The following is a 72,089-nucleotide window of genomic DNA, read 5'->3' on the forward strand; positions in this document are numbered from 1 at the left end:
TGGTGGAGCTGGATATGTTTGATCATGAGGGAGAATAGAATCACTGTTCAGCGCTTCAGGAATGAAAAGGTGAGGACCACCATTGGCCCTAGTCCACAATGCCCTACATTTTTTTTTTTTTTTGGTGCTTTAAATAAAATTACAAACACGAAAACAACAACAGTCATTATCATTTTTTTTTCTTGCTAGAACAAAATCAATATCATGATTATTAGTATTAATTACTAGTACTATTTTTATAATTTATGTACCAATCCTTGCAGTGTCTCAAAGATATATGCATTAGGTTATTGACATATAACAATTATTCTGTTCTATTATCTTTTGGTTCACTGTTGCTATTTTTCTCTTCTATTATTTTCATAGAGACTCTAAAACAGTGCAAGCCTTAGAGTTTAGGTACACATTAATGAGTCCTATATAAATAATAGATGTTTTTCTATTGAGGGAAAACAAATAGAAGTTTTGAGGGAATATTATTTTTAAGTTCGCTGAGCCAAGTCAAGTATTATAATTTTGGATTGTTCATTTAATTTTATTTCATGCATAAATTGAGGTTAAGCTCATTATTAAACTATATTACATATTCAAGCTTGATTCATTTTCTTATCGAATATGTTTGAGTTTGTTCACAAGTTACTTGAATTAATTAGATAGAATTATTTTCCTTTATAAGCTTATAAAAAATAGATTCACTAATATTATCTATTGTTAAAATTATATATATATATATATATAGTTTTACTACAAAATGGACTTTTAATATTATCATTAATACAAATAGTCATTTGATATGTTATAAAATTATTTACAAATTTATACAATCAAATACAAATTATATATAAGTATCTTTATACATGTATAACATAATCCTATAATATTATATATGCTTGAATCCAACTTTATATTCATGAGTTTGTTTAAGAGTATATTATTATATTCGAACTTGACTTATTTAAGAGTTAAGTTTAAAGTTAGGCTTAAGCATAACTCATTTACTAAATAAGTTATAAATAATTATAATTTTTTTTTCTCTAATCAAGTTAGAGTTCTTTATAAACAACTCAGTTAATTTATAGACCTATTTGTAGTATATTTTGTGTCAGTTTGAAAACAATTATTTTAGTTTTTATTTTGTGTCAGTTTGAAAACAATTATTTTAGTTTTTTGTTAAAAGTATATTAAAGTATAATTATATTTAGAAAAAAATTTAAAAAAAGTAAAAAAAAAAAATTTAAAATCTATATATAAATATTAAAAGCTAAAATTAAAAGTTGATATATGAGTAGATGAATTTTTGACAATTCCAGTAAGCGTCTGCAAATGATAGATTTTGACAAGACGTGTGATTGCTAAAAGGTCCTATAGATGGAGGACCAGAAAACCCATGTGATGCCATGTGGGCAACATTACATTTTATGCAACAAAATATTCTAAACTTGTAAGTAGAGAAAGCAAAAATTATTGGACTATGATGATTGAAACCTAGCGTGGTGGTCCTTTTGACAATTTAGGTACTCGAAGACTCAATCGTATTATCAATCATGAATTGACTATGATATCAAAAGTCTCTAATTGGATTAGAAGTTATTTATGGCTACTATAAAGCCTTAAAAAAATGGTGTTAAATTCGAAACATAAAATAAAAAGATAATTAATAAATTAATTTATTGTGTTGCAAACTATGATGTGATATCAATTATATTCATCATGATATGAATAAATTTCATGATAAAATTAGTAATATTTTAGCATTTTTTCTCAGATTATTCACAAGTTGAGGATAATCTAATCATAATACTCATTATTTATCATAATTGATTGTCCCAATCACCAATAATGATTGAGCTGCATGTACCAGTTCTTGTAACTCTTATTCAAGTGACTCTTATAATCAATAGTCATCATGTCCATGAAGAATATGTTGAAATAAAGCAAAAGTGTATGATATCCAAAAATAAAATTTCTACGATTTTTGCTGCTTCTTTTTTTTTCTTTTTTTGTTTATTTTCTTTCTAGTTTAGAAAATATCTATTCTAAGACATCTCGCAATTTTAGCCCTCTCTTTTTTTCTTTTTTTATCACTAGAGCAAAGATTAAGAACTGTTGAAAATAAAATTGTAGTAAAAGAATAAATCCTATCCACCAATAAACTTTTTCATATTCAAACATTATACATATTCATCAGAATGAAGAACAACAGTTAATTAAAGCTTTTTTTTCATAACAGTTTCAGTTAAATGGTGCTTGTTTTTAGATTTTGAAAATAAAGTTGTAAAAAATAACTAAAGGATAAGCACTAAATGAGATCCTTATTCCCTACTCGCTAGTAGATATTTCATAATTTTAGCTATTAGCCTCCATCATAAATTACTTTATTAATTTTATCTTCTCACTTTACAAAACACTCAACATCAGTGGATTTATTTTAGCTTTCAACATAATAAAATAACATAAACAACACAATAAAATAATATATCTACTACAATAAACAATTTATTTATTTATTGTTTATTTATCTATTCTTCTTTATCTCTCTTTTTCCCTCTTTTCAATCCACAACCAATCCTCACATTAGATCATAAAACACTACCCACAACAGCCACAAACACAAGTATTGGATACATATGATCACTCAGCCACAACAGCCACAAACACTGCCTACAACCACTAAGGGTCTGTTTGGGATCCGCTTATTTTACTGAAATTGAATTTTTATGGCTAAAAGTATTGTAGATAAAAATAAAAATTAGCTAAAATAGTATAGTGGAACCAATGAATAGTACCAAAAAGTATAGTGGAGCCCATGAATAATAGCAAAAATAAGATGAATAGTAAAATAAGCTAGCTTTTTAATTGGTAGCCAAACGCACACTAAGCTCAAGAACAAAGAAAGCATAATCAATGGGCTTGACAAACAAAATCCATTATGAACACAACCATTCCCAACCAATACTTCACTTAAATGCCATAAACACATAAATAAAACACCAAAGACACAAGAACCCATAGCTCTTGAAGTAACCTTGTAAACAAAATACCCTCGAAAATTTCATCAATTGCACCAAAATGCCCACAGATTGGAAAACACAAGCCCACTGCCCACGGCAATGGTTGATTGAACAGAGAGCTTTGGTGAGGATGATGGATGGTGAGTGGGTTGGTGATGGTGCGTGGGTTGGCGATGGATGAACGGTGTGTGAGCTTCAGCGATGGTATGTGAACATCGGTGGCGACGGTAAGGAGGATGATGAATCGACAGAGGTGAGAGTTTGATGAGAAGGATGAGAGAAAGGTGAGAGTTTGGTCTATTTGAGAAAGGGAAGGAGTGAAACAGCAGAGGGAAAAAGAAATAGAAAAAATATAAAGAAAGAAATAATATTTTAATGTGAGGAGGGTTTAAAAAATATTTTTTGAGTTTAGATTTGAGCTACATGGTTGTGCACTGTAGTTGAGTAGGTAAAAATTTTACCTATACCACCACTAATGTTGCACCTTTTTTGTATAAGGTGATGCTAAAAATAGCAATTTAGCTTTTTAACATCACCAATACTAATGCTCTTATAAGTTCAACTTTTAGTTTTTAGTTTTTTTATGTATAGTTTTTCAAAACTTCACTTTTTTCAACCCTTTCTCGCTTTTCAAATTTTTTCAAAGTACAAGTATACTTTCATAAACAAGTTTTCAGCAAAAAGCTAGATAAGTTGTTCCCAAATAAATATTAAGAGATTTAAAACTTATGTGATCCATTCCATGATGAATGCATCCACTATTCTTATGATAATTAACAAAAGAATATATTATATTTGTGTACGTTTTTAGACCCCTTAAACACAAACAAGATTAATCCAGTTATTTAGCCAAGTGATTAACTTAGATAAATTATGCAGATCTAGGTTAACACAAATAAATCATATCATTGAAACAGTCCGGAAAATAAGGAACACAACGATATGATAATCCAAGAAAACCAAACCAGTAAAAAACCTGGGGAGGATTTAACCTAACTATCCTTAAGGTAAAACAGATCCACTATGAAAGAATTGAAGTTTTACAATAGCGACTTAGACCACTAGCATCCTATTACTACCTCAAGTAGAAAACTTACTACCACGACCACATGATAACTCCGAGTCCACGGACTACTTCTTTCTTGGATTCACAGTAACCACAAGTACTCCCACTTGTGTTTCTCTTTAAGCTCTTTATGCAGCAACTGAAGCGATCATCAAGCTCTTAACATGAATCTTGATTGTTGATAACCCTAAGTATGAATGAAGGCAAACACCTCTAGATCTCACAAGAGATTCACACATACAACATAAACAACAATAAAACATGGTTAGGGTTTTTCCTTTTTATACTGAAGGCAAAATATAAAACCTTACACGTCATACGGGCTAGGACTAAGTTGAAAATTCTGCAAAAAAAAAATCTACACGAGTTTCGATCGATCAAGCTTTGCAGATTTACACAATAAATCCTGTAGTATACTTGATTCCAATTTTACACAAAAACACACTTTGAGCAGCCTAAATCTAGACTAAATGTTTTGATCATGGTTTGCGAACATTACACATTGAAGTTTTAATACATTAGTTCTTAATTCCTTAAAATCTAACAATTTGTAAGCACCTTATGGTATTTATAACGAAAACATTTAGAATTCAAATCTCCCTTTCAACTTAATTATAATTAAAAAGTTAAAAATAAAATCAATTCACTCTACTAAATCAAACTTTATAACCAATTTATTGGGGTCAGTTACTTGGATTTTATTATTATTTTATACTATCATTAACCAAATCCAAGCACAGTACAACAGGATTAAGCATTACTAAAATCAGAGTGTACCCAATCCAATTGCGGTGAATAGGCATTATTGTATTTGTGGCTAAAGGAGGCCATACCAACTACCAGGAATGAAAGCCAGCATGATGATTGTTACTTGGATATTATTTAACGATGCTGTCATTCCTCGTAACTTCTATTCACATCATTTTGGCCCTTTTTTTGAACCCTTCTTCGATAATGCCTAAACTCGCATTTCATTAGAGCCATTGTTCATAAAATATGACAAAATTTTTATACTGATGGTTAACCTAACAAAACCCTTCTTTATTTGAATAGGACACTACATAGAATGACATACATAGCTGGAGTACACCTTACCCTAGGAAATAATGAAAGGGCTAGAGTTTGTGGAGTACAAAATTTTTAAGGCTTGGGAATATCTTTATTTATTTTTTCTTTTTTTTGTCTTTTTTTTTTTCCACCAAATATCTCTAATCTATTTCGTGCATATCCTTTCCTGAACTCCTGCAGCCTCACAAAAGGGTAGATTTCCAAGACCTCAGGTAAAGTGTAATCTTGCAATGTATCCACAATTTTTGTTTGGCTAAGAGGGTCCACAAATAATTGGTGCTATACATGTATGCTGAAGATGATAAAATATAGAGCCTGATGGACCTACCTTAATGGGCCTGACGGATTGGAACTGTTGGGCCTGTGTAAAGATAGTCCCACGCGCTTCGAAGGCCCATCGTCGACAGACATAGTGAGGGCCCATGATTCGAAATCTCTATCGCCTAGAAAAGCCCTAAGATCAAAAAAGGGAAATCCTTGCTCACCACGCTTTGGAGAATTTGTATTAGAGTCCCACATTGGAAAGATTTGGAGATCAAGAAGAAAAGCCAACTCTCCACCACTATAAAAGGACTAACACTTTCGCAAATCAAGGTACGATTAATTGACCCTCTCTAGCGCTTTAGAGTGAAGAGACAAATTCTGACTTGACCTTCGGAGAGTGTTTGGCCGGCACCACACCGGTGCTCTCTAAAGGTTTTCTTTCGATCGTTCTTGTTGTGCAGGTTCGCTTTGAGTCGCGAGTACGGTGTGACCTATTGGTGACAATTTTCAACGTCATCAGTTGGCGCCATCTGTGGGAAACGTGTAGCACTTCATCGCTTCCTAGACAAAAGAGTTACATGGTACTCACTCGCTCAATGGCAACCACGAATGACGTTCAAGAAGAAGAAGCCCCTACGACTGCCCTTGAGAAACAGGTCAGGACACTCGCCACAGCCGTGGAGTGCCTCACCACTCAAAACCACGACCTAGAAGAGCAGCTGAACCAAAAGAATGCGGCGGTCAATAACCAAGGAGCGAATCAAGAAGGGACCAGCGCTGAAAGGAGAAATCAGGACGGACCACAGGAGAGTAACGCCCCGAGCAGACCAATGCGACAGGACATTAACATCCCTTCCCTGACGGATACGGCTCCACAATCCATCATCGCGGACATGCAGGCGATTAAGGAACAGATGGAAGTAATGATGAACGCTCTCAAGGGGCGAGTGTCAAGTGATCTTGATGAACTTGTCAACCGGACGGACTCACCACTCACGACAACCGTCAACTCCTTCCCCCTGCCGAATAAGTTCCGCATGCCAAATATGGATAGTTATGACGGAGTCAAGGACCCTTTAGATCACCTCGAGACCTTCAAGACCCTGATGCACCTTCAGGGAGTGGCAGACGCGATTATGTGCAGGGCCTTTCCTACAACCCTAAAGGGCGCAGCAAGGATTTGGTTCAGCCGGCTAGCACCCAACTCCATCAGCACCTTCAAGGAACTAAGTGCTCAATTTACTACGCACTTCATCGGAGGACATCGGTATAGAAAATCCACGGCTTGTTTAATGAATATCAAGCAGCGAGAGGAGGAGACGTTGCGGGCCTACATATCACGCTTCAATAAGGAAGCGCTCTCGATCGACAAAGCCGACGACAAGATATTGGTAGCAGCATTCACGAATGGGCTGAAGGGGGGTAAGTTTTTGTTCTCCTTATACAAAAACGATCCCAAGATCATGTCGGAGGTGCTTTACAGGGCCACCAAATATATGAACGCTGAAGACGCGCTATTAGCCCGAGAAGATAGACCCAAGAAAAGAGACAGACAAGAGGATCCCCGACAGGACCAGGGGCGGAAGAAAGGAAGGATGGGAGACCGAAGGAAGGACAGACGTCCAAAACCCACGGGCGGAAGGTTCACAAGTTTCACCCCGTTAACCACGCCGACAGACCAAGTCCTAATGCAGATTAAGGACGAAGGGTCCCTGACGTTCCCAGGAAAGCTGAAGAGTGATCCCAGCAAAAGGTCCAGAGACAAATATTGCCGCTTCCATCGTGACCACGGCCACGACACGGCCGATTGCTACGACTTGAAGCAGCAAATCGAAGCCCTTATCCGACAAGGGAAGCTGCAGAAGTTCGTCAACAAGGGGAGAACGGATCAACCCCCACAAGAACAACACCCCCGCTGAGAAAACGAGCGACCAAGACCCCCATTAGGGGACATAAGAATGATAATCGGAGGAACTGTTGCGGCTGGATCGTCAAAAAAGGCTCACAAAACATACCTTCGGATGGTACAGAATGTCCAGTTGGCGGGCACAGTGCCAAAGATAGCAAAAAGAGAAAGCCCTGTTGTTGGGTTCTCGGAAGAGGATGCACGGCGCCTACACCATCCACACGACGATGCCCTCGTCGTCAGCATGCGGACAGGAGACTACAACATGCACCGAGTGTTGATCGACAACGGCAGCTCGGCCGATATCTTGTACTATCCGGCATTCCAGCAAATGAGGATTGACAGGGAGCAGCTAATACCGACAAACGCCCCGCTCGTTGGTTTCGGAGGGAGTAGGGTATTCCCTTTGGGCGCGGTAACGTTACCGGTGACAGTAGGAGATTACCCCCAATAAATCACCAGGAACGTGACATTCTCGGTGGTCGATTGCTCGTCCGCCTACAATGCTATTCTTGGACGACCTACGCTCAACTCGTGGAAGGCGGTAACATCAACTTACCACCTAATGATCAAGTTCCCAACGGAGTATGGGGTAGGAGAGCTACGCGGAAGTCAAGTTGCCGCACGAGAATGCTACGTAGCTATGATGGAGATGTAAGACCAAATCCAGGCCTTGAACATAGAAGAGCACCGAACGATGGCAGAACCCACAAAGAAGCTGGAAGAGATAACTCTTAACAGTTCCAATCCGGACAGAACAACCAAGATCGGAACGCTTGCTAAACCCGTAATTCGTCAAGAGCTCGTAGCTTTCTTGAGGAGCAATAAGGATGTGTTCGCCTGGAGCCATGACGATATGCCGGGAATCGATCCGTCGGTCATGGTACATAAATTGAATGTATTGCCCTCATTTCCACCCGTCCGACAAAAGAAGAGAGTGTTCGCACCGGAACGAGACCAAGCAATAGCGGAAGAGGTCCGCAAACTCCAAGAGGCAAGCTTCATCAGGGAAGTCTACTATCCCGATTGGCTGGCGAATGTGGTAATGGTGAAGAAAGCGAACGGCAAGTGGCGGATGTGCGTGGATTTCACTGATCTTAACAAAGCGTGCCCTAAAGATAGCTATCCCCTTCCAAGGGTCGACGTCCTAGTAGACTCGACAGCTCAACACCAATTACTAAGCTTCATGGACGCTTTCTCGGGTTATAACCAGATCCGCATGCACGAGGCCGATCAGGAGAAGACTTCGTTCGTAACCAGCCAAGGACTATTCTGTTACAAAGTAATCCCATTCGGCCTGAAGAACGCGGGGGCAACATACCAAAGGCTAATGAACAAGATGTTCGCGCAGCAAATCTGGAGGAATGTCCAAGTCTATATCGACGACATGCTGGTGAAGAGCCGGAAGGAGGAAGACCACCTGGAAGATCTTAAGGAAACATTCGGTACGCTTCGATCCTACAACATGAAACTCAATCCGGGAAAGTGCGCATTCGGCGTAACGGCAGGCAAATTCCTAGGGTTCATGGTATCCCAGAGGGGGATTGAGGCTAACCCGGACAAAATCCGAGCCATAGTGGAGATGGCCCCCCCGCAAAATGTGAAGGAGATACAAAGCCTTAACGGCAAGATAGCGGCATTAAATAGATTCGTGTCGAGAGCCACGGACAAGTGCTTGCCCTTCTTTCGCACATTAAAGAAATCCTTCGAGTGGACGGACGAGTGTCAGCGAGCGTTCGAGGAATTAAAGGCATACCTATCTTCACCACCCCTACTGAGTCCCTCGCAACCTGGTGAAGAACTTTTCCTCTACTTGGCTGTCTCCTCTGTCGCCGTCAGCGCGGCCTTAATTAGAGAAGAGGATAATGCACAGAAGCCTGTATACTACGCCAGTCGGGCGTTCCGCGGTGCCGAAGAAAGATACCAACCTATGGAGAAACTCGCTTTCGCATTGGTCACGGCGGCTCGCAAGCTCAAACCCTACTTTCAAGCCCATACCGTGAACGTAATGACTGACAAGCCCTTGCGAAGGGCACTGAGTAATCCTGAAACCGCAGGTCAACTGACGCTGTGGGCAATAGAGTTGAGTGAGTTTGATATCAAGTACCGTCCACGTGTGACCATTAAAGGACAAGCTGTAGCCGACTTCATAGCAGAGTTTACGCGTGACGAGGACAAGGGGGCAGAAGAACCCCCCCAGTGGAGCATCTACACCGACGGATCATCCAATCGGCGAATTGGAGGGGCCGGCATAGTATTGCTATCACCTGAAGGAGATAAGATCGAATGTATGGTCCGTCTCGACTTCCCCATTACCAACAATGAGGCAGAATACGAAGCGGTGGCGGCAGGACTCGACCTAGCCAAAGCCGCCGGAGCTGAAAGTGTGGTCGTTTATTGCAACTCTCAAGTCATGACCAATCAAGTAAACGGAGATTATGAATGCAAGGGGGAAAGGTTGAAGAGATATCTTGATCAAGTAAGGGCGAGAGCCTACGGGCTAAAAGTGATGGTCGTCCAAATCCCCAGGGGAGAAAATGAGCTCGCCGATCGACTAGCCAAAGCCGCTTCAGCAGAACATATGATGACACCGGGTAATGTACTTTCCTTTGTTCAACTCTTTCCACTAATAGACCCCGACAACATGCAGGAGATACGCTCCGAAAGAAACTGGACTACACAGATAACTTCATACTTAAAGGACGGGTTACTGCCAGAAGAGAAGGAGGCAGCGAGAAAGCTAAAAGTCCAAGCGGCAAGGTTCGTCTTGATAAAAGACATTCTTTACAAGAGAGGTTTCTCCCGCCCTTATCTAAGATGCCTCGGGGTTGAAGAGGCAGACTACATAATGAGGGAAGTACACGAAGGGATATGCGGGAACCATTCTGGATCGCGGTCGTTGGTGCAGAAACTGGTACGAGCTGGGTATTACTGGCCAACTATGCAGAAGGATGACAAATCTTACGTTAAAAGCTGCGACAAATGCCAGAGGTTCAGCAATTTTATCGGACAGCCAGCTGAGGAGCTGACCCCTATAACGGCTCCATGGCCGTTCGCCCAGTGGGGACTAGATATCATGGGACCTTTCCCAACGGTGGTAAGGCAGCTAAAGTTCTTGGTAGTGGGTATTGACTACTTCACAAAATGGGTAGAAGCGGAAGCCTTGGCCACCATTACAGAAAAGAACATTAGAAGTTTTGTCTGGCGGTGCATCGTATACAGGTTTGGTATTCCTAGAGTCCTTGTCTCAGATAACGGGAGGCAGTTCGACAACGGCCACTTCCGGGATTTCTGCACACAGCTAGGAGTAAAAAACCACTACTCATCACCCGCCTATCCTCAAGCTAATGGCCAGGTTGAAGTCACGAACCGATCCCTGTTAAAGATTATCAAGACTCGGCTCAAGGGGGCAAAGAGCATATGGCCCGAAGAATTGCCGAGCATACTGTGGGCATACAGGACAACGGTGAGGACTCCAACAGGAGAGACGCCATTCCGACTGACATACGGGAGCGAGGCGATCATCCCAGCAGAAGTTGGGCTCACAAGTTACAGGGTTCACAACCATGACGAAAGCAGGAACGACGAATCTATGAGGCTACAGCTGGACCTGATAGATGAGGTAAGGTCGGTAGCGGAGCAAAGGATCGCTAGATACCAGGATCGCATGGCCAGACATTACAACTCCCGGGTCCGACACAGAAACTTCCAAGTAGGAGACCTCGTACTCAGGAGGGTCATAGGTGCAACTAGAGACCCTACACAGGGAAAACTCGGCCCCAACTGGGAAGGGCCTTATAGAGTCACGGCATGGAAAAGGAAAGGAACATACCACCTGGAGACAACAGATGGAGAGAAGCTACCGCATCCATGGAATGCCGAGCATTTGAGAAAATACTACCAGTGATAGTAACGCGGCGAACGGCAACCAATTTTCTTTCTGGCTTTTTAAGTTTTTTATAAGTTTTTCTTTTAACTGTTTTTCTTTTGCTACAATCTTGTCGTGCCTTTTTTTTAAGCCCAAGGGGGCAGGCACTTTTCCTTTACGCATCTCTATAATCAGATACAATTATGATCTTCTACTTGGATGTCATTACAATTGCCCACAAAGTTAACGAAAGCTAGATAAAAGTCCACGAGACGGACGAATACAAAATGAAGTCCACAAGATGGACGGAGCATCCCACAGGGATGATAACCTCCTACAAGGATGTTCACTTTAAGTCCACAAAGTGGACGGATACAAAGTGGAGTCCACAAGGTGGATGGATCACCCAAAGGGTGACGGCTTAAGATCACCCACAAAGGTTGACGGCTTAAAGTCCTCGAGGTGGACGGTTATCCTACAAGGATGTTCACTTTAAAGTCCATAAGATGGGCGAATACAAAATAAAGTCCACAAAATGGACGGATCACCCACAAAGTGTGACGGCTTAAAGTCCACGAGGTGGACGATCATCTTTAAGTCCACAACGTGGACGGATACAAAGTGGAGTCCATAAGGTGGACGGATCACCCAAAGGGTGACGGCTTAAAGTCCACGAGGTGGACGATCATCTTTAAGTCCACAAGGTGGACGGACACAAAGTGGAGTCCACAAGGTGGACGGATCACCCAAAGGGTGACGGCTTAAAGTCCACTAGGTGGATGGTTATCCTACAAGGCTGACCACTCGAAGTCCCACGGGACAAACAAAAGTAAGTCCACAAAGTGGACAGCTCGCCCTACAAAGGTGACGAATGCAGTCCAAAATGGACGGATGAAATAAGTCCGTAGGTTGGACGAATCGCCCCCCAGGGGTGACGAATATAGTCCGATCAGACGAGCCATCCCACACGGATGACAATTTGAAATCCAAAATGGACGGGTCACCAACATCGTGAAAGAACAGTCCACAAAGTGGACGGATCACCAACAGCGTGAATAAACAGTCCACAAAGTGGACGAATCACTTAAACGATGTTAAAATTTCCTCAGCAAAGTGAACGAACCATCAAAAAGAGGAACACGATTAGCCGTCCACAAAGTGGACGGATCATTGACAAGATATGAACCTGTCCACACAGTAGACGGATCAAAAAAGAAGTAAACGAAATCCAAAGTCCACAAAATAGACGGATCATTAAGTTAGTAAAAACGTGCCTCAAAGGCGACGGGTCGATAAAGCTGATAGGAAATCTATCCATAAAATGGACGGATCTCCCAAAATGGCAAACAAAGATCGTAAAAAGTCCAAAAAATGGACAGATAACGGGATGTTTAAATGTTGACGGACCATCCACGTGGTCGGATAATATATCATCCAATTGAACAGATCAATCAAACACTAAAAATAATAAATCTGCAATGTGGACGGGTTCCATACGACAATAGAAAGCATAGCATTAATAAGCTAACGAAAAGCCGAGAAGGCAAACATTTAATACAATAAAAAGAGGACGGATTGTTCTCAAAATAAATAAATAAGCCAAAAGGGGACGGATCATCCTAAATGTAAGTTACATGAAAATTAATCTACTTTCTTTGGCTCAGCAACTTGGACATCCTTCGACGGAACAGACTCTCCGTCTCCTTGAACAACATCTTCACCAAAAAGGTCGTCCGTATTTTCTGAAGCGACGGGCAGAGCAGATGTCTGATCTTGATCACTAACGGTTATCATGGACACGTCCAGATCTGGGTAGGCCTTTTTTATCTGACGGAGTGCGTCGTCAAAACCTTGAAGGAACGATCCCCCTAGCTCCTTCAACAAAGCCTCAGAGTCGCGATACTCATTGACGGCATTCTCCCTGGCCTGACGGAGTTTCTTCTTCAAATCCTTTACCTCATCTTCTTTACCGTTCAAGGCCTTCCCAGCTTCCTCCGTCATCTGTTCAAACTCTTTCCTGGTCTTCTTAGACAGTTCGAACTTCTTCTCCATTGTGGACTTCCACTTATGCAGTTGGCTAAGCTCCTCCTCCGTCTGCTCAGCTTTTGACCGTACACGTTCCAGAGCCGCTTCACGGTTGAGGCAGCGGTCCATCAAGCCCTTCATCATAACCAAGGACTGAAATAAACAAAATTAAAGGGGTGTTAAATAGAAAACTAAGAAGAGTGGACGGACATACAATGACGGATAAAAAAGGTTACCTGTGCAACGGCGAATAACCCCGTCTCCCCCATTGCCTCCGTCGAATGATTCCCCAGATCCTCGTAATCCTCTACGGAAATTATCGACGAAAGCTTCTCCAAAGCAAACTTCGAGTCGTCACGGAGAAGGGGAGGGGGCTTCTCCTCGCTGACGGGTGGGGCCTGCATTAAGCCCTTACCAGATCCATGTTTAGCTAGGGTGACAGTCTTAGCACCCTCAGCCATCAAGCCCACAACGGGTTCCAATGAAACCTTCGGCTGCTTGTGTGGACGGTCAGACTTTGGCGGCTGCTTCCTCTTAGCCGATGACCCCGGCACCTTGGGAACCACAATCTCACCCGTCTTCTTTTGCTCGACGGCTAGCGATTTTATCATTGCCCTTCTCTTTGCGTCATCCATTTCTGCAATACAGGACGGATGAAGATGTTTTCTCAAATTGAAGGCTAATTTCAAGAGTAAAAGTTGACGGACTCACGTTTGTGTATTCTTTCGTCGTATACTATGGCCTCGCGGGTAGGTTCTGGACCGTCACAATACCAGTGTATTGTTTTTGGATTCACTAACTTGGCCCAGGTCCTTTTTTCCGGCTTAGTTTTCCTGCAAATCTTTTCAAGGAAACTGAATTCCTCAAGGCTAACTTGCGGGCGCCGTCTACCTACAGAGAAAGACGATCAAAATATGCACATAAAAGTGGACGGGTATGAAAAAGTATTAAAAAAAAAAAAAAAGGGGGACGGGTGCATACACGATTGGTTTATTACTCCCCAGGTTGTATCAACAGGCATGTACGCCGTCTCTCCTGGACGGTTCATCCATCTGTCACCCTCCAGGAAGAAGTAGCGACTCTTCCAGTCTCTATTTGAGTCTGGGGTCTCAAAGATAATCTTCAACAAGGGACTTCGACTAGCAAAACGATACATCCCCCTTGATTTATCAATCTTGCCAGGACGGTAACAGTGAAGAAACTCACGGACCGTCAATCTCCTTTCTCCGTTTGACATTGCACCATAAAGAATCTCCATTGCTATGAAGACCCTCTAGGCGTTCGGAGAAATCTGGGTGACGGACAATCCCAGACAGTGCAAGAGTTCCCTATGAAGTGTAGAGAGCGGGAACCGAAGTCCTGCCTTCAACACCTGCTCGTATACTCCAACACCTTCTACCCCTTCATAGTAACACTTCTCCGTCACATAGGGTAGACGGATGGGAATGTAATCCGAAATTTGGAAGTTGGTTCTAAAAGTACTGAAATGTCTCTCCCTGATGACGGATGTGAACCTATGCACTGTCCACTCTGGTAACATGATGAATTGCCTTAGTCCATCAGCACCTGCAACGGGCTCCAGTGCTTGATTCCCGTCGTCAGCAGGACCCTCTATCTCAACTATCTCCACATCCTCATTTGTTGAGGACGAAGAGGATGCAGACGGACTCCTATCTTCGCCAGGACTCTCTTGGTCTTTATGACCGGACGGGTATACATTCTCGTATTCCGTCCCGTCACGAACCACCGACTGATTACTTGACGCACTAGACATTTCCTACAATTGATGATGAAACCTAAGACTGACGGGTTTGAAAGCATTGACGGGTATAGTAAGCCTAACAACAATGCAAGGACGGAAATGTAACTTGGTTATGGTATTAAAGTAAATACTTACCACACTTAGCGGAGGATGGGTGACGGTTGTTGTAATCGGTAGATCCTCGTCCTCGACGGAGTGCTCTGACAAGGTTGACGGTTTCGCTCTGACAGACGATTTCTGGTTGAAAATTGTGAAAATGGGAGAGTGAGGCGCCTTATATATATATAGGAGATGCACGGAAGACGAAGCGACGCTTCGATCCTATACAACGGCCATTCAGAGATTGACACGTGGCATGCTCAATAAATGTTAACAACCTGTCAGTACGCATCAACAGATTGTACCCTTCATGTAACCGTCAACTTGATGAATCTTCTCCTGACGGGTTGATCCATCTAGGACCGTCATCCTATCTTGCATGAATCCGTCAATCAGTTTAAACCTTCTTTTTGTCTCACGGATCCCATTCCGTCATAAAAATACCCGTCATACCCCTACGTTAGGATCGTCACCCCATTGATCCTTTAACCCAAAAGCGGACGGACCATTGGGGTGAAGGGGGCAACTGAAGATGATAAAATATAGAGCCTGATGGGCCTACCTTAATGGGCCTGACGGATTGGAACTGTTGGGCCTGTGTAAAGATAGTCCCACGCGCTTCAAAGGCCCATCGCCGACAGACATAGTGAGGGCCCATGATCCGAAATCTCTATCACCTAGAAAAGCCCTAAGATCAAAAAAGGGAAATCCTTGCTCACCACGCTTTGGAGAATTTGTATTTGAGTCCCACATTGGAAAGATTTGGAGATCAAGAAGAAAAGCCAACTCTCCACCACTATAAAAGGACTAACACTTTCGCAAATCAAGGTACGATTAATTGACCCTCTCTAGCGCTTTAGAGTGAAGAGACAAATTCTGACTTGACCTTCGGAGAATGTTTGGCCGGCACCACACCGGTGCTCTCTAAAGGTTTTCTTTCGATCGTTCTTGTTGTGCAGGTTCGCTTTGAGTCGCGAGTACGGTGTGACCTATTGGTGACAATTTTCAACGTCATCATATGCTATCGAAAATATAATGTGATGTGATGCATATAATACTGCAAACAATGCTAGCTAATTGGATATGAGAGGGCGTTATTAATTTTGTTGGGCTTTTTCCTCTTCTGATAAATATAATCATTAATCTCATATTTGATTTTATAATTTGTTGTTTTGTGTAACTATGTGATCGACAAAAAATGGTAGATCACACAAATCAATAGTGGTCATAAAACTATCTATCATTTACACAATCGCACAAGTTAATAAATTGTAAAATTGATTGTATGATTGAACGTGTTTTTATGTTTATTCTTGAGACAAATAGCACCAGAACTCATCTTATAATCATCCACAACACAAAGTGACTAAATTTACCTTTAAGATTTTGGTTTATTCCCAATGACGAGTACCCAACAAAAAGAAAACAAAGATGCATATCTTTCACTCACCAAACCCAACAACACCAATGACAACATATTTCCCAATCTCTCACACTCACTTCACGTGGATAACTCGTGATGTAAGTGGGAACAACTTCTTTTATCAATTGACTTCTTCAAATATATAAAACATTGTGTCCCCTAAAGATTCCCCATTGAAAAAGCAAAGGAAGTTAAAAGCTTCGCAAGAACACAAAGATAAGTCCTAAACCCAACCCACAGATATGGTGCCTGTGCCCTAATTCATATTGTAGATGGGAACATGAAGCATCCATGCACCCTCATATTTAAACCCATTTGGACCCACAATATCTAGATTCTATGCCAAAGCCAAACATGCCTATCATCACCCTCCTTTAAACGCCCACTTCCAATCCTAGAGTATTTTCCTCTTGTTTTATTTGCCCCCACGACACTTATATATACCCCACCCTTCCTTTCCTTCCTTCACCAACCCACTCTTAGCTTTCTTCTCCTCTATCTATAGCTCCCACAAAACACCCAAAATCTTAAAACTACAAAAGCAACTAAGAAAATGGCTGGGGTTTGGACTTTCGGATCAAATGGTGTATTTAGCCTTGATCAACCTCCAAGAGGGAAAAAGGCTCTTTTGGTGCACACAGCAACAAATCAAGTGGTATCATCTTACACTTCCCTTGAGCAAATCTTGAGGCAATTAGGGTGGGAAAGGTATAATGGAGGTGACCCTGACTTCTTGCAATTCCATAAGCCTCCCACCATCGACCTAATTTCTCTCCCTCGGGACTTCTCAAGGTTCGGCTCTGTTCAAATGTTCGACATTGTCGTTAAATGTCCCAATACCTTCCATGTCAAGGATGAGTAGCTCTCACTGTCTCTTATTAGTTGTTGATTTATAAATAAAGTAGTAGTTTGCTTGTGGTTCCCTTGTTTTGTCCTAGATTTTAGGACTAGTGTGTCATGCAGGCCAATTTGGCTTCTTAGCTTTGGTGTACTACAATAAAGTAGAAAATGGTATCTGTGTTTGTTAGCTAATTACATATGTGATGCTTTATCTTTGTAAGTTCATGAGAGTGGCCTTGTAATATATGGGAATAATATTAATGCATGTCATGAGGACTGCACATCAGCTTAACGAATTTGTTTTCTTTATTTTGCTTACTATTTGTTACAACAATTTTTTCTTTTTAACTTGTATTTGTTAATATTCCACTTTTTAAAGCCTCATTTTTATTGTGGACATTTATACTTTAATTAATTTTCAACAAATATATATATATATATATATATATATAAACTTTCAGCAAAAAGTTACATGCAAATTCATTTAGTGAAAGACGGGGAAAAAATGTTATGTAACATTTCTATGTAAAAAGGTCGCTAACATCATGACAATGTTTGTGCCATGTCAGCAAACTAATAATGGTGTGTGTTGCTAATGAAGAGACAATTGGCAACTCTGCAACAATGATTTAAAAGTTAATAATCAGTATGATGGAATGATAAACTCTTATGTGAATTTTGTAAAAGGTTCAGATGGGGGGCTTGGTTTGTCATTTTTGACTGCCTGGGCTAAAAAGGCCAGGTTTTAAAATACTTCACCGACTTGAATATAACAGTGTGCAATAGAGTTGTCAAAATCAGGATTCTACGTAAGTTTGTGAGAAGTAGGTGAGATTGTGAATTGTAGGTAGTGGCGGCTCTAAGAATTTTTTTTTAGGATGGTCATTAAGAAACTTAAATTATACAAAATTTAATAAAGAGACAATTTGAACATATCAACGTCACAAAAAAAAAACACGCAAATACATGAAATATTACATTTTTTTTGTACTAACAAAGAGAATAAGAAAAAAAAAAGACTAATAAAAGATAGAGTGCAAATTGAAAATGCTAATATGCGAATAATAAAGTGATCACAACAATTTCATAACAAATCTTATGCAACAAGTTGTTAACCTATTATTAAAACATGTCAATATTGAACCCGAAGTAGAATTAGTAACAGCTTACCACATAAAATTTATTGTGAAATTATTGTGTAAATATTGTGGATATAGCATTACTCTTATATTTATTAAACTCAACTTCTTATGAGTCTCAAGTAAAAGTGTTCAAAATTTTTATTAGAGTAGTCAAAATAGGTTAATTTAGTAAATAATATATATTTTTAAAGTATATATATATATATATAATTTTTTCAAGTTAGGGTGGTCACATAACATATTAGTTTAAAATAATTATTTATATAAATTTTTTTTTGAATGTATAAAAAAAAATTTGTGACAAGTGAGGGTGGTCCTAGGACCAACCTCACATACAAGTAGAGCCGCCAGTGATGATAGGATCGAATCATAAATCTACGATTCTACATTTTTTGAGGGAAAAAAACACATTGTAGTGACTTTGTATGTTAATTAATCACATAAATCATACATTTATTAAAAAAAAAATATAGGATTTGCATCAATTTATATACCATATATCATTACATTTATGCTAAGTTATTGCTAACGAAACAAATATACTTAATTTTAAGCTGGATGTATCCCAAAAATTCAATAAATATTTATTAGGAACCGAGTACAATTAGTTATTATCAATTGCCTAGTTAGTAAAAAATAAAAGCTTACAATACGCGTACGGTACATGTTGTCCAAAAAACAAAAAATTTCCTGTCTTCCATTTTGATTCCAACAGTACAGAACTAAATGCTTAAATACGTTGGTTTCCAAAAAACAGTTCGTTTGATAAAGGAATTTGAGTAATATTGTTTGTATTTTTTTGAAATACGTGTGGATAAAAAAGTGTGTGAAAATACATATAATATTGTTAAAAAACTGAAAATATGTATTTAAAATACTCTACAAAACGGAGCCTAAAACGTTTGGTGAAGTAAACTATGAATCCTTATGCGTCACCACAAGGAGGTATTAGAGCGTTCACATGCTTTTATCATCTCAAAATTTTACTTTATTGAATTTATTAGTTTGCCTTACAATTTGTCCGATCTATTATCAAATGTTTTATTTTTTCAACATTTCATCTAAGCCTCCGCATAGATATCAATGAAAAATAAAAATTGTTTCACTGTTCAGATTATTTTTACTACTATTTATAGAGCCCATTGTACTTTTGGGTATTATTCATGAGTTTCACTATACTATTTCAACTAATTTTTACATTTATTTACAGTACTTTCATAAAAAAAATTTTAATTTTAACAAAATAAACTATATCCAAACAGACCTTTAAAATCTATTTATTACCAACTGATTTTACTACCCAACTTATTTTTAGCACCTACTGTAATCTTAACAAAATAAACCAAATAAACTGATATCAAGCAGCACATAAATATTATTATTTTTATTCTTACTTTATAAAGACTCTTTATCTCTCCTCCTGTTTGTCTCTTTCCCACCTACCACCACCGATTAACCAATAGATTTTTTTTCCCCCTTTTTTGAGCTACAGTGAGCTTAAAGAGCAATTTACTGTTCATGATTTGCAAAAAAGATTTAGATATACCACCACCTGCTTCTTGGCATTGAGTGCTCCTAGAACATTTTTATTAATATCATTCCGTTCCGGTCAAAATGGCCAAAAAATCTCAGTATGTAAATTGGTACTAAAACCCACCCTGTTCCACTTCCGATAGAATTTCGGCCTATTTTCGATTAGTTTCAGCTGAAATACAACTTTCGGCTGGCATGATGCCTTTTTTTTTTTTTTTTCAGTGATAGAAGTGGAACAGAGAGAGCAAACTGAGGGAGAGAAAGTGAAAAAAATATTTACAAAATGAAGACTATAGACTCACCTGTTTCTACTCTCTGAAAGTGCTGTTGCGTAGGCTTGTAAACTAAAGGAAAGAAAAAGAAGAAAGTGCGAACCGGGAAGAGGAAAATAAAGTAATAAACAACTGAAGCAGAAGAGAGAAAAACGCGAGAAGTTATTATATTATGGGTCCGATTAATGTGTACGCTAAGTTTACTATTTTTGAAAATATTTTTTTAAAAATTGAAAAAATTGTCATTAATTTTTCAATTCTCAAAAAAAAATTTAAAAATGGAAATTAATGTATCCCTTAAGTAAAATCCTTATATTATTATGGAGTGGAGATATTTTTAAAATCTTGTGGTGTAGATTAAACATTGGAAAGTGAAGCATTAGGTAAATAATTATATTTTAAAAAAAAAATGGATGAGATGAGACATGAGAGTGACGGTCGTGAATAGAGAGAAAAATAGAAGAAAAGAAAAAGAAAAAGAATTTAAAATTTGTATTGAGATTGAATTAATATCTTATGTAACGTAGATACTTCAATATTTTTATAATAAATTTAGGTGTTAAGTTATTAATCTAAAACGTGATATTAGTGTTTGGTTTAAATAAGAGTCAATAATATCTTGTTATCTAAAAAAGAAGCCTTACGTCCACAATATTTTCATAATATTTTCACAATAAATTATAAGTGGTAAATTATTATCAATTATAATTTAAATTCAAAACTTGAATTTCTTTTTTGTCCATCTATAATAACCAATAACGAACTACTTGAAAAATATTGTAAAAACGTAAAATTTCTCAAGGATAAATGAAAAATATTTCACAGATGCACATCTGATATCTGACCACTGATGTAACAATAATCTATACTAGCTAGTTGATGCTTTTCACCATGCTAGAAGGTACAACTTGATTTACCAAAAGGAAGAAGAAGAAGAAGAAGCAAGAGTTTGTGAAGTACAGAATTCAACCAATTTCTGCCCATAAATATTTTCTCTTAAGGCTTGGGAATAACTTTATCGTTTGCATTTCTTGTGCATATCCTTTAATTCCTGAATTCCTGCAGCCTCACAAAAGGGTAGATTTTCAAGACCTCAGGCGAAGTGTAATCTTGCAATTGATCCACAATTTTTGTTTGGCTAAGAGGATCCACAAATAAATGAATAATTGGTGTTATGTATGCTATCGAAAATGTAATGTGATGTGATGCATAAACTACCGCAAACAGCACTAGCTAATTGGATATGAGAGGACCTTATTAATTTTGTTGGGATAAAACACAATTATTCTAATATCTAATTTCACAATTTTTCGTTTTGTGCAACTATTTGTGGTCAATCAAAAAAGATGGATTGTACAAGTTAATAGTGGACAGAAAACTATCCACCGTTTACACAATCTCATAAATCATTAAGTTATAAAATTGAGTATATGATTGTACTTGTGTCTGAATTTATTCTTGAGACAAATAGCGCCAGAACTCATCTTATAATCATCCACAACACAAAGTGACTAAATTTACCTTTAAGGATTTGGTTTATTCCCAATGATGAGTACCCAACAAGAAGAAAACAAAGATGCATATCGTTCAGTCACCAAACCCAACAACACCTTAGGGACCTATCACAACGCATTTGACATTTTCCAATCTCTCACACTCCCTTCACGTGGACAGCTCGTGATATAAGTGGGAACTACTTCTTTTTTTAATTGACTTGTTCAAATATAAGGAACACAGTGTCCCCTAAAGATTTCCCCCATTGAAAAAGAAAAGGAAGTTAAAAGCTTTGCAAAAACACAAAGATTCTTCATAACCCCAACCCACAGATATGGTGCCTGTGCCCTAATTCATATTGTAGATAGGAACACGAAGCATCCATGCACCCTCATATTTAAACTCATTTGGACCCACAATATTAGAATCTATGCCAAAGCCAAACATGCCTATCATCACCCTCCTTTAAACGCCCACTTCCAATCCCAAAGAGTATTTTCCTCTCGTTTTATTTTTGCCCCCATGACACTTATATATAGCCCCACCCTTCCTTTCCTTACTTCACCAACCCAATCTCTTAGCTTTCTTCTCCTCTATCTATAGCTCCCACAAAACACCCAGAATCTTAAAACTACAAAAGCAACTAAGAAAATGGCTGGGGTTTGGGTTTTCCGACCAAATGGTGTAATTAACCTTGAAAATCATCAGGGGAAAAAGGCTTTGGTGCACTTAGCAACTGGGAAAATAGTATCATCTTACAGCTCCCTTGAGCAAATCTTGAAGCAATTTGGGTGGGAAAGGTATAATGGAGGTGACCCTGACTTCTTGCAATTCCATAAGCCTCCCACCATCGACCTAATTTCTCTCCCTAGGGACTTCGCAAGGTTCGGTTCGGTTCAAATGTTCGATATTGCCCTTAAATGTCCCAATACCTTCCATGTCCGAGATATGTAGCTCTCACTATCTCTTATTAGTTGTTGATTTATGTATGAATTAGTAGTTTGCTTGTGGTTCCTGTATTTTGTCCTAGAATTCAGGAATGGTGTGTCATGCAGGCCAATTTGGCTTCTTAGCTTTGTTGTACTACAATAAAATTGAAAGGGGTGTCTGTGCTTGTTAGCTAATTATATATGTGATGCTTTGTCTAATTTGTAACTTCATGGGAGTGGCCTCGTTATATATATATATGGTAATAATATTAATGCATGTCATGTGAGAACTTCACATCAGCTTGACGAATTTGTTTCTTTATTTTGCTTAGTATTTGTTGCAACAATTAAATTTTTTTTTTTTATTACTTTTAAACTTATATATGTTAATGTACCACTTTTTAAAATCTCACATTTATTATATATGGACATTAATTTATACTTTAATTTTCAACAAATATATAAATAAACTTTCAGGAAAAACCTACATGCAAACTCATTTAATGAAAGAAGTGAAAATAACATCTCTATGTAAAAAGGTTGCTAGCATCATATTTAATGAAAGAAGTGGAAAAAAAAAGTAAGTTATGCAACATCTATAGGGCTGTCCAGTGAGTCAATTGACCAGACCAAACTGACCAGATCCACTTGACCCGAAGCCCAACATGTGGGTCCAAATAGTATGGTCAGTCGGATTTAGGTCATGTGCTGTTAAAAACTGAAACTTCGGTTCAAGTAGCGGGTTAAGGAATTTTAAACCCATAAAAACCGACCCGACCACTCATAAAATTTAAAAGGAAAGATTTTTGTTCTCTCTATCATTTTTACGCTTAAGACCCGAACACCATCTCTCTTTCTCTAATCTGTCTTTTTGATCTCTCTCTCAAACCCCTAATCCTAGCATCTACCTTACTACTGCCATGGCCAAGTTTGCCCTATTGCCACCGTCATGGGTTAAGTTTCTCTCAAATCCACTCCCTTGAAGTAAAGCTTCCTCTAATTTTCTTTGATCTTGTGAAAATCTGATGGGTGGATGTACTAATATTATGATGGATGTAGACATGCAGTGATGGATGCGGTGATGGTGGGAGGAGGGAGTGGTGACGATGCCAGTTGTCTTATTTCTCCTCTTTCTTTCTCTTTCTTTTAGTCTCAGGTCTGGGTCCCCTCTTTCTATCTCTTTCTTTCAGTCTTAGATTTTGGCTTTGCAATGCTTTTGGTGCTATTTGGTTTTAATCTCAAATATGGGTCTCCTCTTTCTCTCTTTATTTCAATCTCAGCTTTGGGTTTGTGGTGTTTTTGGTGCTATTTGGTTTCAATCTCATATGAGATTTGGGCTTGTGGTATTTTTGGTTTTATTTGTATCATTTGATTTCTCTAGTTTTGGATTGTGGTTGTGACTTCTAAACTGTGTTATTTAGGTTTGGATCTGATTTTTTCTTTTTGTTGATCTTCAAACCTGAAATCACCCGACAACTTTGACTCGATTAACCAATGACCCAAGATATTGGTTTTGACCTAAGTATTCAATCGGCCACAGGTCCAATTTCAATACACCCAATTCAATCGGGTCGGTTGTGGGTCAACTCCAAACCCGATCCGAACTGACCCGTGTACAACCCTAATCTCTATGTAAAAAGTTTGCTAGCATCATGACCATGTTTGTGCCATGTCGGCAAACTAAGATTGGTGTGTGTTGCTAATGAAGAGTCAATTGGTAACTCAGCAACAAATGATTTAAAAGTTCATAATCAGTATGATGGAATGATATATTGTTGATTACTCTTGTGTTGAATTTTGTAAAAGTTTCAGATGGGGGAGAGGGTTGGTTCGTCCTTGCCTCCTTGGGCTAAAAAGCCAGGTTCCAAAATACTACCCACTTGAATATAACTAGTGAGCAAGAAAACAAGAGGAAAAATTCCCACTGATAGATGAAAAATATTTCACAGATGCCCATCTGATGTCTAACCATTGATTTAACAGTAATCTATACTAGCTAGTTGATGCTTTTCACTATCCTAGAAGGTACAACTTGATTTACCAAAAGAAGAAAAGAAAAAGAAGGTATAACTTAAGCTTTTGCATGTGCTCGTTGATTTGCCTTGTATCCAGTGTTTGTGCTCTAATGCATTGGACACATAGCATATATTAAATAACTAAAATTGATTACATTTAAGTATTGTGTCCGGTCTAATACACCAAAACACTATAAGTTCTTATTAAAAAAAAGGGTCCCGTTAATATATGTCCACGGAGCATACACTAATTAATCATTTATTTTAAGAAGCTTTTTATGAAAAATTGAAAAAAAAAAATTTGTTTAAAAAGTTGGTCATTTTTTTTTTTTCCATTTTCCTATAAAAAGATTTTTTAAAATGATTTCCTAATATATACCCTAAAGGCAATAGGTTAATAAAACCCTTAATTAAAAATATTATCTAGAATAAGGAAAATAAAACAAAAAAAAATAAAGGCCCCATAAGAACTTTTGTCTCTAATAAGCACTTATTAAAGGTGTTGATAACATGTAAAATCTATGATTTCCCTTTTCGCTTTTCCCAGGGATTTTAAGATCCATATATCTTTGGAGAGGCACAGTATAAAACCTAAAGCTCTCTCTCTTATCCAATCAAAGGGAAATGACCAAGTTGGTCCAGTCGTTCTGTGATTGCCGTCATAATTTTGAGGTCCCATTAGAGAGAAAATTCACGTGAATCGGACTGTAACAGTTTATCGGGAGCCAAGTGAGCAATGACATTTGTCCAAATGGGACATCAATCGACTTACCTTTCGTAGTTCTAGTGTGTGGGCATGCACGTGGGATATCCATAAATTGTCTAAAAGGAAACGATATATATATATATATATATATATAGTCTCTTCTATCATTTTCATTGTTTGATCGATGATTGATCCGAAGAGCGAATGTTGTGACCACATTGCTTTACAATCTGAGATTCCATGTCTCAAAAAGCCTACAGATAGAAAGCACCACAATCTTTATCTAGCAAATGATTGGCTGTTAAATATTGCATCAAAGTTTGCTAGGGCTGGACCTGAATCAACAGGTCCCAATTATGAGCTAATTATCCATATCCATTTTTTTTCCTGAGAAATTATCCACATCCAATTGAAAGCATATGTCTCGAACTTTACATCCATATGTGAAAACATGAGCTTGGGGTTTAGCCCTAACCTTTGGATTTGTAGTAGTGTTTGAAAATTGAACGTTTTGGATTGAATTGAGAATATAAAGTCAGACACTCATGACCAAATAACAAAGATAAATTATGATAGGATTTTGCTTCTTCAAGAATGAAAAGATATTAGCTTGACACGCACAGAACCTTGAACACAAGTCAGGTTGGATGAAACACCAGAGCTCAATGTAAACCTAGCGGGGGTTCTCTGATTTGAATGAGTTTGTGGAATTGACATCAATTATAGGATTTTATAAGTGCGATTAGCCACCTAACGTCTAATTGATTTTATAACCAATCTTAGCTTGTGAGGCCTCATATTCTAAAGCTAGCATGTAAACATTTGTGAACAAATTGAAGTAAGCATGGATTCGTCTATACTACTATTTTACAACTATTTAAGAGGTTTTTCTTATTTGGAATCCTTAATTTAGATGCCCAAAATGCCCTCAAATTCATCAATTTTTAAGGCTTAAATCATAGGGTTAGACATGTAAAATAAGAAATAAAATAACTTCTTATCATTAAAACAACTTCTTATTAAAATAAAAAATAAAATAAAACTACCATAAGTAAAACATATAAACCCAAAAAATAAAAAATAAAAAGCCTCATCGCATGTGATGAGGCTAGTATCATTTATATGTGAAAGAGGTGTTAGGAACTCCCAACATTTGATTTATAGCGGTTACCAAATTTTAGTTATCCTTCTATTCTAGCAATTCATAAGATATGTTATCATAAGATCTGTGAAATTTGTTATCATAATTATTGTCTGTACCGGTAAGTTGATTGTTTCTCTCTGACAAGAAAAGTTTTGGAAACATCAAAACTTCTCTTTCACTGTAGAATTCATTGCCCCTTCAAGTAAGGTTGTCGGTCCCTGGATAAACACTGTTTATCGTAGGGTTTAGTGGGGTTTATTCTTTGGGGTCTGGGAAACACGTGTGTCTTCAACCAATGGAAGGGATAATGAAACACTGGAGTAACCTGTCCCTGAATGAAGGAGAGGATGGTACTCTTAACTTGTCTAGAGAAAGATCATCTGGAGAAACAATTCTGGCAGCTAAGTTTTTCACCAAGCGAGCACTAAGTACTGAAGCAGTCATCCGGACCTTTAACCCATTATGGCGCTCAAAAAATGGCTTTTAGGTTCGGACAGTAGGAAATCACATTCTCCTTTTCGCTTTTGATAATAAAGAAGAGGCAGAAAAAATACTCTCACTCCAGCATGGAGCTTTGATAAGCACCTTGTTGTACTATGCCGCTATGACAGTGCTATCCCTATTAGCGAACTCAATTTCAATAGAGTCACAATGTGGGTCCAAGTACACGATATCCCCAGTACCCTTTTTAAACAGGGGAGTTGCAGAGGATCTCTGTAATGCAGTAGGAGAATTGTGTAAGGATACAAAACTTTCTGAGATGGAGGGTGGTCACTACTTCCGAGTAAAAACCACCATGGATGTAACTATCCCTTTGTGTCGTGGCTGGAAAATATCCCTGAAGAATGGTGAAACAAGTTGGGTAAGTTTCAAATATGAAAGACTTCCAATTATCTGTTATTGGTGTGGCTGCCTTAACGATGCAAACAAAGATTATGACAAGTGGATTGAAAGTAATGGCACCCTAAATCCTGAAGATCGAGAATATGGACCATGGATTAGAGCTTCCCCGTTCGTCATGCCTCAGAAAACTGTGATCAAAGTCCTAGGATACTATGAAGCTCTGAAAAAAGAGAAAGGCCTGAAAACAAAAAGCCATGAACATCCGGCGACTATAAACCTAGCGGACTCATCTCCGGCGACTCAAAATCAGGGCACAAGGCGAACTGAGCCCGCAGCCAGCATTAATGACGATACGTTATAGGGAGTTACTGCCACAAACAATTTAGGGAAATCCTTTACTGATACATTATTTGATATTGATCAGGAAATAATGAAGTTTGACAGCAACGCATGCATTAATCAAGGAGTTAATGCTGTGGAGGCTAGGGCAACAGAATTTGACTCAAATTTGGACTCTTCAATACCGTTACCCACCACTCCTACACAACCCTTGAACTTAAGTGAACACGTGCAACACCACATCCCTCACCCAAACCTTATTCCAAACACGTGCATCCCTGATAACGCTCCAAGAACATGGAAAAGAATCCCATGAACTCCTCAGGACTCAGACTCTACATAGAAAAATACCCCTCCTCACAAACGCACCCTCACACTAAAAGAAGCCTTTGAACAACCAAACAAAAAAAGAGTCCTTTCCCATGAACCAGAACCTGAATTGGCGGCGGCTGTATCTCAACCCCGCCATGAACAATGAGTCTACTTTGTTGGAATTGTCGTGGGCTTGGGAACCCACAGACAATTCAGGAGCCCGGTGACCTAGTCCGGGCACAAGATCCTACAGTCGTGTTCTTTGCCGAAACATGGCTGGATGAAGCTAGGCTAATCGAATTACGAAATAAGATGGCATTTGGAGATACATTTGGAGTTTCCCGAGTCACAAGAGGTGGGGGACTAGCTTTGTTTTGGAAAAAAGATGTTAAACTATCGGTCGAAAATTCATCCTTGAATTATATTGATGCCATTATCGACAAAGGGAAGGAAAACAGTTGGAGATTTACTGGCTTCTATGGCTTTCCAGAGACCCAGAATCACATGGAATCATGGAATAAAATACGATGGCTTCACCACAAGTCTTCTCTTCCTTGGATATGTGCTGGCGACTTCAATAAGATTCTAAAATCTCATGAAAAAGTTGGTGGCAGGCCAAGACCAAATGGGCAAATGCAGGAGTTCAGAGATGTTCTTGATGAATGTGGATTCATTGACATGGGATATTGCTTGCTCACTCCTAAGTGCAGGAGATCGTAGCAATATAATTCTCGAAGTACCGAAATCGAACCACAAGGATCAGGGTAAATTCAAAGACAATATAATTAAATAACAATTTGGGTGAAGAAGAAAAATACTTTTGCTTGGTGATTGTTTACAAGAATAATAATAAAAACCTATTTAAATCAATAATGTAAATACTAGGGCATCAGGGTGTTTCTCTATATTGATATGAAATTCTTTGTGATCTAAGAAAATATCTATTTCATAATTGATTGTTCTTATACAATTAAAAACTTATGATTCGGTTGAACTGAGATAATTCAAGAACGCATGATAACCTCGATTGATAATGCGGTTGGAAAAGTTTTCAGAAAAACTCATTCACTTTAAATCCTGATTTCTATTTGAAACTATTAGAAATTCATCTAAATAATAAGAAAAACATGATTGAACTTATTGAAAGCATGGAATAACTAATACATCAAAAGAAATCTAATTGAACAATCAAATATGTTGTAGATAAAATCCTAAAAAGAATTACATTGAATATTCATACCGTATAGAAGAAACATAACCCCTAGCCCTAGCAAAGAGTTTAGGCTGCCATTAGAGAAAGAAAAATACAAGGTTTTCTCTGCCAAAATTTTTTCTACACTGCCTCCTCTTCAAAACCCTAATGTCTAAGTGTCCAAAGAAAATAAAACATTTTCTATTTTAATTTCCGTCCAGATTTACAGCAGTAACTTGTGAGTTAATTTCGGCCATCAAAAATTGAGAATTTCAAAAAACTCAAAACTGGAAAGTTGTAGATATTTAAATCACGGTTCCAACCCATTTGACCTTGTGTCAATTGGATTTTTGAGGAGAGAGATACGCCCAAAATACTGATCAGTGCTCAAATCAGATTTTTCCTTTTTAGATTCTGCTTCTTTGATTTCTTTCCTTATTTGAAGCTTCCAATCATGATAGACAATCCAAGCACTCCAGCTGCCCTCCTTAGACATTTAAGCATGGTCCTTTAGGTCCACTTTAATTCTAGTTTGGCCTCCATTCTCTCACAAATTCCTGTAAACTCATCTTTCTCACATGATTTCCTGAAAGTAGAAAATTACACACAATGAATAGCATCTTATTCAAGAAATTATGTAAAGATAAATAATAGAGACTAATGCAAATCATGGCTTAATTATACAAATTAAGCATAGTAATAAGGAGATAACACCTACATAAATATATAACAAGTATATATTTTAAGGCGTTATCAGATATTCAGGAAACAAGTTCACTTGGTATAAAAATTATCCAAATGGCAACACGATTTGGGAGCAGCTTGATAGGGCTGTGGCAACCCAAGAATGGATGAATCTGTTTTTGGCAACAAAGGTGCTCACTCTTGAATGCGGTACCTCAGACCATAAACCCATCATAATCCATCTGATGGGCATCCCAGGAAAGAAGCAAGGCCCTTGGAGATTCGAACAGGTATGGTTAGACGATAGGGGTTGTCATGAAATAGTCCACACGGCATGGAGTCAGAATTTTGGGACCTTTCCTATGACAAATGTTGATAGAAAAATCAACAAATGCCAATCAAGTTTGGAACGGTGGAGTAAACAAAATTTTGATAATATTACAAGACAGTTGTGCATTGGGGATGACAATGTAGCAGCCCTATTGGTGGATTATTATACAGGTCTATTCACCACAACAAACCCATGTAGCATTGAATCAATCTTTCAGCATGTTCCTCGAACTGTTACCGAAGAGATGAACACCCTCCTTGGCCATGAGTTTACAAGGGAAGAGGTAGATGCAGCTCTATCTCAAATGGCTCCATTAAAAGCCCTAGGTCCTAATGGAATGCCCCCATTATTTTTCCAACACTATTGGGAGGATATTGGAAGTGATGTAGCTGCTGCAGTACTCTCATGCCTCAATTCGGCCCACATCCCAGCAGGTATGAATCACACCTACCTCACTCTTATTCCAAAAGTGAAAATTCCTGAGAATGTAACTGAATTTTGACCTATAGCCTTGTGTAATATTGTGTATAAGCTTATTTCAAAGGTCTTAGCTAATCGCCTAAACGTCATTTTACCTGATATTATATCTAAATCTCAAAGTGCTTTTCAATCTGACAAAGCGATTTCAGATAATATATTAGTTGCTTTTGAGACATTGTACCACATGAAAACAAAGAAATCAGGGAAAATTGGCTCTATGGCGCTCAAACTTGACATGAGCAAGGCTTTCGATAGAGTGGAATGGACTTTTCTTCTAGAACTGATGGAAAAGATGGGCTTCAATGGAAGATGGGTGAATTTGATTTCTGAATGTATCAGCAATGTTACCTATTCCATCCTTGTGAACGGTGAACCAAAAGGAAATATTGTCCCTTCAAGAGGCCTTAGACAAGGTGATCCTTTGTCACCATATCTCTTCTTGCTGTGCTCAGAAGGCCTAAATGCTCTCATCCAACATGCTGTGAATGGAGACAAAATTAGGGGATACTCCCTCTGCCGGTATGGTCCAAAAATCTCACATTTATTTTTTGCTGATGATAGCCTGTTGTTTTGTCATGCTCAGATAAGTGATATCCAAGCCATACAAGAAATTCTAGAATTATATGAGAAAGCTTCAGGGCAGTGTATCAACAAGGAAAAGACCACTCTTTTCTTCAGCAAAATTGTATCCATGGAGATGAAAAATGACATAAGAAATTTCCTTAGGGTTTCGGAGATCAAGGAGTATGAAAAATATTTAGGCCTTCCAGCAGTGGTGGGTAGAAATAAAAGTGCCAGCCTAAATTTCATCAAGGAGAGGGTGTGGGGAAAAATCCAAGGGTGGAAGGAGAAAATGTTGTCACAAGCCGGCAAAGAAGTTCTCCTCAAAGCCATAGTGCAGGCAATCCCCACATTTGCAATGAGTTGCTTTCGCTTGCCGGTTAGTCTATGTAGAGACATTGAAATGATGATCCGTAAATTTTGGTGGGGGCAAAGGGGTGACCGAAGAAAAATTCACTGGAAAATTGGGAGACATTATGCAAGCCAAAGGTTGATGGAGGCATGGGTTCCAAAGATTTTTGCAAGTTCAATGAAGCCATGTTAGCCAAGCAAGTGTGGAGGCTACTGCATGATAAAACTTCTCTTTTTTACAAGGTGTTCAAAGCAAAATACTCCCCAAATTGCAGTGTTTTTGAGGCAAAGGCTAAATCTGGTTCATTCGCTTGGAGAAGTACTTTATATGCTAGAAAACCCATTTTAATGGGTTCCAAATGGAGAGTGGGTGATGGCACTCAAATCAAGATCTACGGAGCAAAGTGGCTGCCAGGAGAGACACAAGGCCGTGTGGTGTCACCCCCTGTACCTGCACTTAGCTCAGCAACTATATCAGCTCTAATTGATCCACTCACGTAGGGCTGGAATTCTCATACTATTGACAGCACTTTCTTGCATTTTGAAGCCGAGCAAATCAAGTCCATTCCACTAGGAATCATCAAGCAACCTGATCTTTTGTATTGGTCATGGAGTAGGACGGATCCTATTCAGTTAGCACAGGGTATCAACAGATGTGTACAGAAGAACAAAAAGATTCAGCCTCACCTTCAAACCTTGACAAAACTCATGGGTTATGGAAAAAATTGTGGAAGGCTGGTGTACCAGGAAAACTTAAGCACTTCTTATGGAAAGCGTGCTCAAATGCATTGCCCACAAAGGTCAGCTTGCTACGGAGAAAAAACATTGCAAAAAGCTCCTGTCCACAATGCAAAAACCAAGCCGAAACAGTTCTTCATGCTCTCTGGGAATGCGACTCGGTTCGACAGGTTTGGGAGGTAGATTTCAGATGGGTGGATCGCCAAAAATCAGCCATGGGATCCTTTCAAAATCTGGTGGAACTGATCCTCGATAAACCCCAGCAATTGGAGCTCTTCACTACCATTGCGTGGCACCTCTGGACAACGCGAAACAAACTCAGGCTGAATGAAGATGCACTCCTTCTAAACTGTGTTGTTTTGGAGGCTAAGAGGTTCTTGTCTCTCCATCAGCATCCGAGTGATTATTATCAGGCTTACTTCAATCTTGAAGAGGGGTGTTGCAATTCTAGGGTGAGTTTCGTTCAGCTTTTTGAAACTGTGCTTTTTCAAAAAAGTGGGATTTTCAAAAAGTGCATAATGAAAAAGTGTTTTTTCAAAAAACTAAATGTTTGGTAAAAGCTGTTAAAAAGTGTTTTTTGAAAAAACTGAGTGTTTTGCTAGCATTTATAAAAGTGGCAGTTTGAGTGGTAAATTACCAAAAGGACAATGTATATATAAAGTATTGTGAAAATACTTTCTAAAAAATTATTCTAAAAAGAACTTTCAAAGTTTCTAAAAAAAAAAAAAAAAATTCTCACCAATATTAACTAATAATAACCTACTACTAAAAATTTATTGTGAAAATATTGTGGTAGCATTTCTCAATTTTAATTTCTCATTCTTTATTTTATTTTTCCCTTATTTCTTTACTCTCTTTTTTTCCATCCGTATTTCCTTCCTTTTTTTCTTTTTTTTCCCCCTCTTTTTTCCTCCTCCACACACGTACCCTTCTCTTTTTTCTATTTTCTTTTTTCCCCTTTTTCCCTACCACTTCCTCCAGAACATTCCACTTTTCTTTTTTTGTTCCTTCTTTCCCCTTTTTCCCTTCCACTTCCTCCAGAATGTTCCAGTTGCCACAAAGCTCTCTTTTACTTTTTCTTTTTCTTTTTCTTTTTTGACAATTCGAAAGCTACAAGGAAGAGAGAAGATAATGATGATGATAATGATGATGAAGAAGATGAAGATGATTGAAACATAAGGAAATCCCTCATCTCTCTCCTTAATTCTCAAATCCCTTAAGTCTTTGCCACCATTGGGTTTGTATTTGATTTTGATTTTGGGTTTGGGTTATGGGTTTTCAATTAATGGTTTAATTTTGAGTTGATTTTCTATGGATTTTGGGTTTGATTTTGAGTTGGGTTTGAGATGGGTTTTCCAATGGGGTTTGAGTTGATTTTAAGTTGTTTTGTGTTGATTTTGAGTTATTTTTGGTTTGATTTTGTTGATTTTGTGTTTGGATTATCAAGTGTTGAAATGGATTGTGGTGGTAGACCGATGATAGTTGGGTGGTGCTGTGTTTGTATTTGATTGATACTTTCTTGATTGGTGTTGGTCTGTAACAGAGGAGCAAGAATATAAGGGAGAAAAGAAAAGGGCAAAGTTTATTGAAGGGTAATTTTGTAATTGCTTGTGAGTCCAACGGATATAAATCAACGCACACGGGCTTTTTCCAAAATGCACCTCTGAGCTCCTTTTTCAATTTGCGAGTTCTCTTCACAAACCCAAAACGCAACTTTTTCCAAAAAGTTGCGTTTTATACCTAATCAAACGGGATTTGTGGTTCAGTTTTCTTCAAAACGGGCTTTTTGGGTTGAAAACGTTGAAACAAACTGGCACTTAACTTCAATGAGCTATTTTGAGGGTCCCAAGACGTTTCTCAAGGCCTTGGAAGATATTTTGGTCATTCATAGGAAATTTGTGGTCAATTTGGTGTTTTAGGAGTATTTTAGTAATTTTATGTGTTTGAGGCATTCCAGTAATTTTGGATGATTTAGGGATATTTTGGATATTTGATAAAGTTATTGGGTGTTTGGGTAATTTGTTAGAATTCTAGGGTGTTTTGGTAAAGTTTTGGGGGGTGTTTAGATAATTTGGTAAAAATTGATGGGCATTTGTGTGATTATCAGTGTAGTGGACAAGATTGTAATTTGAGCAAAAGAGTGGCAGTTTGGTAAATATAAAAATTAGATTTGGATTTGGGTATGGGCTTAGGTTGAAATGGGTCAAGCTGATGGATCATTAGGCTTCAGCTTTTTGTTAGGCGCACGGGTTGAGTATACCGGGGCTTGTGTGGGTTAAGATGGTGGGTTCGGCTTGGATCTTAAGACAAATGGGTAGACTTAATTATTAATTAAGCTTGGTGATGGGTTTAAAGTGAGGCTGGGCTTCATTTTTTGGGTTGGAGAGGTAAAGGAATGGGCCCGACCCAAGGTTTTCTAAGTAAACCCAATTTAGCCCATGGGATTTCATGCAAGCTAACACCACAACCCCTTTATTTTTCTCTCCTAGTCTCATTTTGGTCAACCATGTTTCTGTTAGGACAAAGCCGATAGGTGAATAAGAAGTTTGTGTACTATATGAGTATGGCTTCTCTAAGAGCTTTTGACCATTTTGGTGATATATATGGACAAAAGTGTATGTATCAATGAAAGAACAAGGTCCAGCCTAGAGTACCTTTGTTATAAATCTTTTCTTTACGAGTACTGTTTCAATAGTTACATATAGATCCTGTAGCCGTAGGATAGTGAAAAGAGAATAATTATGGCCATGGTTTTGTGTTGTAGGCTTTTTTGTGAAGAGGGTTCAAAGACCTTATTTTTTTAGGGTGAAAATATATTTTTGGTCCTTACATTTTGAGCTGATTTTTATTTTGATCCCTAATTTGATTTTGCTCTTATTTCAGTTTCTAAAAATATAAAATCAATTTTATTTTGGTCCCTGCCGTCAACCCACTAACAAAAAACTCTTACGTTGCAGATGAACTGCCCTATTAGCACATTAAATGCTAACGTGACCATTAAAATAATAATAAAATATTTTAGTTTGCATTTTTTAAATGACGTCAACATTTTAAAACAAAAAATAAATAAAAAAACACTTAAATAAATAAAAATCACAAAAAAAATTAAAAAAAATTTTGAATTTCTAAATTAATTTTAATTAATCTTTTTTTTAATTTTAAATCATAAATTGTTTTAATTTAAATGATATTTTTTTCTTATTATCATTAGACCATTTTGAACCCGTGATTTGGGTTTAGAGAGAGAGAGAGTGAGAGAGAGAGAGATGAGGCTGGCGGTGGTTTAGAGCAGATCAGTGGTTTGGAACAGATCAAGGGGAAATCGGTCAACTCTGCTTCCCAATCCCACACAAACTAGCTTGACCTCCCAATCCCACAACTGTTCCATATTGCGAAATCGGTCAGCTCTGCCTCGATCTCGGCCTCTGTCTCGATCCGTTGATGATTTTGGCTTGGGTTTATTGGATTGAGTTTTATCTGAGGTTTGTTGTAGATCTGATGGTGTTGGGTTTGATGATCTTTGAGGTGTTGAATTTGGGTTTTCTCTGAGGTTTGATGAATTTTGGCAGTTGGGTTGTGTTGATGGTGCTGGGCAATTGTGATGAATTTGGGTTTGACAATTAGATTGGGTTCATTGTTCTTCATTTTTCCTGTTAGTATTTAATTTAATTTTTTCTTCTTGTTTTCATTTATGTTCTTGTGATCTGGGTTTGAGTTCTTGGATTGTTGGGTTTGTGTTCTTGTGATGGGTTTAATCTGGGAAGAACATGAAAAACAAATTGTAAAATGAAGAACAAGTTAAAAGAACACGAAGAGCATTAAGAATTTTTTTTAATTAAATTAGATTTAAGGTTTTTTTAATTTAAATTATTTTTTGTTTAAATTTTCTGACGTAGCTTTATAAAAAAAAATTAAAATACTGACATGTCATTTAAAAAATGCCAATTAAAATATTTTTTTTATTATTTTAATAGTCACATCAGTATTTAATGTGCTAATAGGGTACCACGTCTGTCACGTAGGAATTTTCTGTTAGTAGGTTGGTGGCAGTGACCAAAATAAAATTGATTTTCTGTTTTTAGGAAGTATAATAGTAGCAAAAATCAAATTAGGGACTAAAATGAGAATCAACCCAAAATGTAAAGACCAAAAGTATATTTTCACCTTTTTTTTTTTTTTTTAAATCTATTTCCATGAGCAACTTGATGCATTTGGAGGCCGGAAAAATTTGAATTGAACCATTTTTATATATTTAAATAAGACTTTTACAAAAATTAATTAAACTTTATCTTGTTTTAAATGCAAAATTAATAATTAACGTGAATCCCAACCTACCACAACTTTATGACAATAGAAAAGAGTGCTTTCTCTCTGTCTGAGGAGTTAGTGCTCTGTGTCTAATTTCTTTGACATTGTAGAAGTGGTTGTCCCTTCAGTGAAGGTGTGGATAGTTCCCTCAAAATAGTAAGACTATTCCTAGGATTGTTGGGTTCTCTTTCAAGGGATTGGGAAACAGTTAAGGTATAAGTGACTATGGAAGATTTGGCCCATTCTTGGAACCAGCTTACCCTCTCCGAGAGAGAAGGGTCGGGGTGTAGTCTCACACACGATGAAAGTGTTACGGAGTTTTCAATTACTGCAAAATTTTTGACAAGAAGAGCTCTCAACGTGGAGGTCATAAAGAACATTCACACCACTGTGGAGAACAAGGAATGGCTTCAAAATCCAGAAGTTTGGCGACCATAAAATCCTGTTCACGTTTGAAAACAAGGAGGATGTGGACAGAATTCTCAACAGTGAACCATGGAGCTTTGATAAGCACCTGGTCGTTATGAAGCGATACGAAGGTGATAAACCTCTACATGAAATCAATTTTGAGAGGACGACCCTCTGGGTGCTAGTTCATGGACTTTCATTTAAGTATATGACTTTGGAGGCAGGAATCAAAATCTGTGAAGTCATAGGTAAGGTGACTAGACCAACAGAGGCAAGATTGTTTGATGCTGGTAATTTTATATGAATCCAGGTTTCCATTGATCTATCTTTGCCATTGTTCCATGGCCGCCTCATATCACTAAATGGTGGAAAATAAATATGGGTCTCATTCAAATACGAAAGATTGCCCAATATATGTTATTGGTGTGGGCAGTTGACTCGTGATGACAGGGATTGCGATCTCTGGATTGTGAGCGAAGGGACTTTGAAAACTGAACAGAGGGAGTTCGGCCCACATCTGAGAGCACCACTGTTTGTCCTATCTAAGAGGAGCGTGATCACCGTTCCCAAGTATTGCTAAGAGAAAGAAGGCAAGCTCCACCACCTCGACAAGCCAAAACTTAGGCCAGCTGCCACAGCAAGGGAGAGGAACAAGGCTGGAGCAAACACGCAATGAAGATGAACGTTATGTGAACTAAGTTAATTCCCCATTAATGGGTAACGGTATTTTTGGAATTAATATTTCGGCTGAAACAAAAAATACTCAATCATATCCAGTTCACCCCGTGATTATAGCGGAATTTAAGAGTCCTAATGATTTTGAAATGGGGCTAAAAGATATTGATGAAGAATTATGTAAGGAAAAGGAGCGTAACTCGGCAACAGAGGTCTTCATGGACTCTTAACTCACATGTAAAATTAAAAAGTGACTCTATTCCGCAACTTAGAAAGTCACGTGCAGATCAGGATGCTCCCAGGGTTTCACCGCCACTTCAGAATGCACGCACTCCTCTTAGCTCGACACGCAAAAACAGATCAAATTTTCCAGGTGGTTCAATTCAGATGTAGAAAATTTCGGGTCAAAAAATAATTGCCGATGAATCTGAGTATCAACCTGAGTTTCCTCCCAAACGTCTTCAAGGTTCTCATGTTGATGATCAGACAAATTCTTTATTGGTAGATGCTGGTAGTCAGTCCCACCAACAGCAATGAGTTGCCTAGCATGGACCTGTCATGGGCTTGGAAACCTACATACAGAAAGAGAGCTCGTGGAATTGATTCAATCTAAAGATGCTGCTGTAGTGTTTTTAGCCAAGACACTTACAGACGAAGCAAGGCTAGAGTTCATTCAGAATAGTATTAATTTTGGCCATCGATGGGTGGTCCCTAAGGTGGGGTGCAGTGGTGGTCTGGTTCTTTATTGGAGATCATTGATCAATTTGACTATAGAAAGGTCAAACAAAAATTTTATTGATGCTATTATTAACAAAGGTTTGGAAAGTGAATGGCGTCTAACGGGTTTCTATGGCGAATCTGATACAGCAAGACAAAATGAAGCATGGGATAGACTCAGGAGTTTGAATTCAAGACCGGAGAGGCCATGGCTATGTTGTGGTGATTTTACTGAAATTGTTAGATAGGATGAGAAATTGGGAGGAGCAACTCAATCCCATAACCAGATGCAACAATTTAGAGATGTGGTTGATGAGTGTGGCTTTATGGATTTGGGCTTTGAAGGTCCAAAATATGACTTGGAGTAGGCACTTCAAAAATGGTAATTCAATATGGGAACGACTTGATAGATGTTTGGCTACTAATAGTTGGTTTCTGAAATTTCCAGGATCGAAGGTGTATCACTTGAGATGCGATTCATCATATCATAATCATATCCATACTGTTTTCTTGGGCATTTATCTTGCTACTCGGAAAAAATTATTTCGATTTGAGGAGATGTGGCTGTCAAACACAGGGTGTGAGGAAGTGGTTCAAGCACCACGGACCAGTGTTGGTGATTTTGGGTCTGAGGAAGCTATTTTGGCTAAAGTAGAAAAATGTGGGAAAGACTTGAGTTGGTGGAATAAAAATGTTTTTGGTAATGTGAGAAGGGAACTAGACCGCTTAAAGAAGAATCTAGCTAAGGCCAAAATTGAAGCCATGACTAGTGGCAACTACTTTTGGATTAGGTAGATTAAGAGGGAGATTGAGGTGTTGTTGGAGAGAGAAGCTATTATGTGGGCTCAATGGTCAAGAGTGCTATGGGCGAGGCAAGGAGATTTGAATACCAAATATTTTCATAGTTGTGCTACAAGGAGATATAGGAAAAATGTGATTGGGGGAATTAGAGATGAATATGACAAATGGAGAGACCAACCGATTGATATATCTACAGTTTTGGTAAATTACTACAAGAACCTATTTACCTCAACTAAGCATATTATGCCGCAAAATGTTTTATCATGTGTGCCCCCTATTATTGATGATGAGATGAATACCGCACTAAGCCAAGAGTTTAATGCAAAAGAAATGGAGGATGCATTACACCAAATGGCACCACTCAAAGCTCCCAGACTGGATGGAATGCCCCCACTTTTCTACTAGCATTTTTTGGGGCACAATAATGCAGGATGTCACTACCTCCATTTTGGCATGGCTGAATTCAGGTACCTTACCTACCCCTCTAAATTACACTTTTATCACTCTCATACCTAAAACAAATAAGTCCGAATATGCTCACCAATTCCGCCCAATTAGTCTTTGTAATGTGCTATACAAAATCTACTCCAAAGTCCTAGCCAACTATTTGAAAAAACTACTACCATCCATTATCACTGAACACCAATCAACTTTTACAAAGGATAGATTTTTTTTTTTTTTATGTCCTTGTGGCTTTTAAGACCCTTCATAGTTTGCAAAATTATAAGTTTACAACTCATGGTTTTATGGCAATAAAATTGGATATGAGTAAGGCTTATGATAGGGTAGATTGGGATTTCCTGGAAAAATTGATGAGACAAATGGGTTTTAATGAAAGGTGGATCCATTTGATTATGGGGTGTGTAAAAACAGTTTCATATTTGGTATTAGTGAATGGAGAGCCTTGTGGTATGATTCAGCCTACTAGTGGGATTAGACAAGGTGACCCACTATTACCTTTTCTTTTCCTGCTTTGTACCATTGTTATTGATACCGTTCCGCTCCAGTCAGAATGGCCGGAATTTTTCGTATCGGTATGCAAACCGGTACCAGAATACCCCATGTTCCACCTTGAGTCAGATTTCGGGCCGTTTTGGGCCATTCCGGACAATTTCGGCTGAGATGTAAATTTCGGCCGGTACAAGATTTAGCTTGTTGAAAAAAAAAAAAAAAAATCCCAGTAAAGGTTCAAATGACACCGGCCCGCCATTTGCCTGAATGAACCCAGCATTCCAACCCACTTCTTCATCTTCTTCTTCTTCTTCTTCTTTATCTTCTTCTCCGTTTTGTATCCACTGGTTAGTGGACTGGTCTTTTGACTCTTTTGTTCTTTTGTTTTCTTTTGTCTTGAGTCTCTTCTAGAGTCTTTTATTGTTTTCAAATTTCAACTTTTCTGAGCCCATCACGTGAGTGACTTTGGAAATGACAAAAAGAAGTTGAAAAATTCAAAAGCAAATGTCACTCAAAGCCTCAGAGGTACTATTTTTGTTTTCCTCATTGTGTACAATGGTTTATAACTTTATATTAATATTATTTTTTTTTAATATTATTATTAGAAAAATATTATATTGATAACATTTTCACAATACTTACACAATAAATTGTAAATAATAGGTTGTATACGTGTGTGTTCATATACATACATACATACATATAAATATATATATATATATATATATATTTTTTTTAGGAACCCCGAAACACCCTGAAACGGTACGTCGAAATAGGCTGGTACTGAAATATTTCGTTCCACTGGACAAACCGAAACGGGCTCCGAAACGGAATTAATAACATTGCTTTGTACTAAAGGCTTGAATGGGTTAATCAAGAGGGCATAAAATAATGGAGAAATACATGCTTTTTCACTTTGTAGGAGAGGACCTAAACTAACCCATCTGCTTTTTGCAAATGATAGTCTTCTCTTTTGTAGGGCAACCATGAAAGAATGTGGCAAGGTGTTAGAGTTTTGAATATGTACGAGGAGGCATCGGGGCAGAAAGTCAATAGAAGCAAAAATGCATTATTCTTTAGCAAATGCACTCCAATAGAAACAAAGCATGATATCAAGGTGGCTCTTGGCATTCTAAAAATTATGCAATATGAGAGGTACTTGGGTCTCCCTTCTTTTGTTGGTAAGGGGAAAAAAGCAAGTTTCAATTATATTAAAGAGAAAATATGGAGAAAGTTACAAGGATGGGAAGGCAAATTGCTCTCTCAAGCAAGAAGGGAAGTGTTATTGAAGTCAGTTATACAAGCTATCCCCACCTACTCTATGGGTTGTTTTAAATTACCTGTATGGCACCGAGGTCCCATGACCTAGATGGGCCCTGGGCTTAGGCCCAATGGCACGGCCCCATCGCCCTAAACTCTGCTTGAAACTGCCTTCAAAGAATACGAGTTTTGGGCCTCGGCTCCTGAACTATGCTCGGCATAAAACTTCCCGAACAATCAGTAAAATCTTGTCCGGACATACCCTAGGATGCTCAGGGAACACCACTACCGAGCAAATTCACCTGAGTTGGAACCAAGTTCCAAGGCCATAATCGTTACATTCCACTCTCACCTAAACATCCACTTATAACAGATAATATTGGACCTTCAATTGCACTAACAATGGCAGTAATTATGATCTCCCCACTAACTTAAAGCTATAAATAGAAGAAGTTGGGGAAGAAGAAGGGGTTCAGAAAAAAGGGAGCAAGAAGAGTCATTTAGAAAGAAAGGAGGAATATTACTTTGAATCTCTATGCCGAGAACGACCCAAAGTAGGAAATCCTGAAGCCCACTTTATAAATAAATTGTGAGCCCAAGTGAGGTTGAGCCTAACAGTCTCATTTCAGGCCTGCACAATTGGCGCCCACCGTGAGACTCTCCTACGAAGCTGTGGTTCGACTGAGACTCAAATAAGGGAAATATCTGAGGGACGTTCGGGAGGGCGTGCCCAGAGCGGTTCCGTGGGATCTTTTCGGGGATCCACGTGGTGGGAAAGAAGACAGAAAGGGCGCGAGGATAGGGAGCGCCTGTGAGGAGAGGAAGGGTCTGGCCTGGGAGAAGGGTCGGATTAGACCCGCTGAACAGTGTCAGGTGTCTCGAGACACAGGCAGTATGATGATAGAGACCGAGAGCTGGAGCGGCTGCGCAGACTGGTAATGGATCTAGAGCTGGAAGCAAGGGGTCGACGCCAAGAAAAGGACCGCCACCACCGGTAAAGGGGAAATGATAGCACGGGAAATCGAGGCGAAGAGGGCTCTAGCCAATCCGATACACAACGATTAGAAAATCGATCACCCTTTCAAGAATCACACCGGCGTAGGAATCACTCACACTCCCGAGAGACACGTCATCGCCGGAACCGTTCACGTTCGCATGGATACGAGGACCGAGGATCGGATTCGCCAGAGGAACGGCGACCCCACAATGCTGCCATGGACGCCATGAGTCGAGCCTTATGAAGGGCTGCTCGATCACCATTCTCTGATGAAATTGAATGGACCCCTATGCCGAGTAGATTTACAAGACCGTCATTCAATTCCTACGATGGGAAAACGGACCCTGTGGAGCATGTCAGTCATTATATTCACATGATGTCCTTGCATGCACACAATGATGCGTTGATGTGTAAGGTATTCCCCTCTAGTCTCGGCTCTACGGCCCTCAGATGGTTCAATGGGTTACGGAAAGGCTCCATTCGTAGCTTTGCCGAGCTGATCCAAGAGTTCGGCAATAGATTTGTGACATGCAGCCTAGTGCCGCAGCCGGTGGATGCGCTACTTTCCATAAAGATAAGGGTCGGTGAAACCCTTTGGAGTTACGCCAGCCGGTACTAGGAACTCTACAACGAGATCGGTGGAGGAAATGAGAAGATAGCGACAAGCACCTTCAGAATGGGGCTCCCCGAAGATTCTGAATTACTGGAGTCGTTGACGAAAAGACCTCCCGAAAATATAAGGCAACTTATGAGACGCATTGAGGAGTATAAACGCCTGGAAGATGATCGGCTGCAAAATAAAGGGAAAGCCCCGTTACTCGGGAGATCTCGGCAAGGCATTATCTCGGCAAGACCGAAAAGAGATTTCAAGATGCAGGAACCAAAGGCGCAAATTGAAGGAGTCAATGTGGCGTTCAAAGGGCCTGTGCACAAAATTCTAGATTGGATTAAGAACGAATCGTTCTTCAGGTGGCCGAACAAAATGGGGGGTGACCCATCTCGGAGGAACCAAAACTTGTATTGCACATACCATAGGGACAAAGGGCACACCACCAAGCAATATCGGGTACTAAAAGATCATCTCGGGCAGCTAGTAAAAGCAAGGTATCTGAAAGAGTTCGTAGTGGACTCCGCAGACCGAGAGGCCGGCCAGGGTGTTCAACAGAAAAGGAATCCCCTCCCACTACCGCTGGGAGTGATCGAAGTCATTCACGCTACCCCGAGAGGTACAGCAGCAACTAAAGGGGTACTGACAGTGGCTTGTATAGAAGGAGAATCACCCAAGAAGAGGATGAAAGTTGGTCGGCTAACCATCTCTTTCGGCGAAGAAGACTTGGAAGGGACGATCCAACCTCATGATGATGCGTTGGTAGTAACAGCTCGGATAAGCGGGTTCTTGGTGAAAAGAGTGATGATAGACCAAGGAAGCGGAGCCGACGTGATGTACCCGGATCAATTCGAAGGGCTCGGATTGAAGAGTCAAGATTTGGCGAAGTATGACACGCCGCTGGTCTCGTTTGACGGAAGAGTTGTGGTTCCCAAAGGGCAAATTTCTCTCTCGGTGGACATGGAAGGCAAGGAAGTAATAGTGACCTTCATAGTAGTTCGGTCATTCTCTCCATACACTGCAATCCTGGGAAGGCCGTGGATTTATGCAATGAAGGTCGTTCCATCCACCCTGCACGTGAAAGTGAAATTTCCCACCGAGTATGGAGTCGCCGTGGTGCGAGGGAACCAATGAGTGGCTAGGCAATGTCTTGTCGCCGTGGTCAGGTGGAAGAGCGAACAGATCGGACAAGCGGAGGAGACCGAAAAAAAAAACTTTATAGCAATTACAGAAGCCCTGAGGGGAAACGGGGGCCGACGTTGCCGAGAAGGTTTTGAAGGTTAGAATTTTTCCGGACGCTAACAGGTATTTCCAGATAGGCACAAGCATGAATGACCGAAAAAAGGTAGAGATGTTGTTGTTCCTTTTACGGAACGTGGATGTTTTTGCCTGGAGTCCGTATGAAGTGCCCGGCGTAGATCCCGAGTTCATTGTCCACAAGCTGAACGTGGACCCATCATTCCCCCCGAAAAAGCAAAAACCGAGAAGTGCATCAAAGGAGCATGTTGACACGGTGAACTTGGAAGTCCAGAGGCTGAAGGAAGCAGGGGTGATAAGAGAAATATTCTTCCCAAGGTGGTTAGTGAATACGGTGGTAGTGAAGAAAAAGAACGGTAAATGGAGAGTTTGTGTGGATTTCACAGACTTGAGTAGGGCATGTCCCAAAGATCCGTTCCCAATGCCCAAGATTGACCAACTAGTAGACGCCACGTATGGGCACCCGAGGATGAGCTTCTTGGATGCTTCCAGGGGTACCACCAGATTGCCTTGGTGCCCGAGGAGTCTAGGGGTGGCAAATGGGCAGGTTGGGTCATAAATGGGTTGGGTCATAGATGGGTTGGGTGTATAATTATCCATTTATCCATTTATGACCCGTTTATATATAAATTAATTATCCATTACCAACCCAACCCATTTAATTAGTAACCCACTCATTTAACCCAATATGACTCAAATACCTCTAAAACTACTTGAATACCCTCTTGACCTCCAAAATACCCATAAATACCTAAAATGATGCAAATACCCCTAATCTTCCAAAATTACCAATATACCCTTGGACATCCAAAATTATCCCAAAAATCTCTAAAATTATCCCAAAATACCCATGAAATCTCTAAAATGACCAAAATACCCCTGATATCTCTAAAATCACCAAATATGCTTAAAAACCACTAAAATGACTAAAATACCCCCTAAAACCCAAAAAATGACCAAAATACCCCCAAAACTCAAAAAATGACCAAACTACCCCCGAAACAAAGAAAATTACCAAAATACCCCCAAAACAAAAAAAAAAGACCAAAATACCCTCCAAACCCAAAAAAATGACCAAAATATCATCAAAACCTGAAAATGACCAAAATACCTCCGAAACCCAAAAAATGACCAAAGTACCCCCAAAACTCAAAAAATGACCAAAATACCCCCAAAACCTAAAAATTACCAAAATACCCCTGAAACCCAAAAAATTACTAAAATACCCCCGAAACCTAAAAATGACCAAAATACTTTCAAAACCCAAAAAATGGCCAAAATACCCCCGAAACCCAAAAAATGGCCAAAATACCCCCGAAACCCAAAAAATGACCAAAATACCCCCGAAACCCAAAAACTGACCAAAATACCCTTGAAATCTAAAAAATTACCAAAATACCCTTGAAATCTAAAAAATTACCAAAATACCCCCGAAACCTAAAAATTACCAAAATACTTCCAAAACCCAAAAAATGGCCAAAATACCCTCGAAACCCAAAAAATGACCAAAATACCCCGAAACCTAAAAAATTACCAAAATACCCCTGAAACCCAAAAACTGACCAAAATACCTCCAAAACCTAAAAATTACCAAAATACCCTCGAAACCCAACAAATTACCAAAATACCCCCAAAACCTAAAAATGACCAAAATACCCCCAAAACCTCAAAAAATACCAAAATACCCCCGAAACTCAAAAAATACCAAATACCCTTGAAACCCGAAAAATGACCGAAATACCCTCGAAACCTAAAAATGACCAAAATACCACCGAAACCTAAAAAATTACCGAAATACCCCAAAACCTAAAAATTACCAAAATACTTCTGAACCCTAGAAATTTACCGAAATAACCCAAAAACTAAAAGATGACAGAAATGCCCTCGTAACCTAAAAAATGGCTAAAATACCCTTAGAATCTAAAAGATGATCAAAATAACCCCGAAACCTAAAAAATAACCGAAGTTCCCTCGAAACCTATAAAATGAATGAAAGACTCTTAGAACCTTTAATTTGTCAAAAATATCCTTGAAACATCCAAAATACCCTGAAACCTCTATTTCGGTAATTTTAGATGTTTCAGGTGTATTTTGGTCATCTTACATGTTTAGGGGCATTTTGGTCATAATTTGGGTTTCAGGGGTTCTTATCGAACATTTTTTTAGGTTTCTGGGGTATTTCAGTTATTTTTTAGGTTTTAGAGGTATTTCGGTCATTTTTTAGGTTTATGGAGTATTTTGGTAATTTTTTAGGTCTAAGGAGTATTTTGGTAATTTTTTAGGTTTAGGGCGTATTTTGGTAATTGTTAGGTTTTGGGGGTATTTTGGTCATTTTTTTAGGTTTTTGGGGTATTTTGGTCATTGTAATAGGTTTTGGGGTTATTTTAGTCATTTTTTAGGTCTTGGGGTATTTTAATCATTTTACAGGTTTCAGAGGTATTTTGGTAATTTTTTAGGTTTCGGGGGTATTTTTGGTAATTTTAAGGTTTCAAAAGTATTTCGGTCATTTTTAAGGTTTAGGGGGTATTTTGGTCATTTTTTAGGTTTATGAAGCATTTTTGTCATTTTTTGGGTTTTTAGGGTATTTTGGTAATTTTTGGGTTTTGGGGATATTTTGCTCATTTTAGAGGTTTTGGAGGTATTTTTCTCATTTTGTGGGTTTTGGGGGTATTTTGGTCATTTTTTGGGTTTTGGGGGTATTTTGGTCAGTTTTTGGGTTTTGGGAGAATTTTGATCATTTTTTTGGTTTCGAGAGTATTTTTGTCATTTTTTGGATTTTGGAGGTATTTTGGTCATTTTTAGGTTTTAGGGGTATTTTTGTCATTTTTTGGGTTTTGGGAGTATTTTGGTCATTTTTTTGGGTTTCAGGGGTATTTTGGTTATTTTTTGGGTTTTGGAGGTATTTTGGTCATTTTTAGGTTTCGGGGATATTTTGGTCAGTTTTTGGGTTTTGGTGGTATTTTAGTAATTTTTAGATTTTAGGGGTATTTTGGTCATTTTTTGGGTTTCAGAGGTATTTTGGTCATTTTTTGGATTTTGGAGGTATTTTGGTCATTTTTAGGTTTTAGGGGTATTTATCTCCCCGAGTGCAAACTATCACTACGAAGTCATGCCGTTTGGATTGAAGAACGCCGGAGCCACATACCAGCGGATGATGACGAGGATGTTCCGAGAGAAAATTAGGTGCATAGTAGAAGTATACATTGACGACATGGTGGTAAAGAGCAGAAAGGAGTCGCAACATACGGAAGACCTCCGAGGAGTATTTGAGATACTCCGACAACATAAGTTGCGCTTGAACGCCGAGAAGTGTACTTTCTATGTAGGGGCTGGCAAGTTCTTGGGTTATCTGATTTCTACTCGAGGGATAGAAGCCGTGAATTGCCTCAGACCACCAAGCAATCCCAAGGAAGTACAAGTGCTAACCGGGATGTTAGCCGCCCTAAATCGATTCATCTCCAAATTCGCTAATCCCTACAGACCTTTTTATCAACTTCTGAAGCAGTGAAAGGAGTTTCGTTGGGACAAGGAATGTGACAAGGCTTTTCGAGAACTGAAGGAATACTTGGTAAAAGCGCCCATGCTAACGGCCCCGGAATCCGGGGAAGATTTGTTTATGTACCTCTCAATATCCGACCATGCCGTGAGTGTTGTGTTACTAAGGGACCAAGGAGTACAGCAGCCAGTGTATTACATAAGCAAAACCTTAGTAGATGCCGAGACGAGATACCTGCCCCTAGAGAAGTTAGTTTTGGCACTGGTGCAGGCCACGAGGAAGGTGCCGCATTACTTTCAGGCTCATACGGTATTTGTCCTCACTGAGTATCCCCTGCAGTCATTGTTAAAAAGATCGGACTTCACAGGCCGAATAGCCAAATGAGGAACTCGGTTGGGTTCGTTCGACATAGGGTACCGACTGCGAAACTCGGTAAAGGGACAGGTTCTTGCTAACTTCATTGCAAAATTCACCCCTAAGAATGACGGGAAGATAATCTGTAATGCGGAAAGTCGTCCGTGGAAAGTGTTTGTAGACGGCGCTTCGAATGCTATGGGGGCCGGAGCTGGTATTGTCATAATCACCCCGGAGGGCATATGACTAGAACACTCATTCAGATTAGGATTCAAAGCCTCAAACAACGAAACTGAGTACGAGGCCTTTCTGGCCGGGTTGAGGATCGCATTGCATCTGGGCGCGAAAGATGTTGAGATTTATTCGGACTCTCGGCTGGTCATTTATCAAATCATAGGAAGCTTTGAAGCTCGGGACTCTTGAATGAAAGCCTATCTGAGCGCAGCGAAGTAGATCATTAGCCGGTTCGGGACAGTGAAGGTGGCCCAGGTAGGTCAGGCACAAAACAGACATGTCGACTCGCTAGCCACGTTGGCTTCATCCTCTACCGAGGATACACCTCGGCTAGTCAAAATAGAGCTTATAAAGGAGCCAAGCATCGAGGTGAAAAGTGATGATGACCAGGCCGGGGTTGAGGTTGCCATGGTGTCAGTGGCAGATCCATGCTGGATGAACCCGATCATAGATTTCCTAGCTGAGGATAAAGTTCCGGACGATGAAAAGGAGGCCAAAAAGATTCGTCGGGTGGCTCCCCGGTACTAGCTATTGGCAGATCGCAAATTGTACCGGAGGTTTTTCGCAGGCCCTTACCTTTTATGCCTACATCCTGAGAAAGTGAACGAACTTCTAACCGAGCTGCATGACGGAGTGTGTGGTGGCCATGTCGGGGGACGGTCTTTAGCGCACAGGGCGATGACCCAGGGGTTTTGCTGGCCACAAATCCGGAGGTGTGAACAATGCCAAAAGCACGCCCCTCTGATCCACCAGCCAGCAAGTCGTCTAAACCCCGTCAGCAGCCCATGGCCGTTCACACAATGAGGGCTAGACATCCTCGGCCCTTTTCCCCGAGCAACAGGTAACTTCCGTTTTGTATTGGTGGCAGTGGATTACTTCACGAAATGGGCGGAAGCCGAGACCTTAGCCAACATCCGGGATATCAATGTGAAAAAGTTTGTGTGGAAAAACATAGTCACAGAGTTCGGGGTGCCAAACTCACTAGTATCAGACAATGGGCTACAGTTCGATAGCAAAGCTTTCCGGGCCTTCTGCAGTGATCTCGGCATTAAGAACAAGTATTCAACCCCGGCATACCCTCAAAGCAACGGCCAAGCTGAGGCAGTGAACAAGACGATTTTGAACGGGTTGAAGAAGTGGCTAGACGGGGCAAAGGGGAGATAGGTTGAAGAGCTGCCTAACGTTTTATGGGCTTACCGTATGACTCCTAGAAGATCCACGAGTGAAACCCCATTCTCTTTGACATATGGGGCGGAGGTTGTAATACCAACCGAGGTGAGCTTGTGCAGTGCACGGGTCGCAGGATTTAACCTCGCCCAGAACGCCAACCTGATGATGGAGTGCTTGGATTGGTTAAAAGAATGCCGGGAGGCCGCAACCATACGACTCGTAGAGTATCAGCAGAAACTGGCCCAGAGATACAACCGAGATATCAGGGGGAGGGAATTCAGCGCCGAGGAATTGGTGCTAAGAAAGGTCGTGGGAAACATGCGAGACGTAGCTGCAGGGAAGCTTGCTCAAACGTGGGAAGGACCGTACAGAATTACCGCCATCGCGGGCACGGGGGCTTACTACCTGGAAGATCTTGACGAGAGGCCGCTCCCCCAGCCATGGAATGCCCATAACTTAAAGAAGTTTTACCTGTGACCATCCGTATACTGATGAAGTTACTTTTCTAAGCTGTTTTCGATCCCATCATTGCACATTAAGAGAATTGCATGTTTTTTACCAAAAAAAAAAACTCTTAGGACAGAAGCCTCATCCTCGGTTCGATCAAAATCGCCGAACAGGTGGAAACCTTATCGTTACAAAAAAAATTCTAAGGACAGAAGTCTCATCCTCGATTCGAACAAAATCGTCGAGCAGGTGGAAACCTTATTGTTACGAAAAAAATTCTAAGGACAGAAGCCTCATCCTCGGTTCGATCAAAATCGCCGAGCAGGTGGAAACCTTATCGTTACAAAAAAAAAAAAAAAAAAAAAAAAAAAAAAAAAAAAAAAAAAAAAAAAAAAAAAAAAAAATCTAAGGACAGAAGCCTCATCCTCGGTTCGATCAAAATCACCAAGCAGGTGGAAACCTTATCGTTACAAAAAAACTCTAAGGGCAGAAGCTTCATCCTCGTTTCAATCAAAATCTCCGAGCAGGTAGAAACCTTAACACCCTTACAAACACTAACTGCAATTTCATTCTCAGATTATCCAATCACCGTGCTAACAGGTTTTGGGGCATCAGGCCATTTACAATCGGGGAAACTAAACCCCATTGTATGAACGCGATATATTAAGGCGTGATTTAAACCACCGAGCGGGCAGCTCTTGGCTCCGACTTAATACAGAATAAGAAACCACAGAAATAAGTAAAGAAAGATGGCACAGACATAATCTAAGCAAACACGCAATAAATAGAACGTCATTCAAAAAGCTAAAGGCAGAATTAAAAAGCAGAGTCAATATCTCATCGCCAAAACTCGGCAACCGTTTACGGGTCATCCCTGCGAAATGAGGAAATTGTTCAGTCACCACAACCCAGTGACATAGGTAAATATACCAGTAATAAAACAAAATAAAAGCTGTAAAAATAAGTAAAAGCATGAAAAAGCTGGACAGCAAGTAACTTAATCAGGTGGAGGGCCGAGTTGGATCTGTCACTTCGTGTTGCCGCTGGTCGGTCACGAGAAATTCCAGGTCCTTACCGAGTAAGTCTTGCACAGTTGGGATGCTAGTGGCTTCCATCTCATCTGGCTCCGCATGAGCATCAATCCGTTCCACCAGCTCCCTCATGCTTGCCGTTTCTTCCTCCTCAGCGGGCAATGTTGGGTCCTGCACAGTGGTAACGGGGCTCGGGAAGGGAATCTGGCCGGGGTCTCTCAGCGGGGAATCCTCGGGAACCCCCAGAGCTTGAAGGGCGGCAAACCACCCGACCTCAAAACCCAGCCTTCGAGCTTGGGCCACCACCGGTTCCGCAGATTTCTCAACGTTTGCGAACCCCTCGTTGTACCATTTTTGCTAGCAGACCTCCAGGGCTGCCCTCAGGTCGGTGAGTTCCTCGGCTTAAGAGGTGGTGAGGCTAATGGCTTCTGCTAGCTTCACGTCTGTTTCGTTCTGCTTAGCCAGGAACTCAGAGCATCTCTTCTCCGCCAGCACCCTATTCTTCTCCGCGGCAGCAGCCTTCTTCTCGGCAGATTCAGCTGCCTTTAGTTTTTCCTTTGCTGTTTTGGCAACTTACTCCCGCGCCCCTTTCTCACGATCGACCTCCTCGGCAAGATCCCTTGCACGGCCAGCCAATATGTGAGCCAGTTGAGCAACCTGACAAACACAGAAGTTAGTACGGAAGTGAAAAGAAATGTATGGAAAGTAATAGATGAACAAGGAGTTACCACAATAGCATGCCACTCTAACCGGCGCCCCACGGACTCCTCTGACCCTTCCTCGAAGGCATGCACGTCGTCGGGAAGAAGAAGACCCTCGGCCAGGGTCTGGGCAATACGACCACCCTCGCCTTTCTCCCACATCTGCACACAGGCGGTTGAAGGCAAAGGCTTGCCTTCTAGCAAAAATTTGGACTTCCACGCTGGTGCAGCTTGGGAGGAGGACGCAACCCCCAGACCGACCTGGGTCTGCGGCTCGTGAATGACGATGCCCCCTATTGGCCGGGGAGGAGTCTGGACGGCAGCATCTCCCGGACCCGTAGATGGTTGATCGGCAACCTTCTGTTTTTTCCGGGCTCGTCCAGCTTGAGAAGGGGGTGGAGGGGGAGGCACCTGGCTCCGACCCTGAGAAGGTGGGGGCTAGGTGGGTTGCCGTGCACCGGGCATGAAACAATCAATGGTCATGACCCTCCTTGCCACCATGTTTTCGCCGGGATGGGTATCTGCAGCCGACAAGACGGTCGTTTCAAGCGCTGGATACTCGGGCTCCGCAACAGGGTTCTCGGGCTGCGCTTGCTCTTAACTAGGGGCCTCTTGTTGAATAGCCTCGTGAGCTAACTCTCGAAGGCTCTGAGACACGCGCTCCGCAGACTCGTCCCGCAAAGGAGCTAGCTCGTCTGAGCAGGTGTAGCACTTTTCGAACTCCCTCGCCTCCCCGGTCGTAAGCTTCGACGGCAAGAAATTCACGTACCGAATGTCAATGTACGACAGCAGTGGACTATCAACCAATAGCGCCTGCTTGAAGGACTGCCAGGTGGAGTAAACAGGCTCTACTCCGAGGATCAGATGCGATGCTCGAAGCTGTTCGTCCCAGTGCACGAATACCTCGGAACGGAGGATAAAGTTCAAGTCTTTTACGTGGACTGTTCTGATGTCCGGAACGAAGACTTTGCCGTCTGCAAAAGAACAAATGTTATATCAATATCCGATAACGAAAATCTACTTCAAGTAAAGAGGAAAAAAAAGGAAAAAGGGGGGGGGGGGGGAGAACGGTTAGATCAAGAGATTGGTACGAACCCACTTCATGCCGTGAAAGAGGGCAGGGGACTTCCCCAGCAAACCAGTTGCCGCGCACAAGGACAAACTCCCCGGCGGAATTCCTATTCGAATCAGGTAGGCATGATATCAGCCGTACCCGATGATCTCTAGTTTTTAGGTAAAAGTTAGAAACTTTGTTCCCACAGAGGCTATACATATGGTTAATATCATGGTAATCTAACTGTAAATCAAAGGTATGGTTCAACCTACTAACGCAGCTAACTACCCGGTAAAAGTTAGGGGGAAGCTGGTCGGGACACAGCCCGTAGTACCTAAGTGTGTTTATCAAAAGGGGATCCACGGGAAACCTAACCCCACCCTCTAGAATTGCCATTAAACGAAAAAAGGCTATACCATGCCCTCGATGGAGAGCGATTTCACTCTCGTGGCAGTAAGCCACTTCCACGTCATCGGGAATATTAAACTTGCGCCTAAAGGTGGCCAAGGCAGCCGGGGCCTCCAGGAGATAAGAGTAACCCATCTATGATACTTAATGCTATGAAAGGGAATTCGAAGAAATAAGCTGAAGGAATAGGAAGGGGAAGAGAACTTACTTTGGGTTCTAAGGGAGAAAGGAACTCTAGGCTGGTGAGTAAGCGCACAAAGGAGTGGTCGACAGAGAGTATGCTCAAGAGATCAGAGGTGGAAAAAATGAAAAAACGTTCTGAAGAAAGCTATTTATAGGATCAGAAAAGGACATGGAAACGTTTAATCAAGCAATAAATGGGCACGATTCACGAACGACCCTACGAATGCCAAAGATAACCGACACGTGCGCCGCTTCGGTTCGCGAACCGTCAGGCAATAATGACAACTGAACTTGGCGCCCCGGAACAGTGCGTCTTTTGAGAAGAGCATTAATGAGAAGCCAAAACCGCATGAGTCCCTGGCCATAGGACTTTCAAGACCAAAAGGCTCGGTTGGCTCCTTGATTCTTCCCGGCAACCAGGTATGAATCAAGGGGGGTTAATGTACGGCACCGAGGTCCCATGACCCAGATGGGCCTTGGGCTCAGGCCCAATGGCACGGCCCCATCACCCTAAGCTCTGCTTGAAACTGCCTTCAAAGAATACGAGTTTTGGGTATCGGCTCCTGAACTATGCTCGGCATAAAACTTCCCGAACAATCAGTAAAACCTTGTCTGGATGTACCCTAGGATGCTCGGGGAACACCACTACCGAGCAAATTCACCTGAGTTGGAACCAAGTTCCAAGGCCATAATCGTTACATTCCACTCTCACCTAAACATCCACTTATAACAGATAATATTGGACCTTCAATTGCACTAACAATGGAAGTAATTATGATCTCCCCACTAACTTAAAGTTATAAATAGAAAAAGTTGGGAAAGAAGAAGGGGTTTAGAAAAAAGGGAGCAAGAAGAGTCATTTAGAAAGAAAGGAGGAATATTACTTTGAATCTCAGTGCCGAGAACGACCCAAAGTAGGAAATCCTGAAACCCACTTTATAAATAAATTGTGAGCCCAAGTGAGGTTGAGCCCAACAGTCTCATTTCAGGCCTGCACATTACCCATTGATTTGTGCAATGAAATTGAAGCCTTAATTAAAAAATTTTGGTGGGGATAATGAGGTGACCGAAGAAAGATTCATTTGGTTAAGTGGAAAGAAATGACAAAGTCCAAAATGGTGGGTGGAATGGGTTTTAGAGATCTAGCAATGTTCAATGACTCTTTACTAGCAAAGCAAGCCTGGCGACTTTTGCACAATAAAACATCTCTATTTTATAAGGTGTTTAAGGCCCGCTTTTTCCCAAACACTACAATTATGGATGCTGCCAACTCAAGAATGGGATCCTATGCTTGGAAGAGTATTCTTAGAGGAAGGGACATTATTCAAAGAGGAGCAAGATGGAGGGTTAGAAATGGAGAGAATATAAATATCTAGCAACACAGGTGGTTATTTCCCAGCTGCCACATAGATGACTATGCAAATTCCACAGTATCCTGTATAATTGATAAAATCACGAGGCAATGGAGGGCAGATTTGGTGGATGGGTTATTTGTGGCTAAAGATGCAAAATTAATCAAGGCAATACCACTGAGTCGAGCAAAAGCAGAGGATGTGCTTTTCTGGCCTTACACAAACAATGGAGTGTATAGCTGCAAATCGGGTTACCGTTTCCTCAAAGAAGAAGTTGAAATGGAGGTCATAAACCAGGTTCCACCACTTAGAGATAAGCATGTTTGGAAAGCCATTTGGTCGATGCAAGTGCCACAGAAGGTAAATAATTTTATATGGAGGGCCTGTCGCAATGCCATGCCAACGAAACACGCTTTGATGAGAAGAACCATTATTTTGGAGGGAGACTCAATGGAAGTGATACAAGCCTTGAGAGAGAAAGATCAATCTTTAACACCTACGGGTTTGCTACTTGAGGATGTGAGAATGTTATCCCAAAATTTTGAACAATTGCTATATTCTCATACAAAAAGAGATGGCAATGTTGCTCATAGTATGCATTAAGCATCCCAAATTTTTTTGCATGGATGGAGGATATTCCACCACACATACAATCTGTTTTATAAGCTGATTTAGCTTGCTTACGTTAATAAAGTTCAGATTTTTGTTTTTAGAAAATCTATAAATACAAAAAAATTTGACAACTTTTTTTTACACTTGTTAGTGTGGTAGATTGATAGTGGTGAGTAAAAAAGTAATATTAGTGGATAGTGGTGTACCTAGATTAGAACTAATAAAAGTTTGTCAATTCAACTATTGCGAAAAATGTTATGAAATTTTTTGTGTATTACTCTTTTTTTTTAGACATTCTAAATTCACAATATTTTCTCCACAAATCCTAGGTGTTAAGTTATTATTAGTTCTAATTTAAATCTACCGCTAAAATTATTTTTTTGCCCACTAATAACAACCAGTAACAACCTACTACTTAAAATTTGTTTTGAAAGTGTTGTAAAAAATGTTATGGACTTAGCATTTCTTTTTTCCTTTTTTTCCTTTTTTTCATTTGATAAAAAAATATTTTATTTATTGGCTAATATATGGGCTTCATTAATACTATTGTAATGAAAGAAATAACTTATTATTTAAAATTTGGGGGTCTTTTTTTACTTGGGGGTCTTAGTTGACCGCCTAATTTCTCTGTAATATAAAGCCGACCAATGTCTACAACAAGAGAAAAACTCCAATTGTCTTGCGGACATAAGCAAAATTTTTGATTGAGTCTAGTTAATTCTTTATCTCGGGTTTTATTGGTTTTCACTTTATTTGAATATTGTATTAGAGCATTTGCAGTTGGCATGGTATATGCCATATCTTGCCAAGATTTACCATTTCAGTACAAAAAAATGTCAACAACTGTTCGTAGCTGGCATGGTAAAGCTAAAAAAATTTGCAATACTGCTACAGTACCATTGCATACTGCTACAATACCATTGCAAATTTGCGATGGTATTGTCGCAGCATTGCAAATCCAAAAATTACTATTTTATTCTACCTACAACTTTTGCATGGTCTCCACTGTCTCATTTTCTCTCTTTCTTCAAAATATATTATTATATTATGTAGATATATTATTTTATTGTATAGATGTATTATTTTAATATATAGTATGGTAAAATAAAAGTTGGGATGTTGAGTGTATTATAAAATTATATTATATAATTAATAAAGTAGCTTTTTAAGATGATAAAACAGAATAGGATAGAATTTCCAGCTATGAATGCTCTTAGTCAATAAAATTATTAGCAAATGGGTAGTGTAAGGACACGATTTAGTACCGAACCAAAACAGTATTGGGTTCGCACGTAAAGGGCCCAGACAATATGATTTGTAGAGCGTGGGTGTAAAGAACTAGGTTAACCGTGATCTGTCCTCCAAAGACTCACTTTCATGAACGTTCAAAGTTTTTCAGTTAGTACAACTCCTTTTTTTCTCTTTTCCTTTTTTTCTCTATTGTTTACGTCTCTTGTTCTTCTTTCTTTTTTTGTTTTGATCCCCTCTTTCATGTTCTCCTTTTAGTTTATATACTCCCCTTTGCGTTCCATCCTTACCGCACACGTGTAGGTTGGGTCCGGAGGATTTCTTTCTGTCCCATCTCGCACCCCTGGGAACTTCCTATGGGCAGCTGTAAGGCTGCTTCCTTACTGTTCAGGTATCACCTCCACATTAATGCGGCTAGAGAGTTGGTTGAGAGGTCATTAATGCGGAGGCAGCTGTTGTTACAGATATTTGTTGACCTTATCTCTTTCATCCGTAGTCGGTTACTCTTATCCTTTACGGTGACCTAATTCTGGGATCAAATCGCAGTAAGACCACGTCTCAATCGTCCTCGGATGCGATCGTCCTCGGACGCATACTGCCGAGGAGTATGGCGGGCTCGGATGGGTACGCGTCCTTGGATGGGCCTCAGGCCCCACAACCATGAATCAATTCCGAACCCTACGAGCCCATTAATCGACCGGTCCCCACAGGTAGTATTTATTATATACAGTACTCGAAATAACAAAAATTTTGACTTTAAGGGTCCATTTGGGATTCGCTTATTTTGTTGAAACTGAAAACTTTTTACTGAAAGTACTGTAGATAAAGGTAAAAGTTAGCTAAAATATTACAATCGGACTCATGAATAGTATCAAAAAGTGTAGTAGGATCCATGAATAATAGCAAAAATAAGCTGAATAGTAAAATAAGTTGGCAAAAATAATCAATACCAAACATACACTAAGGATTTGTTTGGGATTCGCTTATTTTGCTGAAACTGAAATTTTTTTGCTGAAATTACTATAAATAAAAGTAAAAGTTAGCTGAAATAGTACAGTGAGACCTATAAATAATACTAAAAAGTGCAATAGAGCCCATAAATAATAAAAAAATTAACTGAATAGTAAGTTGACTTTTTAATTTTTGCCAAAAATCACATTTTCAAATTTGAAATTATAATTTAAAACTTAGAACAATGTTCCAAGTCTTTTAGGGGATCACTGTCGCTCTCGGACTAGGCACAGCATCGGGCTATGTAACTCAAAGGAAGATGCTTTGTATTGATAATTGCTTTGTCATTTGAAAAATTAAAGTAATTGGTTGGGGAGGATGAAGCATATTGGTTGTTCTAATTAATTATGATTAAGCATTTCAACCTTTTTCTTAGGGTGGTTGGGAAATTTGGAGTTAGTAACATTTTAGTATTCAACAATCACGTAGTGAAAAGATACGCCTGTGAAATTTGTAGACAAGTAGATACAATTATTCAAGACACTGACAAGAAAAGAGAGGACCAGTCTGCTAAGCAGGTGGGCTTGGATCATTGAAAATTGAAACGACGTTGAAAAGCAAATTGCCAGCAAACTCAAATTCGAGAAAGAGAGAGGGAGAGACTATGAGTGCACCACGTAAAGGAATTAATATTTGATGAGAAATGTAACTTTAAAATACTGATTAATAATCTATTTAAATAAAATTTTTATGTGAAATAAAAAAAAAATTAATATTTTGATAATTTTTTATATTTTTTTTATAAAAGTGATATCAAAATTTTTTTAAAATAAATTATTAATGAGTGTCTTAAGGACATTCGTTAGCATGATCCATATTTAATAAAAATAAAGTTTAGTTATAAAATTGGTTATAGTAGGCTATAAATTTATGAAAAATGCTAACGAGTGTCCTTAAAACACTGGTTTTATTTGATAAAATAAATATTATTACATATTTTGAAAATTTAACCTTTGAATTGTATATTCTTTATTCTCTTAATACACATATCAAATTTTGTGTCAATAAGATATTATTTATTATATGATCTATAAATTTATATTTTAAGCATAATTTTAAATTACAAAAACTTGCAATTTAAACAATTTATTGATGACATATCTATTAATTTTTAATTTTTTATAAATTTTATAAGTATGAAGAATATTAAAAAAAAAAAAAAAGACATTAAAGTTTTTGGGTCATTTTAGGTTTTTACGGTATTTTTTTCACCTTGGAGATCTTGGGATTGTTTTGATCATTTTAGAAATTTCAATGATATTTTGGTCATTCTAGAAGTCTCAATGCTATTTTGGTTATTTTAGAAGTTTCAAAGATATTTTTATGTTGAGATTTTGAGGGTATTTTTTTATTATCATTTTAGTAGTTTATTTTAGTCATTTTAGGAATCTTGAACATTATTTTGATCATTTTAGGAATTTCAAGGGTATTTTAGAGGACTTGGGAGTATTTTGGTCATTTTGGAGATCATAGGATTATTTTGTTCATTTTGGAGTTCTCATGGCTATTTGGTCATTTTCAATTGACATAAAATTTAGTTACTTTAATATGAATTGATCCACTATAAATACTCATCACGATGTTCCCTAATAGTCAATTAAATAAGTAACAAAGAGTGATTTTGGATAAAATAGAATTACAAAAACAAATACACTTAGCCAACGTTGACTAATATGTTGAGAACTTACAATTGACTCCAAAAAATTTGGGACTAAAACTTTGTTATTGTTTCAAGATTATCTAATTATTTTAGAGGTTATATATAATATAATATTAGTAGAATCAAATGTGGTATTTATGTTCCTAGGATGTCATTCCAAAAATTAGAGATTTCTTCTTCTTCTTCTTTTGAGGGAAAAGACTGCGTAGTTTATTTTATTGAAAGTTGACTAAATTAGCTTGGAAAATAGGAAAAATTTGTAGTGAAACATCATCCATCCATACAAAAAAATTTGAGATATGTAAAGCATATCGAAGTAGACCGTGAACTACCTTATTACCTTCCCTCCTTATATGAGAGTAACGTAAAAAGCCTAGAACAAAGATGTATATCATCAATTACTAACCCATCAAAAGTTAGAATTTCTTTTTCATGTTGTAGTGCCGACATCAGTGCTTAAGAATTGCCTTCCAAAATGGCATTAGAGAAACCAAGTTCCAGGGCTAACGTTGCTCCTCTGTGTGTAGCTAAGGCTTCGATCACTCTTGGACTGAAAGCTACAATGTAGCCGTTGGGTTTGGGAGGCCAACACCAAACCATCACTATTGCGAATTACCACCCCAACACTTGCTCTATTTTCCTCAAAAAACATTGCCCCGGCAAAATTGATTTTAACAAAACTAGGTGGAGGAGGTTTCCATCGAGTCCGAGGAAGAATATTTGGAGGTTTAGTGGGAGGTTGAACTTATTGAAATTCCTACAATCGATCCTTGGCCAATTGAGCGAGTAAATGGAGAGAACAACTGGGTTGATGAAGCTGAACCTGATTTTGTTGATTCCAAATTGACCACACATTCAATGCAAAGAGTTCAGGAGATTTCTGCTGTTGAATGATCTATGCATGAGTGATTTGAAGTCCGTGAACTGAGTTGTTTCTCGAAAATTCCATAATTCAAAGTTTGACTAGACTATATCAATTTCTAGACAGGACAACAAAGCATGAATCACCGATTCTGAGGAACCATGACAGCATTCACACGTGGGATCCTTAATGATTGTTCTTCACACCAGATTCGGCTTTGTAGGTAGTGAGTTTTGACAAGCTCTCCACAAAAGATTCTTCACCTTATTTGGTACATGCAATGACCAAATACCCTTCCATAAAACACCCACACCAGTAACATATATTCAGTAGACGTTCGTATCTGAAAGTAATCCACTTGTTTTCACCTTTTTCCAAAGAAATTACTCGGCCTCAACAAAGAGGAAGAGAAACATTCATCTTCACCCTTACCCTCATGAAATTGCCACCATCAATTTCAACCGAGTCAGTAGAGTGGATTATGTTGCCAAGGACATAACAAATCTTCTCCATAGCTTTGATATTCATATATCTAAATGGCAACCCATGAACTTGCACCTAAAAATTTGTTCTATCAAACTTGAGGGAATCCAGCGGAGTATTATTTTCATAACGTTTCATGACCACAAGATGCTTATCAAAGCTCGATGGTTCACTATGGAGAATCTTATCCACATCAGACTTGTTATAAAAACAAACAAAGTTTTTTGTTCACCTAAATTCAGGACTTTGAAGCCATTCCGTGATTGCCAGAGTGGAGTGAAAGTTCTGGCAATTGCGTTTGTCTTTAGAACTCAATTGGCCAAAAATTTTGCCCTTAGGACAAAATCTTGAGTGCTAAGATTGCTCTCTAAACAATAACCAGGTCCCCCTTTCTTTTAGAAAGAGTAAGACGAGTCAAATCATGTGTCAACTCATCCATCGTGTTTCAACGAAGGAAAATTAAGGAAAGAATGTAGTGAGTAGAAAAAAATATGTTTCCCAAAAAACCCTAGAAAGAGAACCCAAAAACCAAGGAATAGCCTTCCTTTGAACCCCCCCCCCCCTCCAAAAAAAAAAAAAAAAAAAAATGAAACCCCTCTGTAGAGAAGGGACCCCAATTCTACTACCTAGTCAGAGAGAACTTTCTTAACAATACAGAAATTAACTCTTTTCTACGTAATCTTTTATTAAAGATTAGAGATTTCTAATCCGACATTCAATGCAATATATATATATATATAAAAGATTTTGAGGTAATATTAGTAGAACCAAATGTGGTTATTATGTTCCTAGGATGTCATTCCCAAGGTTAGAGAGATTTCTAATCTAACATTCTACGCAATTTAAGATCCTATAAACCTAACGCCACCCAATTGAATAGAGCTTATATTTGATCTTTGGACCTAATTAACAAACCAAATTAAAGTTTAACTGAATTTGGACGTTAAGGTTATGTGGGCCTTCTTTTTCTTAATTTGATTAAATTCAGACCTAAAAGTATATTAATCAAGATTTTTTTATACAATAGTATCACTTTCCACGATATTTTACAATAGAGGATGGGCAGGTCCTTCGTAGAAGATCCACACCAAAATCTTTGTCCTAATATGAATACATATGAGAAGGAAGGGCAGGTCGTTCTGATCATTTGATTGATTGTTGGTGATGTGGACAAAATGTATCACGGACTTTTTTTCCATTTTTGGAGCTACAAGTGGACGAAGCCTAGTATAGTTATCAGTATTTTTTTTAATTAGAAGGTTTTCCTCCAAATTAGTTTATTTATTGGAGGATTATCTTCCGATTGGAGATTTATAAAACTATCCATGTTTATTTATTTAAACATGTCACATGATTCATTTAAAAAATCATATGATTAAAAGTACACGTGAGCTAGGGGTGGTAATTCAGATTCGTGTCATGTCGTTTCTCAAAAAAAAAAAGGTATAGGTATTCGAAAACATATGACTTAACCTTAGCTCGACCCATTTAATAATTATGTCAAACCCCCTCAAATTTGACACAACCCACTAATTAAGCAAGTTCTCACAACACAATTCATTTCAACCTGTTTAAAACACAATTTAAGGACAATAAAAGATAAAAATAAAAAGATTTTCCCCCCTTTGTTATAGGTAAAAGGGTCAGGGACTTTAAAGTTTCAGTTAAATATTTATCAATATAATTATTAAAATTTTTTAATTACTTAATTATATTTAGAATTCAAATTTGTTTGAAAAAAAATGACAGTTTTTATGTCAAATAAGTTATTTTAGGTTGATTGCGAGTTAAGCAAGTCAACAAGAAAATTGACCAATTTATTAATCGTGCTAAGTTTGTTAACCAATTCTTTTAAAATAACTCATTTATCCTAAACACTAACCCCAAAAAACTCTATCGTATTCATGTTGTGTTTGAGGCGAGTCATGTTGAATATTACCACCCTAACATTGATGGTCTTTTTAATTGGCATGTAATTGATTGGAGAGAATTTCATCCACACTGATCTAGGGGTAAACTTTTTCTGTCCGTTTATAATTACTTTGTCATTTGAAAAAGTAATTCGTTGGAGAGTATTTAAGCATATTGGTACTTCTAATTTTGATTAAGCATTTGATCGTTTTCTTTGGGTGGTTGGGAAGTTTGGAATTAACATTTAACAATCACATGGTGGTAGAATAAGCCTGTTTAAAAAATTGCCTTTAACGGAGGCAGACAACTAGATACAATTATTCAAGATATTGACAAAATACAGAGGGCCAGTCTGCTAAGCAGGTGGGCATGGATCATTGAATATTGAAATAAAAAACCAGCAAACCCAAGTGTGACCAACTAATTAAATTTAGTCTGAAAATGCAATGTCTAAATCATCTCCTAACCATCCATCATCTGAGTCAAGAAACAATGATTGGAAATCTGAAACCATATTAGAATTATTAGGTTGACCACTTTCCCTCCCATTATTTTGTGTCTCCTCGGACAGTACTAGAAGAGAACCTTTGTCACCTTCAATTGCAATATTATGCAGGTCGTTTATATCAACATCACTGAGCTTTGCAAAATCAGAATCAAGCATTTTGCAAAAGTCGTCAGGACTTAAGTCCAAAATGAAGTCAGACACGTTCTCTTCCTTTGAAGTTGATGGTGACCCAGCACTCGATTCTGATATCGAGGACTTGTTCTTAACCATGTTGGTCTCCACGGTTGGTGTCAAAAATATTGGTACTTTCGTCTCATGAATTTGGTCATCATCCACATGTTGTCGTGCAGAAACAAGGACCCCTTTGCCTTCTAATAATGCATCAGACTCATGGTGAACTATAGTGGTTGGCTTTTTCTGATCTGTTCTAGACTTTGGTGATGGAATCTGATCTTGTGTCTTCTTGGCTAAATAGGAATTCCAATAATTCTTGATTTCATTATCAGTACGTCCAGGAAGTCTCCCTGCTATCAAAGACCATCTACAATAACACACTTTGTTTAGTATATATGTACTTTAACAAGTGCATCAACATTATTATGATTTGGATCACATGCAGCACAGTTTTAAGACTTTACTCTTAAGAATAAAAATATATATATACGAAAGTACCTATTGCCTAAAAGCTTGTGTAGTCTCATGATCAATTCCTCTTCATCTTGTGAGATGTTCCCTCTTTTTATGTCAGGTCTTAGATAATTCATCCACCGAAGCCTACAGCTCTTGCCACACCTCTTAAGTCCTGCATAACCAATTAAATCCCACAGCCTATATTAAACTCTAAAAATAATGGCTTACACTTTAATGTGTTGGGATTTATTTCTTTTGAAACTATATTATTTAACTAATTATCTTTAAAAAAATTCAGGTTTTAATTGGTTATTTAAAAAAAAAAAAACAGTAAGGTTTTGTTTGTTATGCTTCTTTAATTATAGGGCTTAAAATATAGTTTTCCAAAAACAAAAGAAATAGAAAAAAAAAAAAAAAAAAAAAAAAGGAACATGCACAAATCAACCAACATTCTTCTACTCTTTGTACCTTGTTGAGTAGTCAACTGTCAACCAGCTCTCACCAATATTTTTCTTCCCATTGCAGTAACCAAATAATAAAAATCCAAGGGCCATAACTTGTGAACTACTTCTTATTAGTATTGTGAATTAAACGAGAGAGATTATCGATGAACTTCAACATGATAAATTCATTACAATAACTAGCTATGGACAATTTTTATAAAAAGAATGATTGAAAGGATTGTAAATGAATGAGCTCATTGTTTGACCCAAAAAAATTTAAAGTAGAAATGGTCGAGCTCATTGAAGTACCGAACGAATTTTTAGCTGGGTGAAGCAGGAAGCCAGAGTTTAAGAGCCATTAATTTATTTTCTGACATTTTGAAACTGTACTTTGTTCCAAAATTGAGTTTTAAAATGCCTTATTCTTTTTACCTACAGTTCTTTCGACAATTCATTTAAAAAAAAAAACAGTAAAATAAGTACAAAACAGAAAATATTCTTTATGCAATCTGGAAATTAATGAAAAATCGAAAAGAATGGACTCTCTCTGACCTGTTTCTTTGGCAAGGTTACTCCATTTTCCTTCACCATGGGTCTTGACATGATCAATGAGGATTTTATCTTCAAGAGCAGTCCATGCTCCTTTGTTTAATCCATCTTTAGTACACCTAGGGTTTCTACCCATCTCTCTGAGACTCACTGTATTTGTGTGTGTGTGTGTTTCTTCTTTCTTAATTTGCTGCAAAACTCTCCAAGGAAACAGGAGAGAGTTTGCTTTGCCTTTACAAACCCATTTTGGTGGAGAGTGAGTTTTATAGATGGATGTGCCCAATTTTTTAAAGTCCTCACTCCTCGCTATGATTACCTTTTTTGAATCTAAGGACAATACATTAATTTTTTAACACTGGAGTCCAATTTTTGTAGGACACAAAATATGACCATACTCTAATATCTTACACAACGTGTTCCATATTTTCTACACTAATTACTACACAGAACGCGCGTCACTGGCACGTACTGTACTATATATGAGGACCATATAGCAAAAAAAAAATGCCATATGGTCCACATATATATTACGTACCGTACGTCGATACGTGCCAGTGAAGCACGTTCTGTGGAGTAATTTAAATAGAAAATATGGACCATATGGCATTGGTATTATTGGCATGCAAACCTTTCGTGAAAAAATGAAATATCATAAGCAACTTGGTGATCTTCATTTTTAGTTTTTTGTGCAATGTTTCATCATGCATTAAAAAAAAAAAAAAAAAAAATCCTTTATTGGTTATAAATAATTGTTCTGAGTTTGTATTAAGAGTTTTAGTAATTAGAGTGGCGCACATGTTAATTAAAACAAATCTGAACAAACAAGACAAGTCTATTCTTCCCTTTTTGAAACAAAAGTAGTGTAGCATTTTCACTTTGGGTAAAATTAAGATTAACTATGTGCTTCATTGATTAATGCAATGAAATGTTTGAATTTGATTAGAACACCCAATAAATTAACAATATATGCCTTAAAAAATCTCACATGGATTCATATTGATTCTTATTAATTTGTAGTTGGGCCAGAATATTATATAATTCTTTAACCAAAACTATGAGAATGCCAGATTCGCAGCCCATGTATATTAATTACTTTAGTGAGATACACTTATAATCCTAATTAGTGATTTCAAAAAACAAAATTAAGGGATCAATGGCAAGGGCATGTCACACATGTCTCTTAAATAAATTATCTTCTGATTATGTTATGGCCTTGTTGGATTAATCTACACCTTTGAAAACTATTTTTGATGGACAATTCCAGAATATACTGTACAAACAATCACTCTTTTTTTCCTTTAAAAACAAAATAAAAGAATGATTGTTTTTTGAAATTGGCCTAGGCACGTTATTCCTACAAAGGAGTAGGGCATATCCTTTTTTTGCATAATTAAGGTTAAGGGTCACGTGATTGATGTTATAAACAATTAAATCAACGGTGATGTCTGAATTTATCAAGTGAAAATGCGATCTTTTGAGATCACAGTCATCTGTCCTTCCTAGTTGACCTTTTCTTGTTTTTCCCAAACGAACATTTCAACGAACTTTTATAGAAATTGAAAGTTTGTTAGACTCCAAGAAAAGTTCAAAAATAATTTTCAATGAAATTTCAGTATTTTCTTGTCCCAAAGCTAACATTAAACGAGCTCAACACGGTTGAAACTTAGAAAGTTTGTTAACTGCCAGAAGCGAATTGTACAACAATTTTGTTAGGTACTTAGTTAACGATTAAGGCTGCGCAAGACATTATTCAGCTAAAAAAAGGTTGCACAAGGCAAAAGACAAAAATAATTGATTAATTTTGACAGAGATATGTTAGCCCCAGTGGTGGCTCTAGCCAATTTTTTTTAATGGTGGTCATTAAAAAATTTAAATTATACTAAATTTAAAAAAGTAATAATTTAAATATTTGTTATAATTGTAGTCAAATTGTTAAAGAGAGTAAAATTGTTGTGACTACAAAGTCAAAAAGAACATAACTATCGTCACCATCAAGAAGAACTAACAATCACAATATTTTTCTTGATATCATTTTTTAGGGAAAAATGAAATGAGAGATTATTTTTATTGAATAAGTTAGACGAACTACAAATTTGAATGTGTAGGCTTGTTGTTGAATAATTAGATACTTCTTGTTGTTTGGTCTTATCTTGTTTTTGTTTGGTTTATGTTTGTTATTATTTGGGCTAATATTTATTATTGTTATTTAAGGTTTTTAAAAAAAAAAAAAAGGGTTAAGGATTATGTTTGAGGACAAAATTAATTTGGAGTAATGCTATGTTCAAAATATTTTTACAATAAATCTTATGCAAAAAACTCTTATTGGTGGGTAAAAAATAATATCAATATTGAGCCCAAATTAGAATTGCAATAGCTTACCACGTTGAATTTGTTATAAAATTATTGTAAAAATGTTGTGAATATAGCATTATTCTTATTTTTGTTTAACCCAATTTTTTTGTAATTCTCGAGTCAAGGTGTTCAACATTTTTATTAGGGTTGTCACAATAGGTTAGTTTAACATATAATTTTTTTATTTTTTTATTTTTTACAAATGCATATATGCAATTTTTTGCAAGCCAAGGTGGTCTTATGACCACCCTGACTTGCATGTAGAGCCGCCAATGGTTAGCCCAAGCCCAATCCTTCTAGTATTGGGTTTAACCTACTATATATACACATGTTATAGTTCATTGTAATACAGAATTTTTACTACTCTCTAATATATTATTAATATAACAAGTTAGGGTTTCCTCTGTGGACGTACGTAAATCGTTAGACTGAACCATGTAACCCTTGTCGATGGCGGAAAAGTCTTCCTTCCGACAAATGAGATTTGTGTTGGGTTGGGAGCCTAAACCAAAACTCAACGATGGGCTTGAAGCACGGCCCAAAGGCTATCGGTGAAGATTTGAAGAATTCACCTTATTTTATGCCTTGAGCCTAGGATGGGACTGACGAGGGTTATGGGATGACCCAAAAAACACTTCCTACAGCAGACGCGTCAGCACAATAAAAAGCATAATGCAATAAAGAAATAGCCCAACAATTAAATAATTCAGTAGTAAATATCCTAGCAGTAAAAATGAAACGGGGCAGAATGAACTTCCAACTGTTAATTATTTTACAGATTAAGGAAAGTATTTGCATCTTCAAAATCATCATCTACTGGTTCTGGAGAAGAGTCCTCTAATACAATAACATGAGGGAAGAATTCTATAGTAACAATTACATCATAACCATCAATAGTAAATGAATAAACAAATATCATGGGCTCCATTACAACAAATAATGAAGAAACTTAGTGTGAGATGAAGGGAGAGAGAGAGATTCCAGCTAGCGCAACAAGATCATTATGATGTCAGGGCATGCTCATGGATATAGTATATGCAGTGATTAGTGAGGATCATTTTTGGGTAGTATGAGTAGTGAGTGAGAGTGAGTATTTAGTGAAACTGCTGGGGCTTTCTGTTGGGGATGAATAAGAGCTTATAGGGAGGGGTGTGAGGGGTATTCGTGAGCTAAGGGCTGAAGGACTTAGTTTCTAAGTTTGGAACTAAGAACTTAGAGACTCGGAACCTCACTAAGAGTTTAAAGAAGAAGAGGGAAGTTTATGAGTGAGTCCTTCTCTATTAGTGTATCTATTGGTCTGTTTTGGTCTGTCTTGAAGTATTAGTGGAGAGTTCCATTTATAGTTGAGTTTGAGGAGGTAATTAGTAAATAATCTTTGCTAAAACTTCCTCAATCTTTAAAAAATCCTTGGAGAATCGTTTGTAGGATTTGGCCAAGAATGGTAAGTTTAGCTTTAGAGTATTCTTTGTTGTTTTAGGTAATGACAGCTAGAGTTTTGACTTAGCATTAAATGTTGATTGTCCTCAGCTAATGGGATTAGAGCATGTATTAGGCTAATAATCTTGCTTTTGCTGCTGTTAGAATCAAAGCTCCCTAGGGCAGATTACATCACCCCAAGCCAGGTGTCAATCTTGGAGCCCTTTGTTATGAACTCTGCTGGAGATCCCTTTAGTGCCCTCCAAACCACATTTCCTTAAGTTTTCCCATTTGAGTTCATGTACTTGATTCATGAACCAGAAAGTACACGTTTTTTGCATGATAATGAGCTGTTTTCCAGTTATTCTATAAGCTTTCATGGTCTGGTTATGGCTGCCCTTATTCTTTGACCGAATGGGTTGGAGAAGAAAAGGAAGATAGTTGGCTGAAGCTTCCCAGCTTTATGTCATGTAATCTCAGCTTTATGTCACATGATAAATGATGAAAATCAGCTTGATAAAGAAGGGTTTAACCCCTGCTGGACATATGTCATTTTTTGATCTGATTTGACAAGTTGGAATAGATGGTAATGGTTCTCAAATGTCAGGTTGTGCTGAAATTTGACTTGACAGCTCACGTAAACTTTAGCTACTGAGATTTGCACGTGTGCTGGGCTGGCTCAGCTGGGTCTTGTAGTTAAGCTTCTTTGGGCTTGTCCATCCTTACAAAATGGACAGTTTTGCCATGGGTGATATATATGGGCTTTTGTAGTTAGTTGATTATGGAAAGAATAAGAATAGTTCCCATAAAGAGGTATTTTTTTAGGGATGATAATTTATATTTTCCATGAGTTAGGGGTTTTAGTATATGAAAATATGTTTTTGCCAAAATAGTATTTGGACTTTTGTAAATTTGTGCCAAAATAATATTTAGGCTTTTATAAATAGGTACCAAAATAGTGTTTGGGTTTTGTAATTATGTGCCAAAATAATATTGAGCTTTTGTAAATAGGTGCCAAAATAGTATTTGAGTTTTTGTATTATGCCAAAATAATATTTGGGCTTTATGAGATTTTGTAAAAATATTGTCGTATAACAACGGGCTTAGTAAGAGTGTCATGTAGCAACGGGTTTTGTAAAAGTGCCGTGTGCCGTGTAGCAACGGGCTTTAGAGATACCATGTAGTAATAGGCTTTGTAAGAGTGTCGTGTAGCAACGGGCTTTGTAAAAGGGTCTTATTGGGCTTTTTGGGTTTTGCCTACAAGGTAAATGAATTTGGGCTTTTTTGTGGAGATAATATAATTTTGTGACCTAATTTGGTAGTAGTGTGATAAGTATTTTTGTGAAAAGCCCAAATTGACTTAAAGGGCAATTTAAGTCATTATCATAGTATTTACTAGGCTTATTATCATAGTACAATTTGTCCTAAGTGATCAAAAATTATCTCATAAGAGATGTACGGTAACCATTAAGTATTTATGTTGACTTAAAGGGCAATTTTACATCATTACTGTAATAATAATAATAATAATAATAATAATAATAATAAAAGTTCTAATTATGATATTGGAAGTGGAACTTTGGAAATTACTGGAGAGTAAATTTGAAAGGAAAAAGCTTATATTCCTTAGAAAACATTCAAAATAGTGATCTTGTTCATGGAGTGTACTCACATTTACAAAAGAGAATTAGATAATCAGATAATCGATTTTTATCTACATAAATAAATTACGGTAAAGAGAGATAATATGTAAGTTAATTCATATGCCTTGATTTGGATTTGTTATGTAATGTAATATGTCTCCAAATAAAGTCTAAACAATCCCAATTAGTCTAGTGATTTTTAGATCTCATTTGATACTTAAAAGAGCGTTCACAATGATCTAAACTACTCGATAATGTCATTGAGTTAACGTAACTTTTGAATAAGGGGTTGAGCTACTATCGAGTTGGTTGGAGACGAAAGATAGGTTTGGCTAACCCAAACTATGGGGAAGAAAAGGGCAATTTGTTGAGTTTACTGTGAATGTTCTAAGTCGTGGGTTTTTGTTTGTGACCAGTACCTATAAATTATATCTAAGATGTTATTTTTTTTTTTTAATATATATATATATATATAAAAGAAAGTCATATCCTAATATTTAGCCATATTATTCTGCTTCCTCTAATTATTAAGGGTGTGTTTGGATATCGCTTATTTTACTAAAACTGAAAAATCATTGCTGAAAATACTGTATATAATGACAAAAATTAGTTGAAATAGTACAATGAAGTCCATTAATAGTACCAAAAAGTGTAGTAGGGTTCATGAATAGTAACAAAAATAAGCTAAATAGTGAAATAATTTTAATTTTTAATTCTAACCCAAACACATACTAAGTGTGTTTTTTAAGTATATGTGCATGGGGATCAAAAGAAGTACACTTATTTTGGTGCTCTAAAAATATATACTAGCCTAAATTAGGGGTGTACATGGTTCAGTGCGGTCGGTTTTGGAGAGGTTTTTTGCATCACACTTATAGGATATGGTTTCACTATATGCTTGACCGCACTTCACTTTTGAAAGGTAAAACCCAGTCTACACAAGGTGCGGTTAAATTTTAGTGACTCGGTGTGGTTCGTTCGGTTACTTAGTGGTAGAGCCACGGTGGAGAACAGAGATGAGAAGGAGACCAACTAACTTAGGTATTATGAATTTCGTAAGAGCTTGAGAGGAAAATCTTTCTTTGTGAGAAAATGAGACCGAGAATTAGGGATGAGTCTTGAAAGTAACACAGAGAGCTTGTATTCTTAATCAGTGGAAGGTTAGGTGGGAGCCTAGACCTGATAGAGTGCAAAATTGAAGGATCTAGATTAGTGGTACTTTTGTTTTTTTTTTTTTTTTTTTGGTAGGAGACATACATTGCATCGATCCGTTCAATAAAATGACTGCAGAATTGCCCAATGGACCATCCTCTTCTACCCAAAAAATAAAAAATAAAAAGGGACCATCCTCTTCCTATTTAGCAATCCTGACAAACTATTATGTCTGATGCTCTGACAAACTATTATGTGATTATTGAAAGTCGGCCGTCAAAAATATCATCAGTCATTGTACTTTTATCATTCGAGTTTGAACTCTATTAAATTCATCAAATTTTCCACGTTGCATAAAATCAATCAAATTCTATCGTATTTATCAATCAGCATCTAAATTTTCCTAAACTATACTATTTAATTCATCAAAAAAAAAAAAACTATACTATTTAAAAAAAAAAATCCTTCCCACATTGATCCAATTATCTCTTGGCATTTTCTGCTTAAGCTACTTCCACGGCCGATTTCAAGTTTTCAACTTCTCTGATAGAATATGTTTAGAGTACCCACGTTAAAGGTGCTAAAAAATTTAGCTTTTAATAACTTAAAATACTATTTTATTTATTTTATCACTTTACTTTATAATACATTCAATTATAATATCAAGTACTCTATTATTTTACCATTCTATTTAAATATTACCTTTTTATTCTCTCTCTCATTTAAATTATGTTTTTTTCTTTACCATCTAGGTGTTGAAAAATTATAAGTTTGACATCTTTGATGTAAATATTCTTAGC

General features: G+C 38.3%; 4 protein-coding genes across 4 annotated transcripts; 3 read left to right on the forward strand and 1 right to left on the reverse strand.

Annotated features, from left to right (window-relative positions):
- The first annotated feature begins 17,010 nt into the window (after positions 1-17,010).
- Positions 17,011-17,576, forward strand: LOC115970070 (flowering-promoting factor 1-like protein 2). Its single transcript, XM_031089739.1, has one exon. The coding sequence runs from the start codon at positions 17,046-17,048 to the stop codon at positions 17,352-17,354; it is 309 nt and encodes a 102-aa protein (XP_030945599.1). The 5' UTR covers positions 17,011-17,045; the 3' UTR covers positions 17,355-17,576.
- Positions 17,577-22,232: 4,656 nt separating this feature from the next.
- Positions 22,233-22,900, forward strand: LOC115972592 (flowering-promoting factor 1-like protein 2). Its single transcript, XM_031092921.1, has one exon. It carries the CDS (start codon positions 22,425-22,427, stop codon positions 22,725-22,727), a length of 303 nt encoding a protein of 100 aa, XP_030948781.1. The 5' UTR covers positions 22,233-22,424; the 3' UTR covers positions 22,728-22,900.
- A 20,291-nt stretch (positions 22,901-43,191) lies between these two features.
- LOC115970436 lies at positions 43,192-44,256 on the forward strand. The gene is made up of 2 exons (XM_031090073.1): positions 43,192-43,484; positions 43,551-44,256. The coding sequence occupies exons 1-2, from the start codon at positions 43,192-43,194 to the stop codon at positions 44,254-44,256; spliced, it is 999 nt and encodes a 332-aa protein (XP_030945933.1).
- An 18,615-nt stretch (positions 44,257-62,871) lies between these two features.
- Positions 62,872-65,023, reverse strand: LOC115970073 (transcription factor WER-like). The gene is made up of 3 exons (XM_031089743.1): positions 64,730-65,023; positions 63,777-63,906; positions 62,872-63,645 (listed from the first exon to the last, which is right to left on the reverse strand). Exons 1-3 carry the CDS (start codon positions 64,860-64,862, stop codon positions 63,027-63,029), a joined length of 882 nt encoding a protein of 293 aa, XP_030945603.1. The 5' UTR covers positions 64,863-65,023; the 3' UTR covers positions 62,872-63,026.
- Between the last annotated feature and the right edge of the window lie 7,066 nt (positions 65,024-72,089).

Source organism: Quercus lobata, chromosome 12 (genome assembly GCF_001633185.2).
Source record: "Quercus lobata isolate SW786 chromosome 12, ValleyOak3.0 Primary Assembly, whole genome shotgun sequence".
In the NCBI taxonomy this organism is placed as follows: Eukaryota; Viridiplantae; Streptophyta; class Magnoliopsida; order Fagales; family Fagaceae; genus Quercus; species Quercus lobata.

What these genes read in the sequence shown, in the direction of transcription:
- LOC115970070 (XM_031089739.1), top strand. Translation starts at nt 17,046, where the DNA reads ATGGCTGGGGTTTGGACTTTCGGATCAAATGGTGTATTTAGCCTTGAT.
- LOC115972592 (XM_031092921.1), top strand. Translation starts at nt 22,425, where the DNA reads ATGGCTGGGGTTTGGGTTTTCCGACCAAATGGTGTAATTAACCTTGAA.
- LOC115970436 (XM_031090073.1), top strand. Translation starts at nt 43,192, where the DNA reads ATGGGGCTCCCCGAAGATTCTGAATTACTGGAGTCGTTGACGAAAAGA. An exon ending in AAGAACGAATCGTTCTTCAG is followed by an intron (nt 43,485 to 43,550) that starts GTGGCCGAACAA and finishes CACATACCATAG; the next exon opens with GGACAAAGGGCACACCACCA.
- LOC115970073 (XM_031089743.1), bottom strand. Translation starts at nt 64,862, where the DNA reads ATGGGTAGAAACCCTAGGTGTACTAAAGATGGATTAAACAAAGGAGCA. An exon ending in TAACCTTGCCAAAGAAACAG is followed by an intron (nt 63,907 to 64,729) that starts GTCAGAGAGAGT and finishes TTGGTTATGCAG; the next exon opens with GACTTAAGAGGTGTGGCAAG. An exon ending in CACAAGCTTTTAGGCAATAG is followed by an intron (nt 63,646 to 63,776) that starts GTACTTTCGTAT and finishes GTGTTATTGTAG; the next exon opens with ATGGTCTTTGATAGCAGGGA.